This window comes from Topomyia yanbarensis, chromosome 3, assembly GCF_030247195.1.
Source record: "Topomyia yanbarensis strain Yona2022 chromosome 3, ASM3024719v1, whole genome shotgun sequence".
NCBI lineage: Eukaryota > Metazoa > Arthropoda > Insecta > Diptera > Culicidae > Topomyia > Topomyia yanbarensis.
The window spans coordinates 120000207-120059180 of record NC_080672.1 but is presented as its reverse complement, the minus strand read 5'-3'; the positions used below and the strand labels follow the sequence as shown (position 1 = coordinate 120059180).

At 37.0% G+C, this 58974-nt stretch overlaps 3 protein-coding genes across 7 annotated transcripts; 2 read left to right on the top strand and 1 right to left on the bottom strand.

The window, feature by feature from the left end:
• The first annotated feature begins 1228 nt into the window (after positions 1–1228).
• On the top strand, positions 1229–2776 carry LOC131687172 (embryonic polarity protein dorsal-like). The gene has a single exon (XM_058971224.1). It carries the CDS (start codon positions 1229–1231, stop codon positions 2774–2776), a length of 1548 nt encoding a protein of 515 aa, XP_058827207.1.
• A 5677-nt stretch (positions 2777–8453) lies between these two features.
• On the bottom strand, positions 8454–32338 carry LOC131690774 (adenylate kinase). Of its 5 annotated transcripts, none has more exons than XM_058976774.1 (8): positions 32290–32338; positions 31982–32081; positions 9698–9824; positions 9495–9641; positions 9159–9440; positions 8872–9100; positions 8679–8802; positions 8454–8612 (listed from the first exon to the last, which is right to left on the bottom strand). In XM_058976774.1, exons 2-8 carry the CDS (start codon positions 31988–31990, stop codon positions 8454–8456), a joined length of 1077 nt encoding a protein of 358 aa, XP_058832757.1. In that variant the 5' UTR covers positions 31991–32081; positions 32290–32338. The 5 variants fall into 5 exon arrangements, with proteins under 5 accessions (XP_058832757.1, XP_058832756.1, XP_058832755.1 ...); XM_058976773.1 differs by having other exon boundaries at positions 32165–32332; XM_058976772.1 differs by having other exon boundaries at positions 31982–32332.
• Positions 32339–32910: 572 nt separating this feature from the next.
• On the top strand, positions 32911–54522 carry LOC131692130 (barH-like 1 homeobox protein). Its single transcript, XM_058979003.1, has 4 exons — positions 32911–33659; positions 41966–42287; positions 53943–54038; positions 54101–54522. The coding sequence occupies exons 1-4, from the start codon at positions 33590–33592 to the stop codon at positions 54321–54323; spliced, it is 711 nt and encodes a 236-aa protein (XP_058834986.1). The 5' UTR covers positions 32911–33589; the 3' UTR covers positions 54324–54522.
• Positions 54523–58974: the final 4452 nt, after the last annotated feature.

Below are 58974 nucleotides of genomic sequence, written 5' to 3'. Positions count from 1 at the left end.
ACAATTTTTCACTAGTGGTCTATCCCCCATATGCTTGTTCATATGTCAGTGACGCCATAATTGCAAATGTGACCACAATCCAAACTACAAATAACTTTAAAATGGTCATTAAAGCGGGCGAAGCTTTTTTTTCGAGTGTTATGTCTGTTTGTCTGTGGTATTAGCAACTATTGCGACGCTTAGTATTGGTTTATTCCGCGTTTTAAAGATCAGATTTGTTAGAAATTATTGGTAGTTTGGTTTCAGTTAATTGTACGCTACAGAGAAATTCCCAAATTCATAAATTGTATTACCGCGAGTATTAAAGAAATTAACGGTCTCGTATTTAATTTTTTCAAAAAATCGTTTTTTGCTCGTCTGCGTATATATTCAAAAGTATGTGTGAACTATTACGTTATAATTGGAAAAAATGACGGAAGATAATTCTAGAATCCTAGAATTTAGCTTCGCAGTAGACAAACCTATTTTTATTTTTTTTTTTCGGTGCGATGTTTTTACAAAAGACATACCTTTCCAGTTGTGAAGACAGATTTAAAATCGACTAGGTAATAGCTGGGATATGACCGGTCAAAGTAAGCGTTCTCATTTTTTACCCCCTTTTACCCCACATCAAGATGCATCACGGAAAAAACGTTGTAGAACATAACCCATTGGGTATTTTTTTTGAAAATTTGGGTAGAAGTAGCAAATACACGTGAGGAATGCATGGTTGTTTAAAACAAAATATGTTCAGCATGGCCATCGAGATTACGGGAGATTATTCTAGAGGTTCAATGCTAACAATTAAGCGGATAAAAATGAAGTCGATTTTTGTCCACTACACCAGATGCCCCCTTAAGTCCCCTTATTATTGTTTTTATTTGTTTTCTTTTTTAGATAGCTTACGTATAAAATGTGTACCTATGTGTATGAAACTACCTATGGTATTTCCTTAAAAGGACACACTCAAATAGAATGAAATTATATAGGCTACTTTTTATTTGCTTCTCATATTATGTAGTTTTACCTGGTTTACCTATACGTATATTTATTCAGCTGTACTCTGGTGATATGTACAAACTCTGCACAATTTAAGGAGCGGCTAACACTAGAACAGTATCATTGCAGTTTAAGTTTTCAATCACATAACATGTTCCCAGCGTAATATTTCACAGTAACTGGTTTTTCTGTTTTCAATTCGTGTATCGCGATTGTCGAGTTTGTGTAGTGTTAAATAGCCGTCGTGGAAATGCCACTAACAACGCAAGAAAAACCGTACGTAGTGATTACCGAGCAACCACAATCCAAAGCACTTCGGTTTCGGTATGAATGTGAAGGCCGCTCAGCTGGCTCAATTCCGGGTGTACGCACCACACCGGAACAGAAAACATTTCCCAGCATCGAGGTTCGTGGATACAAAGGAAGAGCTTTGGCAGTAGTATCTTGCGTCACAAAGGATCCTCCATATCGACCTCACCCACACAATCTGGTTGGTAAGGAAGGTTGTAAACAAGGTGTCTGCACCGTTCAGCTTGACAGTAGCACTATGAGCTACGTTTTTAATAATCTCGGAATTCAGTGTGTGAAGAAAAAAGGAATCGAAGATGCGCTTAGGTTGAGAGAGAATATTCGGGTTGATCCATTCAGAACCGGATATGGCCATGCCAAACAACCTGCCACCATAGATTTGAATGCAGTTAGGCTCTGCTTCCAGGTGTTTGTAGAAGGACAGCAACCTGGTCGATTCACTGAAGCCCTTCAACCCGTTGTATCCGACATTATTTTCGATAAGAAAGCCATGTCGGACTTGGTTATCTGTAAACTCAGTGATGTTACTGCACCTGTGACGGGTGGCAAAGAAATTATCCTTTTGTGCGAGAAAGTTGCTAAAGAAGATATATCGGTACGTTTCTACGAAGAACAGCATGGAAAGATTTTGTGGATGGACACTGGGGAGTTTCAGCACAACAACGTGCATAAACAGGTTGCCATTTGCTTTAGAACACCGCGATACCGATCCCTTGAAGTTGAGCAGTCTGTAATGGTGAACATTCAGCTCAGAAGACCTTCCGATGGCGCTACTAGCGAGCCACTGCCATTCGAACTTGTTCCAGTAGACACGCTGAGCCAAAAACGAAAACGGCAGAAAATCAGCAGTTGTGAAATTTCAGAACCTGTGCCGGAAGGAGCTCATGGTGGTGGTTTTATGGGCAACATGATTAATATTCCCGAGGAAACAGTAAAGCAAGATCAAAGGGAATCACCACCTCAATTCCACGGGTTTCAAGGACCATATCGCAACCCGATAGCGCCCCAGGAAAGCGCTTCTCCATTCATTGTTGAAAACTGTATGGCACGAGGATACCAACCAGGTTCTAGCAACGACTTCTTCATGGGCGGCCAACAAATTCAAAATCAGTATAGTTATTCACAGCAGCAGCAACAACAACTCCTGAGAACTCAGCAGCAGTCGCAGTTTCAGCTTCCATCCACCAGCAGTAATGTACACTACAATATGAACAACCTAATGGCTGGTGGTCTATCCATTGGGGGCGCTCACGGATCTAACCAACCGATGGGTAATGCGGCCGAATATAACCTCAGCAATCTTTTAGACATTGATCTTGGTAAAGAGTTTACCATGAACTCGTCTGAGATTAAGTCCATTGTTGGTCACTTAACGATTACCGACATAAAGCAGGAGAGCTACCAACAGCGGATGCAAGACGACGAAGAAAATCTCTCCAACAGCTTCACCAGACTGACGACGAACCCGTTGAATGATTTGGGCAAGTAGTCCAGTGAGTGCCAACATAGACGTTGCTGTGATATTGATAGTGTTGTGTGGTAGCTTTAATGTTAATTGAAATTGTAATACCTAATGTACATATTCATAATTCGACAATTTTGTATAAAATGCAAATAAATCGCCATGTGTCTTGTTAAATATTTGTACTTATTACTATCTATATCTCGAATAAACCAGTAATCCAAAAAAAGATCTTTTTATAAAGTTGTGAGAAATAATATTTTCCAGGCTCATTTTAGGTCGCTGAGCACGAAAGCAACATTCATTATTTTTTCAAAGAAGCTGTTTACGCACATTCAAGCGTCTGTTGGAGGTGTCGGATCAGTTCTTGTGGGGAAAACAGTTCGGTCAGGGTTAAACTTGCAGGTACAATTAACTACTATTGGAAATTGGAAATTACGGACTGAATGGCGGACTAACAATCACATATACCGTACTGACTATCACGAACTACTAGACTAAACGTACATTAACGAACTGACGAATAATGTACCAAGGTATTGAGCTTACAAACGTATTATCGTAAAAATGTGTCTGAACCAATGTGAGCTAGGCTTTTGTAGTCTTGATGTACCCTTTGATGACAGTAGATTGGATCAACCGGAAACCCTTTTCTGATCGGAAACACATACTGACGACGATATATTACTGCCAGAAAGGCAAATTATCCTCACTACAACTACGCTGAATCAAGCTGATCTAAAGGGTACGCCGATTGCACTTATGTTGTGGGTACAGTAAAACGCTATTACTGTGTAAATAATGAATTGGACATAGGCGCAAACATACCGCCCGCCTTGAAAGGCGTTACTTTCAAAACAACATATTGCTGACCTGACTTGTATGCCTAACCTCACATGCTATATAGTTCCTGCCAAAGGCCGCAGTAGAAAGATACGCAAAGAGTCTGCAGAGAGTGAAGCCAAAAAAAGTCTACCTATCTAGAAAAATTAGAATCCAGCTTTGCTGCAGAGATATCAGAGATGGATTCCAATTGTACTCGATAGGTAGACTTTTTTGACTTCACTCTTTGCGCAACTGTTCACTATAAACTGTGGTTCTTGCTAATATATGTTTATGTAATGCTACACTGCTATACTATACAGGGTGTTTGGATCATGATTAAGAACCTCTCGAGGGGTAATTGACTGTCATATTTGGAGAAAAACATAGTTCTACACATTCCATCAAATCTCAACCGTTACAAATTTATTGAACTTTTTGTGTATAAAACTTATTTATCTTAAAATACCCCTAACTCAAAACGCTTACGTTGTATTTTAAATCTTTTACTTCCATTGGAAAGGTGAGAAAATTTCCTATTGAATGGTGTTCTCAATTTTTAGTTAATTAGTTTTAATTATCTTTTAGTTGTAAAGTAGTTAAAAGTTGGTGTTTTTGATGAGGTTTTTGTTAATTTTCTCAAAATAATGAATTATGATTATAGCAATATCTATTATCCAAAAGTTGGGTTTCAGGCCGATTAATAATTTGTGCTTCAACGTCATATTCAGATTTCTTCTCATTGCTTCGTAATTTCATGACCAAACTTTTCCTATAATCGACTTGAAGACTCTAATCTAAAAAATATGCTTTATATCGTTATTTCCAATGCTTAATTTGAAGGCTGAGAAAATTTCCTTTCGATGTAGGTACAAATATCTTTTAGTTAAGTGTGCTAAATGACTTTTTACTAGTTAAAAAATCAGCGTTTTTTCGAGAGTTTTGAAATTCTTCTAATTATTAATTAACTAAATTTATCGTTACTATTGTTCATTTGGTGCTCCTTAATATTCTCTATAACTTGTTACTTGACACTTTTTCCGCATACCTTTTCATTTCGCTGCAATTTAATAGTTAACGCAGCATAACCTCACCACAAATGTAGTTTTTTGATATGAAACGTGGTGATGAAAATGATTTTGCTTCGAAACTAAAAGAGATGATTGAATGGAGTCAAAGAGAGAATTGTAGAACTTGCTGAGATGCATTAATTTCATGATAAGGATGATGATGTTTATTATTTACTATTTTAAGAATATAACGAAAATGCTAATAATAACACTAACTTTAAACTAATTAACTTCAAAAAGAATAATAAATTCACTTAACTGAAAGGTATTAATACATTTTTCTCTGCAAAATTTTCCGGGCTTTCGAATAAAAATAAGAAAAGGTACAATAAGTGCCATTCATTTTCAATAAGAGCTAGTATAAGTGAATATGAGATAAAAATATCCAAGTTCAATAACCCAAACACATGAAAACAAGAAAAGATAAATGTATCATGTCAAAGAACAAATTATGCAGCTCTTCAAGACTAACAATCTGAATTATTGAAATGGTGCTGTTAACTAGTAAGATTGTCGCGAAATGAACGAAAAAACGATCAAACTTGTTAAATTTTAAATTAATTACTGTGAAAAGGTTACTTAATCTCATTAGCTGATACATGTGAGGACATCATTCAATGGAAAATTTTCCCACCTATCCAATGGATCTAAAAGATTTGAAATTCAAAGTATACATTTTGAGTTCAGTAACTTAGTAACGGTTGAGATTTGATGGTATGTGTAGATTTTTTTCTCCAAATATGACAGCCAATCATCCCTCAAGAGGTTCTTAACCATGAACCAAAAATCCTGTATGCTGTTCCTGTGATCAATTGACCGAAGTCGAAATAAAGTTGCCTGGCTTGCGATTTGGTGCTTGATGTTATGTGGTGTACCATGGGCGTCGAGGACGGGAGACTTGAATTCGACTCCATCAACTACTATGCAGCCGGCGTCGATAAGAAAAGACCCGAGCGAATCCACTGGCCCCACCACTCACAGTCTGCTTATGTTGTTGTTGATGATTGTGTTGGTTATATGCTGGACTACGACGCTGTTATCATACGATCATGTTGACGTAGTGTCGATTCAAGTACTGTATCTGCAATGATGACGTAATAGTGATGCTTCCTCTTGTAGGTTGATATGTCGCAGTCTGCATCAGTATCAGCATAGGAAAATGGATCAGTATCTGTTTTCATTGATAAAGCGTTAAATACTTATCTCGGGATTATGTTGGGATGGCAGTTCTAGCCACTTCAACCAGAACCGCGCCATCCCTAATTGTCTTGTTGCTGGCACCTCGAAACCACTTCTAGCGCTTGATACTGCACCTTAACTGGACCGAGGCAGACGAATAGACGAATAGACGAGTAGTGACTTCGACGGATGATGAATTCCGGAGTGTAAAAACTCAATCGGCCCACCCCTGAGTCGATTTCTAGTCCCACCAGGGGCACTTGCTTCAAATTTGAAGCAAATCGGACAAGTTTAGCTACCGGACCAAAGTATCTGAAGTTTGTATGGGATTTTTCGACTATTTACATAAAGAAAACCCACTAGCTCGCATTTTCACCGCTAGGTGGCACTGTATGCATCGTATTATCACTGTAAGTGAAAATAAGAAATATAATTTAATTGTCTACAACTTTGTCGAAGGCTGCAACTGAATCCGACTTTGTTAAAAGTAGTTATAAAACTTTAAACGAAGTGATGTCTAAGTCAGTTTTGCACGGGGCTTAGCAGTACATGGTTGTGTATCAGTACTCGATTCGCACAAACTAAACATTTTTGTGAATCGTTAATCGTTAGGTTTAGCTCAATAGTACGTTGAGAAAAATTGTAGTAATTAATACGAGTCATGCTTTGGTTAGAATATTTTAGTTCCACGTGTTACCGCATAGAGGGCGCCAACACTAACTTTTCAACGGAAAGAGATAGAGATTAGGTGTCTTCTACAAAATTGTAGAACAGGCATTTTTCAATAATTCTTCTGAACATCTCAATATTCTATCTCTCTTCTATGAAAAGTTAGTGATGGCGCCCTCTATGCTGTTACAGCTGGAACTAAAATTTTTTAACCAAAAAATAATTCGTATTATGTACTATAATTCTTCTGAACATATTATTGAGCTAAACCTAACGATTATTTCACAAAAATATTTAGTTTGTGCGAATCGAATACTGATACACAACCACATGCACTGCTAGGCCCCATACAAAACTGACTCAGACATCACTTCGTTAAAAGTTTAATAACTTCTTTTAACAAAGCCGGATTAACTAGTAGTCTGGGACAAAGTTGTAGACAATTAAATTATCTCTCTTATTTTCACTTACAGTGATAATACGATGCATACAGTGCCACCTAGCGGCAAAAATGCGAGCTAGTGGGTTTTCTCCATGTAAATTGTCGAAAAATCCCATACAAACTTCAAAAACGTTAGTCCGGTAGTTAGACATGTCCGATTTGCTTCAAATTTGGAGCAAGTACCCCTGGTGGGACTAGAAACCGACTCAGGGGTGGGCCGATTGAGTTTTTAATAATTCATTATTTTTCTTGGAAATCTTCTCCATACACTCAAGTGCATTCGAAACGCCAACCGGTCTGCCTCAAGGAAGTCACCTAGGGCCTCTGATTTTTCTCTTATTCATCAACGACCTCTGCACCCGCATCATGTCTGAAAACTACTCTATGCTGGTGATTTGAAAATCGTTCGTTCAATTTACTCAGCACTCGATTCTGCTGTGCTGAAGACGATATAGCCAATATTGAGGAATGGTGCTTGCTGAATGGCATGCAGATCAACGTCGATAAATGTAAAGTGATAAGTTTCGGACGCTCTGCAACTCTAAGGCGTGAGAATATACCCTTTAAGGCTATGTTATCCAGAGGGAGGATTCTATCATTGGCTTGGGAGTGTTATTCGACAGAAAACTCCGTTTTGCCGACCACATCACTGCAACAACGGCTTTTGCAACATTGGGTTTTTTAAAACGGAACACAGTCGATTTGGTGGATTTCTACGCACTGAAATCTTTAAACTGCGCACTGGTCCGGAGCACCTAGGAGTATGCTGTACAAGTATGGGTGCCATACAATGCCGTTCAAAGTAGCCGACTAGAATGCGTTCAGAGAAATTTTGTGCGATTTTCCGCCGTATAATAATAGATGCATGTTGCTAGATTTGCCAACGCTGGAGTCTCGCCGCACTTTCTTGCAAAGAATGTTCATTTTCGATATGTTGTCGAACAATATTGACTGTCTCGACATTCTCTCAAGGATTCATTTGTTTGTTCCCCCTCGTGATATAAGGAATCGTCCGCTTCTGTGGATTCCTAGGCACCGTACAGCATATGGTCAGAACAATCCGGTAGACAGATGTTTTAGCAGATTCAACGAAACTGCTTTAGTTTTTGACTTCCATACCACTAAATCTAATTATAGAAATTTTTATCATTGACACTAGCAATATTATTAAGTGTAATCTGCACGATAAATAATATATATATATATATATATATATATATATATATATATATATATATATATATATATATATATATATATATATATATATATATATATATATATATATATATATATATATATATATATATATATATATATATATATATATATATATATATATATATATATATATATATATATATATATATATATATATATATATATATATATATATATATATATATATATATATATATATATATCGAAGATGTAGTAATATTAATAAACCATCAAAATGCCGAGCATAGAAATGAATACATAACCGGCGTGAGAAAAGCGAAAACGTAATATAGAACACATTTTATTTCAGTTGACTATCAGACACAAACACATTTAATTTTTTTATAATATCTTTGTATAACTTCTCTATTTTGTTGTTCCCATCGACATCCAGTAAGATACATTTTTGTTTTTCCAGTGCCGAGATCAACCCTGGCTGATGAATGTCAAAGTAGTTGAACTAAATGAAGAAATTAGAAAAAAGATTACATTATTTTGTAGATTATCTACTAATATATTTAATAACCTCTGCTCTCAGAACTGACTCTCTAAGGTTTTTGTTGTGGCTCGTATACGGCGATTGCCCAGTACTTTTTTGACTCATTTTCCGCTTCCAACAAAGTCGTTCGTTAGTGTGCAAAAAAATTGCCCTGAAATATAGTTAAACACACATTCTTAGTTCATACAGTAAGCAAGAAAAGTAAAAGTTTAACGTATACTTTCGCGGAACTAGCAGTAAATGGAATAGGTTTTCAACATCTTCAGCTGTGTTGGGAAAATCTACGAGGACCCAACCGAACCGTTGACAATCTGGTTCTAGTAGTCTCTTTTCCAGGATCGTAGTTATCAGCTCGGAAGTATGCATGTTATCTTCAAGTCCGATTTCCAAGGTTTTCTTGAACAAATTAGGGACTTGTCTGGATCGATCCACTATTTCTTTGGCAGATACTTAGCGGTAGATGGTAACTAATGGAGTACTATTAAAAATGTTATGAAAATTATTTACCAAGTACAAGATCCAACCGATTAGCCACCATTCGAGCTAAGCGATGTTTTCCTGACCCGGGTCTCCCGAGAAAAACGATTCGTTCTACGTATTTAATGATTGGGTGATTGGGACTGCTTTTCATCAATTGGATAGTGTTTTTTAAATCTATTACAATGGGCAAAATCGTTCGCCAGCGGTTAGGAGTTACGTCAGCTTCAAGCTCGTTGCCATTCACATCGATGTTTCGGTTTACGTTGAAGTCTTTCAGAAGTGGTCTTTCGCTATCAATATCACCTGTCCCTAATAATTTTGTAGCCATAAGCAGTTATAATTTAACATAATAGAGATAGGTACCGATGAAAATTTTATTTTTGTTGTTCAATCCGAATCGTTCCAACACATCGGGCAGTTTTTTTAGTCCTTTTCTAATACCTGGCCGTTTAATTTGGATGACCGGTGCCCGCAGTGCTCGATTGCAAACTTTGACGAATTTTTCATATTCTGTAATACAAACGATCTTGTTCTGTGTCTTTTGACTTAAATAAACTCACTCATACGGAAATTAGGATTAAGTTTCACTGATACCGCGATGCTTTTATATTTATTGGATATATCCGTCAGATTATCTGCAATAAATTCTGCAATATTTTCTGGGCGCTTCTGATCCAACAAAATCATCAAATCCTGCAACAAAATAAATATCTTTTGGATTAACTGTAGTTCAAAATTTGTTTTTTATTGTCGTTACAAATAATATTTCGAAAATGTGATGTTTTTCGAAATACAGCATCAATTCTGTAGGGTAATATGCCGTGCGAAATACATTAACGTCTCGATAAAAACTATTTGAGGCAAGGACTTCCATTGGATAATTTCACTGCCTCTACCACTTGTGCTCAATTGGACCAAAAGCAGAAAAACTTCCACAACCGTGATGCTGAATGGCTGTTTGTGACAGATAACAATGTTGGTCTACTATGTCGAACATGAATTTGCCAGTACGAACTTGATATTTGTACAGTGTTTATTTTGTTATATGTTTCAATAAAGAATACGATGTCCCATTTATGAGGGTCTCCTCATCAGTGACTCATAAAAAGGTGGGTTTTAGGGATTTTTTAGTATGAAAACAACAAGAGAAACAAATTATCTTTCGTGTATTTTTTTAACATATATTTACTGAACATCAAAAAGTTTTTTGATTGTCAAAATAAATTAAAATGCGGGTTTATAAACAATCTCGCGCAGCAGGTCGTCCCGGACACCTCAAACTTCGTGAAAAAGTCAGTCCGCAATTTTTAACTTAAACAAAAAATTGAAATACTTTTCGACATTTTTAATGGACTTTTAATGACTTTTCGGCATTTTTAATGGAGACAGTTCTGCTACTATTCCAGCGCATTTGTTCTTGCCGCACAATGTCCGCTGATATACTGGCTACCCCTTCTTCCTCGGGCAAACCGGTAGGATAAGGTGGTAAGTCCGGCGATTCCGGGTGGAGCGTGACTTCCGGTACTATGGCGCTCCATCGATCTGAAACAGTACTTTGTCTGACGCCACTCACCTAGTCCCCGACGATGGACTTATACGGCCTCAATTTCTCCCGAACCCGACGGCAGTGCTTTTTGTTGATTGTCCAAGGCAGTGGCGTAGCCAAGGGGGGGGGGGTTTGGGGGTTAAAACACCCTTCAAACTAAAATATTTGAATTTAAGAAAAAAAAGTTTGATGCTGACTAGTTTATTAAATATTCAAATAATAATTTTTGGAAGTTTATTATCTGTTCATTACATTGAGAACCTAATGTTTCAAACGTTATGGGGACTTTTTGTAAATTGTGAGAATGGGATCTTGTAACTAATAGTTTAGTAAGGATCCTATAGTTGATAAATCATGTAAATATCAAGCAAAATAGCTTAATGAAAACGCCTACACAGAAACTGATGAAAAATGGCGTTTTACGCTTGTTCCTAACAGGTCAGAAATCGGTTTTTATGTGCATTTGATTTTTTTTGGGTTATCACTTATATAAAGTACCACTAGCTACGATTGGTAATAAAAAAAATTGAAATTTTTTCACGTTTTTCGCTATTTATGGTGTACATTTGGGTATCGAATTGAATGGCGCCAAGATTCCGTAATTTGGGAACCATCAGCTTTTGGAGGTTTAGTATTTATCAGCATAGTTTTGTTGATTAATTTTTCCAGTTGGATGCATTACTAATCCCAATCAAAATTAGTTCGAAACTTATGTGGTTTTTGTTTGAGGCGAAACTGAGTCAGTTCCTAACCCCAACTGCTGTCAAAATGTATGAACTGACAGCGGTTGGGGTTAGAACCTGACTCAGTTTCAGGTTCAAGCGAAATCGCCATTAGTGTCTCCAGCAAAGTTTTCAGGAATGTTATTGCAAATAGCTTGGTTGAAGATATGAATGCAACGCGTATTTGTGACGTAAAAGTGACTTCAACGCAAATTTAACTTTTTCGTATTTTTAATTTCACTACGAAAATTCGCATCTTTCAGTGCAAACGACTTCAAATAAAAATTAAAAATAACCTGTTGAAATGCAAAAAGCAAAGTAACGAAAGCATGCTTTTACCCGCACCATGCAAGATTTGAAAATTGATTTCCTGAAAAAATAAATACTCGATGGCATTTACGTCACCTTTGCATACAAGGGCAGTTCAGTAATGTGATTAATTGGTAATTAGTTGCAAAAATCCCGCTTAACACCATTTCTATAGATGGGACATACTACTCCCTACATCCTATACTTCGGTAAAATATCCTCCTTCCAGATCTTCAAAAGCACACAGTGGAGTGCTCTAGCCAATTCCTCTACTCTGTGTTTGAGTAGCTCACATGACAGTTGATCATTGCCAGTGGTTCAACCGTCCTATTTTTTCATGAATCTTAGGTAGATCCGGAATCTGTCGTCAACTGCGCGTCTCCAAGCTGATTCTTGCAATACTCTTGTCGCCTACTGCTTCGTGAAAATTTCTGCACATTATTTATAAGGTGTATCCTGTGCGATAACCGGTTTACACAATGCCCCCGGCCAATCAGCATGTTTATGTCACCGACGACGAACTTAACATTCCGCCATAGGCAGCTATCATAGACATGCTCCAGTTGCGCATAAAAAGCATCTTTCTCGGCTTCTTGAAGTCAGTGCACATTGATAATGCTCTAGTCGAAGAAAAGGCCTTTGATCCACACTACACACATCCTTTCGCTGATCGCCTGCCTCTTGTGCCGTCGCTCGATCCCCGCATGTCCACACCTTCTGCCCCGTCTAGCAAAGCTCCTCCAATGCTACGGTTTCGAAGTTGCGAGTTTTCAGCTCATCCTTTTCTCCTTGATCGTTAGTAAAGTGGTGTTTTTGGGCCACTCGTTGAACTTGACCTAACCTGTCTCGTAGTCCGCCACCCAACATAACTGACACCTGCGACAGGTATTTGGTTCTGCCTACGGTAGGGTTATAGCGCCCATGCCCGCTCACACCATCCCATTTCGCTATTACTGCAGAACACGGTAGTACCCAGTCGATCGCGGCCTACAGATTAAATGTCGTCAAAAAATCCGCCAACATTTTTGAAAAATGTAAGATTTTCGTCAAAACCCCCTCCAAACCAAATTTCTGGCTACGCCACTGGTCCAAGGTATGTTCTTCGTGGTATATCTCTTCAACTGTATTGTCGACTGCCATGCTGGATATACCTCTTTGAACTTCTTCGAACCTAGTGCACTTGAAGACTACGTATTCCGGTGTCCCTTGCACATTCACACACTACGGGCAAAGGAGTGATGAAGCATGTCTAAACCGAAGCAGGTACTTCCGGAAGCAGCCATATCTGGACAAAAACTGCGTCAGTTCACCTCTACATGCTTCCTATGCACCTATGTCGACACTTTTTAATTTCTCTAGACAGTTCCAGTGGTAAAACTCCGTTGTACTTCATATTAAACAGAATTGAACTGAGTACAGAGCCCTGGGGTGCTCCCGCTGTGAACCCAATCGACCTCTGCCCCATGTTCGTCTCATTGATTAGAACTCGGTTCTAGAAGTAACTATTCATAAACTTTGACCGGTAGTCCGAAACCCGCATTATGTGCAGCGGTAAGGTGATAGCCACCCAGTTGGTGCTATTTAACGCATTCTTCGCGATTACGTCTTCTCTTTTGCTTCAATGCTTCCTCCGCGCTCGAAATGACTGTGCAGGTTGCATCCACCGTCGAAATTCCTTTCGAACTGCCTCTCCGAAAACCCATTCTCACATTCAGCGTAGCTTGCCAGCCTATTGAGGATGACACTTTCCAGAAGTTTCCCAAGAGTATCCAACAGGCATATCGGCTGATACATGATGGATCCCGTGGTGGCTTCCCTGGTTTTAGCACTAGGATCTTCCATCTATCCTTCATATTTCTGTTGCACTGTCCTGAACATGCCTGGAAACGCCAAGATCGCGGTCCATGGTGCAATGATGGGGATAACGTTTGGTACGCACCTTGAACTTTCTTCGCTTTCAGTCCTTTTGCCACTGGAAAGGAGCTCTACTGTGTAGGCGACCATGCGGTTGGGTGCGACAGGATAAGCGTTTCTCCAGTGATTGGCGTCTGGTTCTTGGCACAGCTCCTTGTATAACGTAGACTTATTCAGCACTATCCCAGGCTCGAACTTTGAGCCAATTTTTTTCCATTTTGTTTTCCATCATTCTCTCCATCTTTTCTGCTGTACAGATACTCTGCGTACTAGAGCCATTCAGCCTTGGATTCCACTCGGATATTCCGCGGCGGTAAATTTCCGCAAGCCATTTAGTTTTTGTGAGCTATTTAGCTCCCTGCTTTTTCGCGATCTACTAGGATAGTTCCTCGCCGTGAAGTCACCTTACTTCGACTGAGAGTGCACCGACGGCGGAGTATCTCCAAAAAGTGATACCCGTTTCCTTGAGCCATTTAGCTCCCAGCTTTATCAAGAACAGCTAGGATATTGCTCGGCGGTGAAGCTAACCTACACCGACTGAGAACTTCTCGGCGGCGGAATTTTTCTCGGTACCGATGTCCGTTTTGTGAACCAACTAGCTCCCAGCTTTGCTACGTTACACTCAGATAGTTGTTGTTGGTCAATCCTCCCTACTTCGACCGTAAACTTCCCGACGGTGGATTTCTCCCGATGCTCATTTTCGTGAGCCATTTAGTTCCCCGCTTCGTCACTATCTACTCGATGTAGTCCCTAGCGGTGAACGTAACCTTCACAACGACCCAACCATGTCGAGGTTCCGAGGTCTGTCGCCAATTTTCAGTGTAAGGAACTTATAAAATATTCTCAGGAGACAGCTTTTGCAAAATAAACATAGAAAATTCCATTTAAAATATTAGGCACATTTTGGTCGAACATATTCAATTTTGCAAATATCAATAAAATATTTCGGGAGGAGCTACTAAGCCACTGTTCCTAAGACGGTGCAAAACTCTATTCTTTGGGGCTTTCGTCACTAAAAATTAGCTAGGTCAATTTTTCATCAGTTAAGGCGGGGTTTTCCCTCTCAATAATAATAAATACTAAAGGTAGCAAAGCGAATTTGAATGGCCATCAATGCGTCAATTTTGTGAAAGCAAGAGGTTCGAAGGAAGAAACATTACGCATCCCACCGAGTATGTCAATTGAAGGCCACTGAACTCAAATAGATGACCTTATCAAGCACCTCGAAGTTATCTATCGAATAGGTCGATGAGTTCATGTATTCGGGCAGGACGAACACTGTTTTGAAGCTGATCTGTGTTTCGTTTGTTGATGTTGATACAGTTCGCTACCCGTGATCCACGCGAAAAATACTAATGCACTCAAAAATGACAAATGCTTGCACCTTTCCTTATATATCGTAGCGTCGAATAACTTTTCGTTGCTTAATGCAAAGATTATATAATGTAAAACGTTCCATATATATTGCAAATATCATTCCGTCGGCAAGTATCATCCATAGATAAGGGTTAAAACGGCCTACCGCTTCTTCCTGTACTTCGACGATTACCAAGTTCTTGGGAAACGCTTGTTTTCACATTTTTCCGTTTCTATTTTTTCATTTAGACATCGTACGAGCTTTATATTGTGCAATACAACAACGATCTGTCGAAACGAAATAAGCATTTTTTCAGCATCTAGTAATGCTCGTAGTGAACAAAAGCGTTTATACAATCAACGAAATAATTTGCACAATTTACGAAATCGACTCGACCTTTTTCATCCGCGGCTTAAAATACCGATCTAACAGATCCGATTTTTTTAACGTCCATCAGAATGTTTGTAAATACTACGTTTATTTTATCAAACAAATTGACGTTATTAACGAAATAGATTCGTTATCAACTCATCAACTCAAAAATTTTCCAAAGAATTTATGAAATATTTGTTCACAAAAAATAGTTACTACGAGAGTGCATCTAACTTTCGTAAAAAATTTCCGTAAATGTCACAAAAAATACCATAATTATTCTAGTACTCAATAATAGTGAGCATTTTGAAATAAAACTCATTCTGCAAGATCGATCTATTCAATTGAAAAAAATTGATGTTGTCAAACATCGATCCAAAATGATCTGATGCAAAATAATATGTAGAAACTACAAAAACTTTTTTCGTTTAACGTGCGCAAAATAAATTCGCCCTTCACAAAAAATATTTGTACTATACACAAATAGTAAAAGAACAAATCATTTTAATTCATTTACGAAAAAACATTTCGTCATCGACGATAGCTTTCATGGAAGTTCATCAAGTCATCTTTTTTTCAGTTCGTGAAATGAACGAAGCCAACTATTTACAGTACACAAAACTTCTTCGTTGCAGAAAATGAGGAATTGATTTGTTCATTGTACGATAATTTTTTTTTCTATTTACGAATTTATTTTTTCAGCGTGAATAAAATTACAGCTCGTTTTGTTTTTTCCAAATTCACAGAATAGAAATTGTGATGGGAGTGAAGAAATTGACCAAAAAAGGTTCACAATTTGTTCACGTCACCCACCCCAAACATTTTTGCAAAAAAACAGTATGTTCCTGATGGTGGAAATAGATATAAAATCGACTAGTTCAAAGTACGTGGAACCTTTTATACCTTTTTTGGAATTGTTATCCTCTAAGTATTTCAAATGTTAACCAAAAACGCCTATTTCACCCTCAGGAGGTCGCGTAAATGGCTCACTGAACTAACTGCTGCTAGTGCTTAAAGACGATTTCGCTGAATTTTCAGAGTGACGAGCACTTAGTGCACTAGTGCGAGTGCCGGAAGGTTAAGGAATGACATGAAATAAATAGGGTTAAAGGGTATAATACGCCCCACCGGGGCTAAATGCCCCTCTTCGATTCCCAGGATTCCTGAATTATCTAAAAAGTAAAATCTGAATCTAAAAAATAAAATGACTGATAACAGTATCGTTTCATGAAATCAACGTACTAAGTTAGTTTGGTATTTTTAATATGTTGCAAAACAACAATATACACAAAAGTTTCAAAAGAGCTACTTTTATGTAAGCTTCCACTTTTTCCAAAAGCATTACAACCAATTAGAACATACGTCTCCCAACCTTTGAACGGAACGGATCGTTATATTTCACAGTGGTGTTCGGTGTGTAAATTTTAGTGAGTCAAGGTCATCCTTTGTTCGTTCGTTAGCTGCCGTTCTGCTGGTGCCGAAAGTAAATCCAGCACATTGTTTTCGCTGGTGCGGAACAATCGACGTTGTTTGCAGATAAGTTTTGCTTTATTTTTTTCCCTCGTTTGCTTTCTTTCCTTTTCCCTACTTTTACTCTACCTTGTAATCAAATAATAATTCCCGTTTATATAACGCTCTGCCCTCGTGCTTAAATGGCCGAGGGCGAAATACCATCTGATGTAATCATGGAAGTCCCTGATCCCCCTAATACTCGCATTGCTCCCTGTATAAAGCAGTACCCAGAAGGTTCCTCTGGGCCATGGGTGGTATATTTTCGGACCGGAGGAGGTTAATATTTTAAAACTTTCTCGAGATCTGACTGCTAATTACCCGGCCGTAACTCAGATAACACGTGTTCGGGCAAACAAGATACGTGTTCTAGTGAATGATCTCGGGCAGGCAAACGCGATTGCTTGCTGTGAGCGCTTTACGCGGGAATTTAAAGCGTACGTGCCTTGTGTGGCCTGTGAAATCGATGGGGTAGTGTCCGAACCGGGCTTGAAATGCGAAGAACTGTTGGAGCACGGGGTTGGCTGCTTTAAGGACCCCTCTCTTGAACAGATTAAGATCTTAGAATGCAAACAATTGTATACCGCAAACACCGAGGGAGGTAAGACTACCTACTCTCTATCAGGCTCGCTTCGGGTGACATTCGCCGGGTCCTCTCTTCCCAACTACATCCTCCTTGACAGGGTTCGCCTACCAGTTCGCCTGTTTGTACCGCGGGTCATGAGCTGCAGCAATTGCAAGCAGTTGGGCCACACAGCCACATATTGTGGAAATAAGAAACGATGCGGCAAATGCGAAGGAGAGCATGAGGATGACTCTTGCGACAAAGAAACTGAAAAGTGTATTTGCTGCGGGGGCCCTTCACATGCTCTTAAATCATGCCCTGCGTACAAGCAGCGCGGGGATAAAATTAAGCGCTCCCTTAAGGAACGCTCAAGGCGTTCTTATGCAGAAATGCTAAAGAATGCTTCGCCATCTGTCCTGTCCGAAAATCCCTATGCTGGTTTGGCTAACGTTGAGCAAGAATCTGACGACCCACGAGAGGGAACATCTTTGGTTAACCCAGGGGAATCCAGGAAGAGGAGAAATCCAGCCTCCCCTACATTGCCCCGTAAGGGTGCCAAGGTGTCGTCCACTCAGAGTGCGCCATCTACAACCAATAAATCCAACGGAAGTGATGCACAAAAGCCGAAGCAATTTGCTCCAGGACTTGGAAATATTAATTCTAACAAGGAGTACCCACCACTTCCAGGGACACCAAAAACCCCAAGTGTCCCCTTTTTTCAAACAGATACTCAGTCCAGTAGCGGACTAATGAAATTTTCTGACATAGTGGACTTAATTTTCACAGCTTTCAATGTTACTGATCCTCTTAAAAGCCTTCTGATACGTTTTCTCCCTATAGTGCAAACATTTTTGAAGCAATTGACTACTAAATGGCCCCTCCTTGCAGCGATCGTATCCTTCGATGGCTAAGTCATCGAACGAGGTCACCGATTCGATCACTGTCTTACAGTGGAATTGCAGAAGTATCCTCCCGAAAAACGATTCCTTTAAATTTTTACTAAATAGTTTAAAATGTGATGCTTTCGCATTATGTGAAACTTGGTTAACTTCCGATATAAATCTCAACTTCCACGACTTTAATATAATTCGTCTGGATCGAGAAAACCCCTATGGAGGAGTACTTTTGGGGATCAAAAAGTGCTATTCTTTCAACCGAATTAACCTCCCTTCGACACCAGGCATTGAAATTGTCGCTTGTCAAGTTTTAATCAAAGGTAAAGACCTTTGCATTGCTTCCATCTACATTCCTCCTAGAGCCTCGGTAGGGCACCGAACGCTTTGTAATATCACGGAATCCTTACCGGCACCGCGGCTAGTTCTGGGAGACTTTAACTCGCACGGTACGGTATGGGGCTGTCTTCATGATGATAATAGATCAACATTAATCCAAGATCTTTGCGACAATTTCAACATGACCATCTTAAACACGGGAGAAATGACGCGGATTCCTACACCACCAGCACGCGCAAGCGCGTTGGATTTGTCGCTTTGCTCGACATCGCTACAGTTAGATTGCATGTGGAAGGTGATCCCTGATCCCCACGGTAGCGATCATTTGCCTATCGTGATTTCAATTGCTAACGGTTCAAGACCATCGGAAACAATCAATGTCTCATATGACCTCACACGGAACATTGATTGGAAGAGTTACGCGACCGCGATATCCGTTAAAATCGAATCCACTCAAGAACTTTCTCCGGAGGAAGAGTACAGGTTTTTGGCTGGCTTGATTCTCGACAGTGCGAATCAAGCTCAGACTAAACCAGTACCCAGCGCGAATACCCATGGACGGTCTCCCACCCTGTGGTGGGATAAAGAGTGCTCAGAGCTGTACGCGGAAAAGTCCACTGCATATAAGGCCTTCCGGGAAGACGGGTTACCCGCTAGCTATCAACAGTACGCGTCGTTAGAAAGGCGAATGAAGAGTCTAATGAAAGCCAAAAAACGCAGTTATTGGCGCCGGTTCGTCGACGGGTTAACGAGAGAAACAGCGATGAGCACTCTTTGGGGTACGGCTCGACGTATGCGTAATCATAATAGTACCAACGAGAACGTGGAATATTCAAACCGTTGGATATTCGCTTTCGCCAAGAAGATCTGTCCGGACTCTGTCCCGGTACAGAAAACGTACCGCGCCGCGTCTTCTCACGATACCGCGAACGAAACACCGTTTTCGATGGTGGAGTTCTCACTTGCTCTCTTATCGTGCAACAATAATGCCCCAGGGTTAGACAGAATCAAATTCAACTTGCTGAAGAATCTGCCTGACACTGCAAAAAGGCGCCTGTTGAATTTATTTAACAAGTTTCTTGAGGGTAACATTGTCCCTTATGAATGGAGGCAAGTGAAGGTCATCGCCATCCAAAAACCAGGAAAACCAGCCTCCGACCACAACTCGTATCGGCCGATTGCAATGCTGTCCTGTATTCGGAAGTTGTTCGAGAAAATGATCATGTTTCGCCTCGACAATTGGGTTGAAGCAAATGGCTTACTGTCAGATACACAATTTGGCTTCCGCAAAGGCAAAGGGACGAACGATTGCCTTGCGTTGCTTTCTACAGAAATCTAAATGGCCTATGCTAACAGAGAGCAGATGGCATCAGTCTTCTTGGATATTAAGGGGGCTTTTGACTCAGTTTCTATCAACATTCTGTCAGAGAAGCTGCACCAGCATGGTCTTTCACCAATTTTAAATAACTTTTTGCTAAACCTGTTGTCTGAAAAGCACATGCACTTTTCGCATGGCGATTTAACAACATCGCGATTTAGCTACATGGGTCTTCCCCAGGGCTCATGTCTAAGTCCCCTGCTCTACAATTTTTACGTGAATGACATTGACGATTGTCTTGCCAATTCATGCACGCTAAGGCAACTTGCAGACGACGGGGTGGTCTCTGTTACAGGGCCCAAAGCTGCCGACTTGCAAGGACCATTACAAAATACCTTGGACAATTTGTCTGCTTGGGCTCTTCAGCTGGGTATTGAGTTCTCCACGGAGAAAACTGCGTTGGTTGTTTTTTCTAGGAAGCGTGAGCCGGCGCAACTCCAGCTTTTATTAATGGGTGCAACGATCAACCAGGTTTTCACATTTAAATATCTCGGGGTCTGGTTCGACTCTAAAGGTACCTGGGGATGTCACATTAGGTATCTGAAACAGAAATGCCAACAAAGGATCAATTTTCTCCGAACAATAACTGGAACATGGTGGGGTGCTCACCCAGGAGACCTGATCAGGTTGTACCAAACAACGATATTGTCGGTGATGGAGTACGGATGTTTCTGTTTCCGCTCCGCTGCGAACATACACTTCATCAAACTGGAGAGAATCCAGTATCGTTGCTTGCGCATTGCCTTGGGTTGCATGCACTCGACCCATACGATGAGTCTCGAAGTGCTGGCGGGCGTTCTTCCACTAAAAAATCGATTTTGGGAACTCTCATATCGATTGCTCATCCGATGCGACATTCTGAACCCGTTGGTGATTGAAAACTTCGAGAGGCTCGTCGAGCTTAATTCTCAAACCCGTTTTATGTCCTTGTACTTCGACTACATGGCACAGAGCATCAATCCTTCTTCGTACAATCCCAACCGTGTCCGTTTCCTAGATACTTCTGATTCTACTGTATTCTTCGACACATCCATGAAGGAAGAGATTCGTGGAATTCCGGACCATATACGCCCGCAGGTGATTCCCAATATATTTTATAATAAATTCCGAGAAGTCGACTGCGACAAAATGTTTTACACTGACGGATCAAATCTCGATGGGTCCACTGGCTTCGGTATCTTCAACAATACTATCACCGCTTCATTCAAGCTCAATGATCCCGCTTCAGTTTACGTCGCAGAGTTAGCTGCAATTCAGTACACCCTTGGGATCATCGACACTCTGCCCACAGATCACTACTTCATCGTTTCGGACAGCCTCAGCTCTATCGAGGCTCTTCGTGCGGTGAAGCCTAAAAAGCAATTACCGTATTTTCTGGGGAAGATACAGGAATCCTTGTGTACGTTATCTGAAAAATCTTATCAGATTACCTTTGTTTGGGTCCCCTCTCATTGTTCTATCCCGGGCAATGAAAAGGCCGACTCATTAGCAAAGGTGGGCGCATTAAATGGTGACATATACGAAAGACCAATCTGCTTCAACGAATTTTTTAGTATTTGTCGTCAGAGGACGCTCAACAGTTGGCAAACCTCGTGGAGCAATGGGGAACTTGGACGATGGCTACATTCGATTATCCCAAAGGTATCAACGAAGCCTTGGTTCGGGGGGATGGATGTGGGTCGGGATTTTATTCGTGTAATGTCCCGACTTATGTCCAATCACTACACCATGGATGCGCATTTGCGGCGTATTGGGCTTGCGGAGAGTAGTCTGTGCGCTTGTGACGAGGGCTATCACGACATCGAACACGTTGTCTGGGTGTGCGCCGGGTATTGTGACGCCAGGTCTCAGTTAAAGGAATCCCTTCGGGCCCGAGGTAGACCACCCAATGTACCAGTCCGAGATATGCTGGCAACTCGTGATTTCCCCTATATGTCCCTTATTTATACCTTCATAAAAACCATAAATATCCCAATTTAGCCCCTATCTTTTATTTCTCGTTTTTAGAGTTTCCTCCTGCCTTGTGGAACCGATCAGCTCCAGAGTGCCACTATGTAACCGCCATCGCCCTTACCACTACGCCTGCATAGAAGGAAACTGAAGCGAGAGCGACTCGAGGTCCGATGACTTTTGAAGGATTCCCCGCGGGTCCGAAGAATACCATCCGCCAATCCGGTACTCGACGACTTACTATACTGAGGCGCAAATTTGATTCGCTGATCCCCCCCCCCCCCCGCCGTTCGAGCGAAAGTTGCAAGTTTTGCTCTTCTTTCCCTGTCTCTCCCCTGTCCTTGATACAACTGCTGCTGCACTGATGCGGAAATAAGCCACCCTTTGAATATCTTGACCAAGCATAAGTTTTAGTTAAAAAATTCAAATTAGTATTCTGTATTCCTAGTTTTAAGATAGCTATAATTTTTACTCTTTATTGAAACTCTTGTCCTCCATCTTGTAAATAGAATTGAATCCCTAGTATTAAGATTTCTGTGAAATTTCTCATAAATATTTGTTCCCCCCTTTTGTGTACTAAACTATATTGTTAGTTTTAAGATAACCGTAAAATATTTCGTAAAATACTATTACTCCCCCTCTTGTATATCAAAGTGAATCCCTTGTTTTAAATTTTTTCATAAAAATATCTTTTGGCCCTCTTTTGTATATTGAATCTTATTTCTAGTCTTAAGATAGCTGTAAACTTTCTTTTCCTTTGTAAAAAAAAATATTTCAACATTGTAACCAAAAATATTTCAACATTGTAACCACCGGCACCGCCAAGCTAACGCATTTGTGCCTATCAAATAAACGAAATGAATAAAAAAAAAACCAATTAGAAGTAGTCGGATTCGATAGAACTATTTCTAGTAGCTTACTAGAATATTATAGTTACTATCTTAGTTTTTAGCTTGGCTTAAAACTATGTGTGTGTGTGTGTGTGTAGAATTATTCATGTATTCACAACAGCTCATCACCGGCCAAAACGCCCCACCCATTGTTGTGGGGCATACTCACCGATTGCTGTGGGGCATACCGTCCTCTTCGTGTAGGGCATATTACACTTTCACCGGGGGCATTTTGCCCTGGGTGAAAGAAAAAACTAGAATTTAGGCATCTTTGAAAAATGTTTAATAGTACTTGTATCAGGATGTTTTTAATAAAAAATGAAACGGGTACTAATTTCTGACTAATATAACAATAAATTAGAGTCATTAGTGAGAATATCATAGCGTCGAATGGTGAAATATAGCTATTTTTCCTTAAGGGGGACGTATTAGACCTGTTCACCCTACACCGAATCATGATCTCGAGCGACAGTCGACAGCAATAAAACTAACGAGCAATTACGTTTGACTCGAGTCGTTCTCGAGTTCAATGCCAACACTTCCCGATGATCTAAGACTTCTTCGAGCAAACTCGAACGAAAATTACCTATCGAGCTCGGATCGAAATCCATAATGAGAAACATTCTATTCGATACACCTTTGATCGAATCGAGATGCGGAATGCCACCTCTGGACGTTCTACGATAAGGTGCAGATAGAAGGCGAAATGTGGAGAGGGCGTATGAATCACGAATGGCAACAGTTGCGTAGAGAACCACCCATTGATCGCTCAGCGATAATTGGGCGGCAGCGGTGGGCAGGGCATATCGCCAGAATGGCGAACAACAACTCCATCCAGTACAAAGAGGAGAGATGCACAGCGAGCAAGGTGGATAGAGCTGCTTCTTATTAAATAATCAATGACAACACTCATGTTATTTAAGAACGATTTTCCATACAGATTCAATTTTAATTTTAACATTGTCAAGACATGCAGCAGTAAATCAGCAATCTTTAAGGGTGCCTCCTCATCAGTTTTGAAAAAAACACTATTTTTTTCTTTTTGCTTCAACGGTTAGAGTTATTGTCTTGTAAAGTTTCAGAGTATAGCTGATTAACATCTCATGTCTTTAAGTTTTCATATTTGATTTTTTTTTTCTTTTGACAACTTATTTAATGGAAAACCATGTATTTTGAAGTTCCGTGCACGATTACAAAAAAAAATATAAATGTATAAAAGTAAACACTGTTTTTTGGAAAAAATAATTGCGTACAGAAAAACAAATGAAAGCTCATTTTACAATTTTATTAACGCACTTACTGGAAAACGGCCAAAAAATCGAATCCTTTATTAAAAAGTTACTAAAATATTTTAAATTTAGTCTACCCTGTGCAGAAAAATCCGACCCTGGAAGTTTGTAGTTACCATGGAAATAATTCTTTTGAATTTTTTCTCGCTTCAAAAATCCGGGTGACGTAGCTTTCGAAGTGAACTCAATTCAAATGGTGCCTGAAAGACGATCAATGTAATCAAAAACTAATTTTCCACAGATAACGCATGTACTCACATTTTTCTTCCCATTGCCAATGTATTGGTCTAGAATGTGATTTTAGCAGGAATTTTAAATTTTGGCTAAAATTAGATGACTTAGCCTTACAATATGCTTAGCAAACTTGTTGCACTCGGCAATGCCCTTTTTTGTTTTAATAGATGCTAGAGTGGTTCAAATTTTATCAATATTTAAAATTAAACTTTTTAACGGTTCGAGATAGAGCTTTACTGTCTTTGATGAAATTGTAGAGCAACGCATTTTAGACAAATTTGCTGCAGACATGCAAGTACTAGCTTTTATACTTTTCGTTGAACGAGAAATCCTAATGTAAGCTTTAGGGTGTTCCTTAACTTTAACCCTCTAGTGCCCAATTTTTTTTTGGCTTGAAAAAACTTTTGGAGGTGGGCCTCGTGATGAGAAAAACAAAAATAATGTTGAAAATTTTTGAAAGTAATGGATTTTTCATTAAGGCCTTAAAATCAGCCTACTTAGCCTAGAGGCGGTGTTGAGCACCTGGGCGAATAAAAAACAAAAACTTTTTTTTCTTCTAGTTACTTCAACATAAGCGAATACAGATGGTTTCTTATATTTTGGACTCCATCAGAACGCAAAATACTTAAACTGTAAGAAGTATTTCTCTAGTGCTTTGGTTGTTTAATTATTGACTTCTAATTTATAATAGGTCCAAGGTCTGCTGGCATTGGTTTCACTTATCATGTTTTGTGTTTTTAATTTAAGAAGATCGTGTGAAAGTGAATGCGTTGCATAAAAGAGCGGACTGTTGATTACAGAATTTTAAATATGTGATGCGGAAATCTCGCCAATTTACGACTATACGCACAATGATGCCACCTGGCCACTTCTGATGATAAAGTATGGATCGCGTGAGATGTTTTTTTGAATAAAACTGCAAATCAATGATACTTGTTATCATTTTTCAGCCTCAGTGCTCCTGCATTTTAATTTCGGCGCACACTTTGTATTCAAAAGCTAAATTTTCGAAATTTTTCAGGTGAAATTCCGAAGTAAACAAACAAAAAAACAAATTTTACTTGTGGATACGTATATTACATATACGGCCAACGAAAGTTCTTTTCGCGCGCTATCGAAAACTCTAGTCATTCGTGGAATAGCCTTGAACTCGCCCTAAATAACAAAAATGCAGAAATTTAAAAACTTTACCTAGTGGCTCATTACATTATCCTAACCACATAAAACTGTTACAGCGGCGTTAGCCATCTTTGTTCAACGTATTGGTTCAAATGGCGATTTTTGATATCATAATGGTTCATAAGAAGAAAGCAAAGATATTGATGCCAATTCATACGCATTGCATCAATCGTATTCCGAGTAATTAATAGAATTGTGAGGCACCCATCCTAATACGACTAAAGTAGGCTCTTCACTCTAATACGCTCGAAAACCCAATATCACTTACAACGTGTACGAAACAGAATTTAATGCAACATGAACACATTGGAGAATGGTTTAAACAGTACTTGAAGTGCAGAACTAGAGACAGCGCCATATGTCTAATACAAAAGGAGAAAAAAGATTGTGCCAACTAACCCCAGACTCACCTAAATATTATTAAATGATAAGAATATCCATATTCTAACTGCAGCATTCACCCAAAGTTTTTAAAACATACTTCTTTTCAGCTAAAATTGCACATAATGCTAGTTTCGGTACGATAAGTAATCACTAATGACTGAATTTTTCTTTCGCTCAGGTGCCCAACACCGCCTCTAGGCGGGCAAAGTATTTTACCAAAAAACTTAAACTTCCGAATTACTCCACTTAACCAATTCACATCTACAGTGAAATGCTAGTAACAGGCTACTCAAAAATATTTTTTTTAGTTATTGAAATTTCCAAAAACAGTTAAAATTTGTTTAATGAAGATTACCACTAAACACAAAATGGTTTTATTTCACGTTTTCCTCGAATTTTCAACTTTAAGCTTGAAATGTCTTTGACAGAAAGCTACGAATATTCAAATAATGTGTGTGTATGAAGCGTGTGAGCGTTGGGAAGAAATGCTAGTGCGGATGACAACATACAATCATGTTTTAGTAGTTTTATTTAGATTTTTATAGAGACCGCCTAGAGGCGGTGTTGGGAACTAGAAGGTTAACTTAACGCTTAAGTGCCCTTTTGTGCAACTTGAAGATTATTTTAGGGCATAATTTGATTTAAAACACCAATTACTAAACTTTTTACCGTATCAAAGTTATGACAACTTTTATACAAAAAATATAACTTTTTCAAATAGCACTATCTTCGATTAGGGCACTTAACATTAAATACCGTTACTGTCATATGAAATAGTATGCTTTGTAGTATAGATCACCAAAAAATGGAAAAAATGATATTTTTTTATATCTGGCAATATCACTCAAAAATAATTTATTAATTAGTAAGAATTATAACTTTTTAATGAGATAAGCTAGAGCTTCGGTATATTAAGACAAATTATTCTGCTTCAAATTATCTGAAAGTATTTCTAAAGTGATCTTAATGAAAAATTAAACTTCAAAAGCTATAGAAAGAAATCCATTTTTTAAGAAACACTCTAATTTTTTCTGGCGAATTTCTTGTAAAATGAAAAGTACAAAGTTTCAGTGTCTTATATTCTTCTATTTTCTGGAAGACAGCGAAACTCTATCTCGAACCATTAAAAAGTTAATTTTCTGATTTAGAAAAATAGAACCACACTACCACTATTAAAAATAATAGAAAAGTATTGTAAAATGTTTATATTTTATCAATATTTTATCATAAAAATGAAACAATATTTTTGATAATGTCGACTGTGAAAGTAATTTAAACATATTACAATAGGTCTATTCATTAAAAAACAAATTTTTAAAATAACTTTTTCAATTTTTACTTATTTTCAACCTATCACTCAGTTTGAGTTTATGAGTATATTTTCTCCTAACACATCAAAACTCTAGCTTATATTATTCAAAAGATGAAAGCGCTTAATATATCAAAAATATTTTTTTTTAGATTAATTTTATGAAATTTTTAAAAATATCATGTTCGCCATTTTTGCCCAATTTTAAATCTAATCATGACATTATGTATAATTGAAAAAGAATTATCTTTTGTTTGCCCCAATGAGTGATATTGTTATTCAAAAAAAAACATTTGTGGCGAAAAGTGCTCAGAACTGTTCAACGAAAATAGTTAGATATGTGGTGCCATAAAACAAATTATTCGCCTTAAAACAATCTTAAATTTGTCCGACTACTTCGGTTTTAAATCAATACCGCAAAAGTTATTTGAATAAAACAGTTTTTCTAAGAAACACCGTTGCCTTCGATTTTAAATTTGTTGTAAAATAAAAAGTATGACATATAGATCTTACATGTCTTCAGCAAACTTTTCCAAAATTTGTCGTTATACAACTTCACTGAAGGTTATTTGGCTCTAGCTAGAATTATTAAAAAGTTAATTTTTTAAACTAGAATTATTAAAAAGTTATTTTTTTGATCTTGGAAAATTCCCTGGGCTTCAGTGATGAGTAGAGTGCCCAGAAAAATAATAAATTTTTGAAAACTCACTCGGCCCACCCCTGAGTCGATTCCTAGTCCCACCAGGAGTACTTGCTCCAAATTTGAAGCAAATCGGACAAGTCTAGCTACCGGACCAAGGTGCCTGAAGTTTGTATGGGATTTTTCGCCGATTTACATGGAGAAAACCCACTAGCTCGCATTTTCACCGCTAGGTGGCACTGTATGCATTGTATTATCACTGTAAGTGAAAATAAGAAAGATAATTTAATTGTCTACAACTTTGTCGAAGACTGCTAGTGAATCCGGCTTTGTTGAAAGAAGTTATTAAACTTTTAGTGAAGTGATGTCTGAGTCAGTTTTGCATGGGGCCTAGCAGTGCATGGTAGTGTATCAGTACTAGGTTCTAACAATCTAAACATTTTTATGGAATAATGGTTAGATTTAGCTCACTAGTGTGTTCGGAAGAATTGTAGTACATAACACGAGTTATGTTTTGGTTGGAAAATTTTAGTTCCACATGTGACCGCATAGATGGCGCCAACACTAACTTTTCAACGGAGAGAGATAGAATATCAAGATGTTTGCCAAAATTACTGAAAAAATCTTGTTCTACAACTTTGTAGAAGACACCTAATTTCTATCTCTCTCCGTTGAAAAGTTAGTGTTGGCGCCATCTATGCGGTCACAGATGGAACTAACGTTCTCTAACCAAAACATAACTCGTATTATGTACTACAATTCTTCCGATCACACTAGTGAGCTAAATCTAACCATTATTCCATAAAAATGTTTAGTTTGTTAGAACCTAGTACTGATACACTACCATGCACTGCTAGGCCCCATGCAAAACTGACTCAGACATCACTTCGTTATAAGTTTAATAACTTTTCTTGTTCGAGTCGGATCGCTTTGCAGTCTTCAACAAAGTTGTAGATAATAGAATTATTTTCTTAAGTTTCACTTTTGGTGATAATCTGATGTATGCAGTGCCCCCTAGCGGTGAAAATGTTCGCAAGTGGGTTTTATCCATGTAAATTGTCGAAAAATCCCATACAAACTTCAAGCACGTTGGTCCGGTAGCTAGACTTGTTCGATTTGGCTCAAATTTGGAGCAGACACTCCTGGTGGGACTAGGAATCGACTCAGGGGTGGGCCGATGGGGGTCATTTTTTTCTGTCACTCTAGTGATGAGCCTAAGGGCGCATACTCTTGGGTGGTGGATAAGAGTGAGAGATCCAAGCGAGTCTCTGATCTCTGAATCTCATGATTCATAATCATTAGATCGAGTGTTTTGGCGGACAGCTCGAGATATATTAGTACAGCTAGTCGAAGACTCATTTGATCTTGGGCATAGTGATCGATACATTCGATTGGGATCAATGGACTGTCATCTATAAGAGATGATCAGACTGAGGGTGAGTGCTTTTATCTCTTAACTCGCTCAAACTGTCGCTCTGGCTCGTGAAGATAGCGAGTAACACTTGTCAATAACGAATCGGATTCACTGTTTTCAAAAACAGGGACGACAATCTCTTATGAATGGAACCTCTTCCTTAAACATACTGTTCAGCCACTAGTTAATGCTCAACTAATCCGACATACTAAACTGAAACACGTAGTTTTTGAAGAAATCCAATCCACGCGAACCACATCATTAAACATCTCATTTACTCAATAGTGTAGAAAATATCTATATTCTTCCACTTTTTAAATTTACTCTGCCCTAACATTATCCGTGCAGAATAAAAATAATCTATATTTGAGTTCTACCTCCATCTATTTTTGCTTGATTTATTTTTATTTTATTCCTATATCTTAAATCAGATCATACTAACACTCACTAACACAATAAATTGCATATTCTCTAATATACACTCATGATCTCTCTCATTCTAACTGTACAAATGCTCGCTACCTTCGCGATGACACAAAGCTTGTCACAAACGCGAACATGCAATTGCAATCATCCACACATCCTTGCGACCGCGATCTTGCCAACATCAAAACATCCCGGTAATTATGTGAATGTTTTAGCACTTATAAATTTGCAAATGCGGTCTCAAGCATTAACCCATCGCTCGCGCGGTCATGAATCAATCCCGACCGGAAGTCTATACCCTCGATCGGTCCGCGCAATCGTCTAAAAACACGCGAATATGCGAATGGGCATACAGCTATAAAATCGAATTTATACACGCGACAAACACGTTAACATATAAATGCTTGATCCCTTCGCAATCATCTACACCCGCGATCTCGCAAATATGATAGCATCGCGCGATCATGAATCGATCACTTACGGAAGTCTCCATTCTCGGTACCAGCAGCCTAGGTCCATGCCTTCAATTGGACTGATTAAAAAAAAAGAAAGCTCTCGTATCCACTGGACAACACGTTCCATTGCGACTTGACAGGGAACTCCAGTGATGTGGGGTAACTCACTCCTTGTCAGAATGTGATTCGTACACCGAAAACTAAATATCAGAACGAAGGTCCGCATGGTAATCCAAGAATACACGCGAATATGTGATTGGCCACAGGGTTACAAAATCGAATTTATTCACGCAAAGTAACATACACGCGTCAAACACGTCAACATACGAAGGCTGAAGCCCTCGCACCTATATGCCCGCGATCGCGCAAACTTTATAACACTCCGGTAATAATGTGAACGTTTTAGTACTTACGAAGTTACAAACACGGTCTCAAACGCGAACCCGCAAACGCGCATAATCATGAATCGGTCATGTCCGGAAATCTTTACCATCCATTCTAGCAACTACATTCAGTTATACCAATCAAAAAATAAAGCTCATATCCACTAGACAACACGTTCCTTGGCGACATAACTGGGAACTCTAGTGATATGGAAGAACCCTTCTAGAATCTGAACCGTGGTAGTAGGATTTTTATTTACAATTTCAATCTTTTTTTTTCATTGTTCACTATTAGCATATTAATTTTTTTTTGTTTTATGCAAGTATGCAATTTTGAAACAACAACGAGATTATTTTAAGAAGATATCGTTTTCAAATTCTGGAACAATTTCCTGCTATGCTTATCTAAGAAAAGTTTGCAATTTCCTGCTATATTTGGCAATTTAGAAGATGAGCTGACGGAAGAACTGTTAAGAGCAAAAAAAAGTTTTAATTTGTGGTGTTACGTTCATAAAATTAAAACCTTTAAGTGCGAAACCTTCCAACTGACACTTGGTATCCCAAATTCCCAAATAACATCAAAATTGAAGTGGAATTTACTTTTTTTTTAATTTATGTTTTGTATTACACTGCGAGGAGGATTAACACGATAATTATTTATTCGTATATTATTCAAAACTGTAAGAAATAACTTTTTACTACTCTTTGACATATAATAAGGCATAAAAAACGTGCAAAACAATTTTGACCAGGAATTTTGTCTAGTTACCTCACTGTGCACCGCCTTATAAAGAGTTAAAAGCAATGCGCAAATTCGTGGAGCAACTAATCGCTCCCAAAATTTGCACCGTCAGTTGGGGCAACAAAAAGAATTCAAAAAGTACTGTGTTCGCTAATTAGGATCATTTTAAACTTTTCCATACTTTCTCGAACCAGTCTACTGTACATTTGTAATTCACCAGCGAAAACTTCGGCACACTGATTAGAACGATTTCTCTAGTTGTTGTTCATTCATATCTTGATTCACCATCTCTCACTGCTCCTGCTCAACTTTCTAATCTCATTTAATTCGCCTGATTACATACATGATCCTTTTTTATACGTGCATCGTCCTTTTTTATCTTTTACATCGTCCTCTAACCTTTTCTACGATCTCGGGTGATGATTTCTAAGATCGAGGGTGATGATGATGATGAGGGAGATACGCACACAGCATCCAAAGGTGGTTTTCATGTACATAACTAGTTTAAAAGAGAATGCTATATTTGTTTGTCTATTTCTCACTAGATAGAATTGCTACATTTTTGATACCACAATGTTTATATTTATTACATTTTTGTGTGAACTAAATATGTCACTTTTCTCTTTGTTTTCCTTTACATAAGACACCTACCATATCCATATCATCTCTTGAACACAATACGATTTTTAAAAAATCTGCAGATATTTATGTAAATTATTCCGAGTCGCGTCCGGATGCTAAATGCATATAACTAGTATGGATCGAAAGATTAAATCATATTAGCAGTTACTAGAATATTTCAAAATGCATAAAGTTGGAATGTCATTGGATTACATTATTCCTGTCTGTGTATGCAGAACTATATCAAAAACACAATTTTCTAATGTGTTAACAGTAATTGAAATCTGTCCGAAACAAACAACACAATTATTGTTTGTTTTGGACAAAAAATAGTGTACAATATCCAGTTGAGGGCATTTTCTTAGTCGCAAACGCAACCGATTGAAGAACAACAACTTACTACTGCGAATTGTTACAGTCATGCAACACAATACAACTCCGGCGAAATCACCACACTGACCGCCATTGCGCACTGTACGTGAGGTGAGTAATTCTCTACATACACAATTACAGAAGCTCGCTCGCGCTTCGCCATTGGACCTCACCCATTCACAAACCACGCCCCATTATTCATCCACCACACACAGTTTAGCTTTCATGCTATTTGTTTTCCAAGCGATTTTTCACAAATCTATACTCACTTGTTTCGCTGTCAGTGGGAACAGATGCACAGTAGCGGGGGTGCAAAACGATGCAAATTACATTTTTAATTGGTATTGAAATGCTTTGTAAATGGGAGCAATGATGCAGCTTTTGTGAACCATAGATAGCTAGCTTACTGAATGCATTAGTCGCCGCAGAAATGAAGCACTTCAGCAATCATTTCCAGCTCAATAATTATGGAAAATAATTCCAACATTGCTCATTCATTCGGATAATTTTAACGATCCACTTCAGCGATTTTTCCCTACCTAACCCTCCAGCATGAAACTTGAATGGTTGGAAAATTCGTTTCGGTACTGGGTAGACCCAGACAATCAGTAAACCAGGCGCTGTTTGCTCGCGGTCAGTGTTGATTCAGCCTCTCCTAATGTCGCCAGAAAATCACCCAAAAGGGTGGCAGTGGGTGGTAAACGGAAGATCATTCTTGCTGTGGTGGATAACATGTTTCCTGCCCGATGCACAGCAACCGCTGAGTAATGGTTTACTCACCATCAACAAACCAGTGCACACCCACTAACAAACCGTCTCGCTTGGCGAATAAATTAGGAAAAGTCGGTTGAGCAAACGAGTGGGAGTGTGTTACGGAAAAGTTGTTTTGATGGAGAAATAATGTTTTCCATTTTATTTTAAATTAAAGGCTGTTTAGGGGTAAACTTTTCGCTGCTACTGCTTCTATTGCTGACGTCTTCGTTTTGCTGCATCCAGGGAGAGGGACATTTTTGTGCCAACCGTCGATTGAATTGGGAGTAAATCGCTCGCATCGGTGGTGATAGTTTCCTAAACGCTTTTCAGCAGATCGAATCATGGATTAAAAACAGCAAAACGGTTCCGAACTTTGGATTGAGTGGAAGATCATCACGTGAATAATTGTGACGATGTGTGCCTAGACAGAGGAAGAAGTCCGAACTAGCAAAAGGAACGGGAATTGTGCAGTGTGCCAGTGAAATGACCTAGTTGTGGAAAGCGGCATTGAATATGGAATCAAACAAGTCCTTTTTCATACGGGATCTACTAGGAGATTTGATCTCCAGTAGGCAGCCCAACGGTAAATAATTATTGGTTTCCAGGGTGATTTGTGATAGATAACTGTGATTTAAACATATTTCAATATAGCATTACTTATGAAAAAGTATTTCCAAAATTATAGTTTCATTATTGTGAATAGCTACCAACTTACTTCTCTGCCCAGAAAAGCATAAGAGTCCCATATGGATTTTTGTCGAAAATGAGTTATCTGTTGGATTGTATTCTGTATCACCAGTGAAACACAATGCACAAATAAGATTACTAGGTTTGTTCAGAAAATATAAACAAAAATACCAAACCATGTTTGTCCCATCCATAAGGCTCACTGAAAATGTAAATTTGGAAACAGCGTTTATCTCGGCTTGCTGTTTTTCAATATGGGACTCTTATACCATGTTCACACTACAGAGTAAAATCATGTTATAATAATTAGCAACAAGAAAAATGTCATCAATATAGCGTTAAAACACGTTTTAAACCGTTGTGTGAACGTAGTATTATACTACGTTCACACTACGAGTTAAAACGTGTTTTAACGCTATCTTGATGACATTTTTCTTGTTGCTAATTATTATAACATGTTTTAGCTCTGTAGTGTGAACATGGTATTATGCTTTTATGGGCAGTTCTGGTGTTCAACAAAAACACCTTTAAAAGGCCGATAGGGTATCCGTGTGTAAAGCTCATAACTATGGCCATTTTTAAACTGTTGCATCTCCGTGATACTTTTCACTCATCAATCCCATTATTTTAGAGTAACAATTCTATTCGCTACGGCATTGAGTCATTAAAATTTATTAGATTTCTCGAACTGAGCCTATCGTATGCTGATTTGATAGCTTTTCTAAGCCCTGCATCTGTCTAATACTACCTATTGTATTGTCATAAACATCGCGAGCTATCCGGCCCCAAACATCTGGACCATCAAAATTGAACATTTTTTCTTTAGATCAAACAATTTTAAAGACAAATGAAGCACCCAAATCACAAGTAATTACAATACAAACTTACAAAAAAGAATTATTCAGAATAAGATATTGAAGAGCAATCAAATCAGTGTGCGACAAGAACAATGCAAGCAATTGGGAATTCGATTGACTACTAAATGTAGTGTTGTATTAAATCTAGTGTTGATTAAGGAAAAACCGTATTTTTCATGGATTTGGAGAAAAACCGGTTTAATCCACCTAGCAGTGAGATGAGACATTTCCTACACATATCACAGTTGAATCATGCATTAGTTTTCAGAACTCATGCGAAGTAGGCAATCAGCTAGAGGTGGGATGAAAACAGTTTCGCGTCCCGCACGAATAAAACCTCAAATAAACTATAGAAAATCATTTAAACAAACAAAATTTAAAAAAAAATTAAAGAATGAAAAAGATCAATTAATAAAGTGAAAATATTAATAAAAATAAAATTAGTAAAATTGATAAAATTATATATCATATCAATAATATAAAATTATATAGTTTAAAAAAAGTTATCAAATCAATAGAGTAAATTAAATTGTTTCAACCTGACAAAATTGGATGAAATAAAAGGAGTGACTCAATAATAAAACTAACTTAATCCACCTAGCAGAGAGATGAGACATTTTTTACACATATCATTGTTGCATCATTTTAGGTAACATAACAGTTTCTGATTCTGCGCGAATAAAACCTCCAATAAACTGAATAAATTGAAGAAATCCACGAAGACCCGTCCGAAAATATTTACTTAGCTTCCTATGAAACTTTACACGTTTCATCGGCATGGAAAACTAAAAATTTTCCACAATCGGTAAGATTATTTTGACTAAGAAGTAATTTTTTAAAAGGGCGTAAATATTTCTACGTGTATTATTTTACATATTTTTTTGTTCGTTTATTGTATATTATACAGCAAAACTTTCTGAGAACGAGTTTCAGAGAATAAATATTTATGTACGAAAATATAAACACTGAAAAAAATATTGTGTTGTTTTTCACAAAAACAAAAATTTGTGTTAAAAATTTAAATTGCAAAAAAAACCATCTTTTCTAATTTTTTTATATTTTGTCAACAAAAACCTAAAGAGAAAGGAAACACTTTGAATGTGATTCTATGGAGAACTTATCGGTAGAAAAGTTTTTCTAGCAATAACTTTATATATGTTCTTAAATTTCATACTAATTGACATACAAAGCTGTAATTTTATTACAGAATATAATTCTAAGTATCATTTTAAATCGAAATGCATTTAACAAAAATCTTCCGAAATGCGATAGTTTCCAAGATATTTGGAATTTTGTTCCAACAAAAACAGTTAATTCGTGTGATTATGCCATTTTTGAAAGTTATTCGTGTTACCCCATCATAAAATGTCAAAAATCAAATGTTCATCGTTGTAAAGATGTAAAAGAAACTTTTTCAGTATATTTGGGTCATGGAGAAACTTTCAATAAAAATGTTTTCTTAACAACAACTTTTGACATATTTTTATAATTCATACTATTTGCAGTCAAAAATACAATTTTCTTTTTGAATATGATTCTAAACGCTATTTTGAATCAAAATGCTCATAACAAAAATTTTCTGAAAAGTAGTGGTTCACGTAATATTTTAAATTTTGTTTTAACAGCACAATTCTTTTGTTTTATTACGATCTTTTCAGAAGATATTTCGCATTCCATCAACTACACTAGGGTTTTCAAAAGTCCTATAACATTTCCTGTAACTTTTTTTTGATATCAAGACGATATTATAACGCTAATTATGAAATTAAGGCACGTAGAAATGTTTACGCCCTTTTGAAAAATTGCTCTTGTATCAAAATATTTCAGTAGTCAGAGAAAATCATGGAGATTCATAAACCGAACACAACTTCAGTTTCGTTCGAATCGACGATGGTCATATTTTGTGTTTGGCCGGTTTCTCATGGAATCCCTCTAATAGAAAATCAATGAAACGAACAAAATGAAAAAAATTAAGCGAAAAATGAAAAAGGTTTTCAAATTCATAGAATGAATATAATGATTAATATAAATCATATTAATAAAATACATAAATCAAATTAGATTTGCTCATTAAATATACAAATAGTTATATAAATTAATAGAATTAATTGAATTGACTCAAACCAACAAATTGGATGAAATAAATAAGTAGAACGATTGATCATGAAATGAGTAAAATGAATAAAATGAATCAGATTAATCAAATAAATCAAATGGATTGAATGAATTTAATGAAATGAAATGAAATGAAATGAAATGAATGAAATGGATAACATGAATAAAATGATTAAATAAAGCAAATGAATCACATAAACTAAACGAATAGAATTGATGAAATGAAATAAGCAGAACAAAAATATTGATCAAAATGAAAAATTAAGCGATGTTAAAAGGTTATAAATTAATAAAAAATAAATTGTGTCAAATAATAAATTTGGATGGAATAAATAAAACTGAATAATATCCAGATTATTAAAATTTAGAAACTAAATAACATGTATAAACTGGAAAAAATGAATAGAATGATAACAGTGAATAAAATAAGTTAAATGATATGATATGAATAAAATGCATGCAAAAAGAATAAACAGAGGAATAAAAAGAATGTTGAATGAAATAAATGATTAAAATACAATGATCATATATTTAGAATTAGTCAAATATTCAAAATGTATAAAATAAACAAGACGAACGAAACCGGATTGTACGAATTTGAGAACTGTTGTATCAGAGAGTAATGAATTGTTTTTGAAAAGCCAATTATTATCTGAAAAATGGCTAATTCATATACAATAGGGCATTGCAAATTTTTTTAATTTTCAAGCCCCCTCCCCCTCTCATATTGTGACAAATGTCAAAGTAGGCTCAGATGCCCAATTTCACAACATTTGGACCATTCTAGACCCCCGCCCAAAACGCTTGAAATTTATGAAATTAGTACTGTGGGAAAATATGGAGGAAAAATATATTAAATGCTATAACTTTTGAAGTGGCACTCTCAAAATTACAAATCATACCTTAGTATTTGAATGGCGATATTCCCGTTTCTCGAAAAATACGGAAAAGTGGGGTACTGGGTAGTTTGTCCCCAAAATCCCCCATTTTTAATAATTTTCCTGCTCCGTGATGCAAATCATACATATTTTGCAGTTTTTTTAATGTGCAAATATCTCAGAAATCGAATGGAATATTTTATAGGGCCTTTTGTCATTCATGTTAAATTTTATCATTTTCTCGTGCATATTATGCGATATAGTTATTTCTTTACACACTTATTATACATAACCCAACTAGTAATGTTTGCGCGATGACCTGTACCTAAATCTTGCAAAAGAAGCCAAATAATCGCTAGAACTTTGGGATTCAAAAATACAGTTGCTTTTGGCGATGCTACGTGTATGATTATATGAGAAATCTTTTATCTCTCTACTAGGTGGATTACTTGATGATCTGTGAATTAGTATACCCTCCAACATCTACCTCACAGTTGAACGCATTCCCTAATCCGAGGGATAAATACATGAACTCTAGAAAAAATTTCACTGTGAAGCCAAATTACACATTGGGCCCTATTCTCACAGTCACGTCACTTGGTGACTAGAAGAAAATTTCCTTCTAGTCACTAGGTGACGTGACTGTGAGAATAGGGCCCATTATTTTGTCTTTGAAAAAAAACTTACATATATTAATTTTTGAGAAATAGTTTATTCATTATTGAGATAAATTATGTTTTCAGAATCGAATTCCTTGAATCACGGAGATTTGTTTTCATATCCCGATATACAAAATCGGTTAAGTTTAGCCCCTAAAACACTAGTAAAGCAGAAGGGGAGAGTTAGGACACTTTATCCTTGGGGATATTTGATTCCCTGGCCATATCTCGTAATCTATGCGCATAAAGTTATCACAACATAAAAAGAAAATGAAGCATTTGGTCGTTTATGGTGTTTAAAAAACAAATCTGATGTATTACATTTGGTTTATAAAAGTTGTATAATATTTTAAAAAATATGTGTTTAAATCCATCTCGAAGATCTTTTCACAATTTTTTTGAACGGTTGTATGAGATTGTCGAACTAATTATTTATTAATATTTTCAAGTACGTTAAAATTTTAGGGGCTTTTGCTTAGGAAAATACGTTTTTCGAATAAAAAGTTTCACATAACACATCATCAGGTATCTTTGATCCCAGTAGCACTGGGTATTCTTGATCCCTATCATTAGTTCTCTCAAACACTTTCAAAATGTATAGAACTAGAAAAACATCATTTTCATAGCGTACCTGGCACTATTAATTGATCTAAAATGTTTTTCCGTGAACCGTGAACAGCACTGATTTACCGTAAATACTTGTCTTGACTTTCTACTGTGGTTAAAGTTTGTCGTGCATCTAAAAGGTAGTCTTATTAATCAATTTGTCAGGATAGGTAGTTAGCTGAACTTTCGTGTCCATAGGTCATAGTGTGCTTTGTTTCTTTAGCCCTAGTAGGCGGGGGATCAAGTTACCACACGATTTTACAAAAACCTCGTTTTGGCATGATTTTCCAAACTGTTCATATTACTTGTCAGACATAATATTCGGATTTACACATTATTGATAGCTTAAAATTCGAATTGACTACAAGAAGGCGCATTTAACAATTGAAATTTTTATTTCATTGACAAGTTATGAGAAAAAAAAAAAAAACAAAGGTGGGATCAAGCGTACCCACTCTCCCCTACTCTGTATGTAACGGTCTCATTTTTAGTTAGTGGGAATAAAAATACACAATGTTTAATATCTCCGCCGCTTGTGAATGGACTTTGACAATCTATAACTTGTTAGAAAGGTGTTTTCATAAGCTTTCTACTTCTATCTAGTTGAGATCGCTTTGTTCGAAAGTTATTTGCCTAAACACGCTTTGTTTTGACAAAATCACCCATATCTCAGAAAGTAAACAACATATCGAAAAACAAAAATAATAGTGTCAATTGGTCACGTTAGGCCTTTCATTTGCAACATTAATATCGGTTCAGCCATTGCTGAGATAATTACATGACATTATTGTACATACACACATACACACATACACACATACACACATACATACAGAAATTGTTCCAATTTGTCGAGCTGAGTCGATTGGCATATGAGACTTGGCCCTACGGGCCTCGGAAAAAGTTTTTAAAGTTTGAGTGAATCCTATACATTTTTTTTGTTAGAAATGTAAAACGAATAAAAAAGGGTGTGAGGATGGTCTGAAAGGGGGGGGGGGGGGTGAGAGGGTTCGGGAGGAGTGTGAGAGGTTTGAGACTAGGTTAGTGGAAAATGGTTCAGTCATCACCGAAATGACTTTAGTTCTGGAATATGCCCGGAACCCAAGACTTCAGGAATTATATGCGTTTAAAGTAAGAACACTTTTCGTTACATACCATTTTTGTGGAATTTGCAAAATGCACCCACATATCGAAAACAAAGACGTAGTCCTGCGTCAAAAATATTGGGCGAGTATCAAGCGGAATCTCAAGAAGACGCGAAAGAAAGTTGTCAGCGAGATGCAGTTCAAGGCTAACTGGCGTTCTGCGACTAGGAAAGTAACCAAAGAACTTACAAAAGAAACATTAATTGTGTTTTCAGTGAAAATTTTGACCAATTTGCACTCGTTCTTCTTGGTTTGAATTTTTGATTGTAACCCACTGTAGACTAACCATTATGTAATCCATCTAGAAACAAAAACACAATATTTGAATGTTAAATTTAAATGTGGATCATTGAACCAGTCAGAAAAACTTTATTTCCCAGCGTTTTTTCGGGACTGTTCGATTTTACTAGTCGTGTATTACCAAAGTGATTTTACCTGCACAAAAAAACAACTGCACAAGCTATAATGTGTTAAGTCACAGGCCTTTTTAAACGCAGAAAAATATTTTGTTTATCATTTCAAATTCGTTTTCCAGGTTAACTTTCAGACAAAATTTTCTATTAATTAATTTAAGAATGTTATTAAAACTGGAAGATTTGAATACTAGTAATTGAAAAATACTATGGACTTTTATACGAGTTAGAAAAAATAAAAGAAAATTCGAGCCACTATCTTAAACTCATGTATACTACAATGCAGCACCTTGATATTCTGATACTCATTCGACAAATTTTGCAACTGATTCTTAGCGTACAAGACAATTACTGGGCCACTATAACGATTCTACGTGACATTATCTAAATTTCCCAATAATCATGTTGCGACTTACACCACCAAAAGTGCCAATTTACAAATATATTGACGAGAAGCACTTTTGCCCAATTGAATTCGAAAGGGAAATTGATGATTACGACTGCAATGCTACACGGTAAAAAGGATAGGATATCTCTTGCCAACCATGTCGATGTCTGTACTGGTGTATATACAGGAAGTCACGTGCCTTATTCAATTTTTATACACTGATGATCGGTATTCGACTGAGTAAAAACATCGATGCCACGCAGAGAGATTGTTATCGAGCAAATTGCTGAGGAAATTGGGGGAAATTGCGTTGGTTGCATGTGAGCATATGATGCAGGAACGTAAGCGAAAATCTGTTTCAGAGCTGATCTGAAGTGGTTACCACTCTCCAAAGTCAATGGATGCTTTATTCAAGGACCTATTGTTATTCGATTGATGGGCACCTTATGTCTAATATAAAACTGTTCGGTCCAATTCAATTGTTAGGAAAAGATAGCGAATATCTTCCAATAATGATGTAAGCTGTTTTAGAATAACAGAAGTGGCATACCCTTTCAAACATGCAACACGCCGCAGAAAAAATAATTATCTCGCAGTCAAAAAATGATTTTTGAAATGTTTTTTCATGGTCAAAACAATTCACTTCAATCTATTACCACTTCTAGATGATAGCTTGAGCCTGAAACATGAACCTTGAAAAACCTTGCATAGAAATATTTAACTTATAATTCATTATTTTCATGCATAGAATAAATTCTTCCACTCGTTCCATAAAGTGCATGCCATTAAAAGCGAACATTAACATGTGACGACTAAGAAGTCACATTCCAAGCATTTCATTCAATTGATTGAAGTTGTAGAACGTGCTAAATTATATGCATTTATGTCAAACCTACGAGTCGTTTAAAAACAAACAGAAAATTCACTCTTCATTAGCGGCACAAAAGTGAAATAAACCTCTCACAAAACAGAACTTTAGATAAATGTAGGAACACGTACTGTGTCGTTATTAATAGGAAAAACCATACACACGACTAATTAACGCTTTAGGCAGTTTGTTCTCACCCCTTTTGTGCTAGCAGAGTACTTCGTGGAAAAGCATTTTCTAATTCTTTTTATCCCGTTCAACCTTTTATTCCAGATTCGCAGCAGGGAGGATTCGCGTCTGAAACTGATGAGAGCGACAACAGTGATATCGACATTGACATCGAAGATCGTTCGTCACCCGAATCGGCATTGGTTTCCGACTACAACAGTCATCGCCATCACCACCAGCAGCAATTGACTTCTTGTGGTGGCGCTGGTACATTGGTATCCGTGAATCATCAGGGGATTATTTCCAGCAGCGGAACAATTGGAAGCGAAGGATCAAATGGGCTGATTATGAAAGCAGGGAGGAAACCTAGACGGAGAAGGACGGCGTTTACACATGCTCAGCTGGCGTATCTGGAGCGAAAATTCAGGTGAGAATATCGATATACATTTTTTTAAAAGAAAACAAATCTTTTGTTCTTTACATCTATTCAAATAATGAATGCGAATGCGAAAAATGTCTAATGGTAGCGAGCATGGCTTTTAACCCATTCATGCCCATGTTGTTTGTGGACAACAACGTTTTTAAACAGCTATAACTTTTGATTGAGGCGAGATTTGCTCACAAAAACAAGTAAGGCTCATTAATGTGATTATCGCCTTTAATTTGAGTAATAAAAGTTACAAGGATCAGCTCTAGAACTGAAGTTATTGCAAATAGTCTGATTGGATTCCGATGGAGCAGTGCTGCCAGGGACAGTTTACGTTGACGACGGAAAATGATTTTTTCATATATCTTCGTTGTGGTGCAATATTATTGAAAACTGATAAAATTTATCAATTTAGACTGTCGTTGGCTACGTTTTCCACGCTATTGGACTATTGCAATTATTCTAGAAGAATTGTATTGAGCATTAGAAGGTAAAAATTCACCAGCTTCTAGCACTGCCATGGAAGCACCTATCTTTATGAAAATAGGCTTTTCGTGTTTCTTGACCCCACCGTTTTCAAGGAAATTTTTTTTGAAACCCCACATGCACTAGAAAAAAGTTGGGCATGAAATGGTTAAAACGAATAATTCTACTTTCGCCGCCCAATCTACCTGATTCTTAAATCCATATGAAAAAAATCACGATGTACAGAGGAGTAATTGATGTCGAAGCCTGGCCAAAATTATTTGCTGCTGCGATTGTTGTTATTATGCCTTAATATGAACTAAAAACAGACAATTACTGGATTTTGGAACAATTTGGCATCTACCCACCTACCAGTGCACAGGCCAATTTTTTATATCCTTTCGAATACTAGGTGATCTTTGTGATTACATTTGTTTTTCTAGTTGCATAAACAGTTGATCAGTGGGAAAGGGTGAGAAAAGGGACGCCAGTTTTCATAGAGATACATTTTGGCAAACATAGTATTTGGTCCTACAGCATTTCGGTGTACCTCAAATTAGTAATAATTTCAATATTTTCAAATCGCTTGGAATTGGTGGATCGGACAAGATCGGAAGAGTTCGAATATTTTATGTATAGCTGAAATCCTGTTTTGTAATACTGCTTCAGCAACTTTGACGGATCTAGCCGTATAATGTAATTTTTTTATCATTCAAATTTGGAAAAAATGTTTAAAAAAGGTATTTTTTAAAGTTGGTGCAATACGCAGCAAGTCTACTATTTTCAGTTAGTTTTAAGCTGAAGTTAAACAAACGGTTGTGTTGAACTACGTTTGTAATTATATTGTCTTATTTAATACAGTCATCATCACCAGAAAGCGATTTTGCTGAATATTTAATGAAAATGATTAAAATATCCCTTAAAATATCACCATTGGGCATCCATGCAAAAATTCTTTACAAATTTTTGATATACTCCTAATTTTGTTACGTTATACAGTACGTTCTTAGGTATATAAAAAAAATATAACGAAACAACAAAAATCGAAAAAAAAAATATTTTGGTTATTGGCCAAGAAATTTGTTCCAGTTACTCCTCTGTGCGATGTCGCGAACTGCATGATTCCCGAAAATTCTGACGAAGTTCTTGAAATTATTGCTAATAAATGTGTTTTCAAAAAACTAGTTGGTGACAAATATATACATGGCGTCATATTCCAATGCTGTTACTGTGGCTGTTCCCTGGACATGTTTAATTATTGTTATGATTCTTACTCATAATTTGGGGATACAGTAGTTTGTAAAAAGTTTATCAACTAAACGAACCGAGATTTAAAAGTCCTTAGTCACGATTTTCTTAATTTATATTCTCGCGATCGTGATTTTTATTCAAGATTTTCGGATCGAATTTTTTTGGGCAGGGTAGAGTGATTTATAAACAGGATTTCAGAATCTTACTCGCAATTTTCGTAATTAGTATGCACGTTATGGTGATATTTTACTCTTGACGTGACGTGACAATATGAACTGGATTATTCAGTGATTGAGGTAAACAACCAAGTAGTACTCCATACTAATCTTTGCTTAATTTTCATGTTTCAGAATTATTGTGTTTTTATCTACGTGAACCTGGTCGCTTCCTCCATCGTTATCTGTTCGAGTTCAATTCTTCCAACATGTCTGGATCCTCCCAGAAAGGCCGTGTGTCAAATATTAAAACTAAACGGAAAAGGGTAACTTATCCACCCGAAAATTCAATTGATTGCAGCAACACATTCGATGTTTTATCCGAATGTGAAGCTGACGAAATTTATAAATTTCCTCGCATTGTGCATAATGCCAATGAGAAGAAAACACAATCACCTCCGCCGATAACAGTGATGATCTCCGACTGCAAAGCATTTCGAACTGAGCTTTCGACGTTCCTTCCGGACGTGAAAGTCTCTTTTCAAATTGGCCGAAGAGGAGAATGTCGAGTTACAGCGGAGGGATTGATTAGCCACAAACGACTACTCCAGTATTTTACGGAGAAGTTATATAAATTTTATTCATATGATTTCAAGATAGATAGACCATTCAAGGCTGTTTTGAAAGGGCTACCACAAGGTCAAAGTTTGGATGAAATATCCAACGAATTCAAAATCTGACCCAGTGTCGTAGATGCCAAGACTTTGGGCACGGCACAAAAAATTGTCATTTGGATTCCAAATGTATGATCTGCGGTGATAAATTACACACAAAAAATACTTGTCCAGTGCAAAAAAAAACAAAAAAAGTTGCAAATGCGCTAATTGTGGCGAAAACCATAAATCGAATTTCTGAGCTTGTCCTGTTCGAGAAAAAATGATAAATTCTCGTTCTAGGCAACAAAAACAACAAATAAAAAAAATATACCTACTTCTTCAAATACACTTCAAGAAAACAAGTCCAAACGTATTAATCCGGCATATTATGGCAGGTAACAAGGGCAAAATAACGGCTACCACATCTACAAAGTCGTTTGCACCCAACGCTTCTTTTAGTCCAATAGATCTAGGTAGCGAAACGGAAGAAAAATTAAAATTCTTGCATGAATCTATGTTACCTATGATGATTGCTATGTTTAATTCTACCTCCATGTTTGAAGCTTTTCAAGCTAGGTTGGGAATTTGTAGCGAAATTAAAGTTTAATAATGACTTTAAATAATCATTTAAATGTATTAAATTGGAATGCTCGTTCATCAAAAAAGCGCAAAGACGAATTTTTCAACTTCTGGAGGATACATAATGTGCATATGGCCGTTTTTTGTTATTCATCGATTTGATCGAATTGTTGGATTCGGCGGAAGAATCGCAGTATCAAACATTCCGTTACACCGTCTCTTGACACCAAGGTGATCGAGAGATTGGGTATCGAAGTTCAAACCGATCTTGGTATTGCTGCAGCCTATTTGCCTTTTCAATGCACTGATGAGAAAATTAATTTCTTGAAAGGAGACTTACAAAAACTTACAAGAAATTGGTCGACATTCTTCATAATCGGTGATTTTAACGCCAAACACCGATCCTGGAATAATGCTCAAACCAATTCCAACGGTAAACTACTTTTTAATGATTGCTCTGCTGGTTATTATTCAATTTTGTTCCCGAATGGTCCTACATGCTATTCGTCTGTAAGGAATCCATCAACAATTGATTTGGTTTTGACAGATCAAAGTCACCTTTGTAGCGAATTGATTGCACATGCTGACTTTGATTCTGATCACCTGCCAGTAACTTTTTCACTTTCTCAAGAAGCTGTTTCCAATCCCATTAGCTCAGTGTTTAATTATCACAAAGCGAATTGGGAAAGGTACAAAACTTATATTGAGAAGAGAATAATTTTAATCATGATCATGATTTAGAAAATGAAGCTGACATTGATATGGCATTGTGAAATTTTAGTGATTTGATAGTTGACGCTAGAAATTTATCAGCATCTACAACACAGATTAAATTTATTACTCCTATTATTGACGACGATCTTCAACTTCTGATTCGCATGAAGAATTTTTGAGCAATCTGATGAAAGCGATCTCATTATAGTAATGGGTGACTATAATTTGCCCCACATAAACTGGCAGTTTGATGAGAATACTAATTCGCTGCCACCAATTGGCGAATCAAAGCGTGATTGTCTCACAGATGGCACAGATCACATCCGTCAAAATACGGTGATTTTTTTGTGTTCAAGAAAAACTATCTAATATCTTCAACTGGGAATCCAAAATGGCAAGAAAAACGTTGGATAAGTTATAGAAATCTATCAAAGATATAACTGCAAAAATCTGACATTACTTAGTTTATAACCGCTGACATTGGTTATATTTCAGAAATGAAAAAATGTGTTATTTCCGTGTGCCTGAGCTGTTTTGGTGCATCTGGAAGTTTTAACTGTGGTTTTACCACCTTTTTCAAAGTTCCCTATCCAGTGTTTCATAAATGAAAGCAGCTCGTGTATTTATGCGGTAAGCGCCGAAATTATATGTTCTCATTTTACGTCGGCGGATATTATTGCAAGTAAGAAAAGCATCATGGTCGCAATATGACAAACATAACATTACCTTTTATAATTCAGAGTAGGTTTTGTGATTCTTCCAAACTTCATTAACTACCTTTAGCAAATTGTGCAATAAAGTGAAAGTAATTTCTAATTTCTTACCATCACTTTTATATTCCATATCAAAATAATTTGTATTTACCTGTAAGAATATCGTTCAGAAATTCACTTCTATAAAAATTAAACCATCATCCTTTTTGTAATTGTAGGCCTGACAGACAGGTGTCTCACAACACGTTTTAGTTTTGCTTTGATTCTTCAATTAATGCATCGTCAGTAACTTCAGTTTTAGAGCTGATCCTAATTCCTAATTGATTCCTCATGAAAATGATGGTGATCCTGAAAAGGGTCGTTGCAAGGGCGATGTGCTCATCCATTGATGTGACTCGTGACAGCCCAACATAAACCTATTATTGTTCTAGACCTTTTTCGTAGTCAAAGAGCTGGGTAGGTAGGGTGATGAACCTATTTTTACCATACTAAGCAAGGTGCCTCACTAATTCGGTAATCTCTTGCCTTACAAACAATGGAACACGTAAAAATTGACATCAACCGCTCTGCTTCGTTGTTAAGAACCAATATAATAACACAAATGCGTTGAATGCAGTAAAATTCTCATGTTTGAGCACAATGAAAACACGAATCAAGTGCCCCTATTGTTGCGCTACCATTTGACTCAACGCGTTGAACATAGATGGCAAACACTGCTCTAATCAACGGCTTCAAATGGGTAGGGTGATAATAGAAACATGACGCAAATAGGCTCATCACCCTAATATGTGTGACACTTCTGGGCGTTAGTTTAAATCTAATGATATTCAACGGAATCACATTTGAAAGGGAAATTTTCGAATAATCCTTTATCATAACTATGGCTAAAAGATAAAAATTTTAAAATCTCTTCCTTCGTCAACTATCCTCCTCCTTTTCGAATCTGCAAGACTCTTCGAAAATATTGTAATGTTATTGATAAAAAACTTGAAAATGCAAGTATGGCAACACTGGCCACTAGATAATTGGTGGGGGAAAGACGCATGTTCGTTTTGGTTATGCTAGTATTAGTAGCAGAAAGGAATGAAAATACACATGGCACGAAAACGAGCGATAGACGAGCGCATCGAATGCTAATTATATGCCAAAGAAGTAAAATTTCTATATTTCTTCGAAGTTTCCTTTATTTTTTAGAAAATATACAATCTTTCAGAACTAATAAATCAAATCATCGGTATCAAATTATAGATGTGTAATGTAGCTCGAGAAAAAAATATGCGGATAATGAAAACAATTTCTTCGAATGGTCGAACTACGGATCTATCGAGTCATTTTCTACGGATAATCGAATAGGGCCTGTAATCTTTCAGTTCTTTGGAAAGAGGAATAAAAGAATTAAACTATAGATCTGAGTTTTTTTGCTCAGAAAACATTTACGTTTGTTCTGCACCAAGAAAAAGCAATTGAAAAATTGAATGTCATATTGGTAATTTATCTACATACGTCTTACAATTTTTGAGATAGTTTCCCACTGGGTTACTTATAATAAAATTTGACTCAAAATTTTGTGTTGTTGCAAGATATATAGGCCACCATCTCGCGCATTTGTGAGCCTTCTTATAAATTGGATGGCTAATCGACATTATATTGCTGAAAAAAGAGTGATTTTTACTAGTTTCGTCAACCATTTCTGATAACCGACGTGATTGGTTACTAATATTAACATGTCGTGTATATTAACCCTTTAACGATCAATGCCTTTAAATGGGTTTACATAAAAAAATTAAAACCAGCAATGTTCACGATAATAGTGCATTGATGGTTTGCAGTAACATTTACATTTTCCACCTCGCATATCGGTTTTGCATGGTGGTGAAATTTCAAATTAATTGAACCAACAACTCCACTGCACTTCTATATAGCCGTTATCTTGAGATTCATAAATCATTCATCATCATGCTAACGCAGAATCCTGAACTATTCAAAGTACCACTTCGTAAATTTTTATGAGCACAGAGGCTTTGTCCATCATTTAATCTCATGAGGAACTTGACCGAAGATAGAAATTTAAAAAAAAACAAGCTTGAGATATAGTAAGTTAAAAAAAGACATGCTCACTAGCGACGCCTAGCGGGAGAATGCATATTCACGTATACCGTCTCCTTGGTTTTGATCTCCTGCGCAACATTGCCGAAGACACCGTCCTGCTAAGAGAGCAGGAACTTGAATTACAGTACATCAAAAAATGGCACACTCACTAGCGCCGCCTTGCGACAGGATACCGCAGTGTTCGGCAAACCATCTCGTAGGTTTTGATTTCCTGAAGAACTTTGCCAAGGACACAAATATACTAAACAATCAGAAAATTGAGATACGGTAACCACATTCAACAATCCAAAAGGTCATAATCTACTGCCTAAGCTTGCAGAAGAGAATAGTGATGATCAGAATAAAATGCGCGAGTACCGCAGGGTTAGTAACATGCAATACACCCATATTTTCGCAAATTGAGTTGTGTAGATAAGAGAACAAGGAACTAAATCATATATTTTGCAATGAGTTTTGGGTTGGTGTTTTACCAATTTCAATTATATAATTGCCAATTTTTTCAAAAATTTAAGCTCATCTCTTAAATTTTTGAAAAAGGCTTTAAAAGCTTATACAATCAAAAATTACATTGTTCCGACTAATGTAACCAGAGATAATATATTTAACCCTTTCATGCCCAACTTTTTTCTGGTGCATGTAGGATTTAAAAACTATTTTTTCTTGAAAACGGTGGGGCTAAGAAATACGAAAAGCCATTTTCCATAAAGATAGGAGCTTCCCTTGCAGCTGCTCAGTTTTGACCTTCCAATACTCAATACAATCCTAGAATTTTAACAATAGTCCACTTGCGTGGAAAACGTATCAAAAGGCACTCTAAATTGATAAGTTTTATCAGTTTTCAATAATATTGCAACATAACGGAGATATATGAAAAATTCATTTGTCAACTTAAACTGTCCGTGGCAGCACTGCTCCATTGGAATCCAATCAGACTAACTGCAATAACTTCAGTTCTAGAGCTGATCCTTGTAACTGTTAGTACTCAAATGAAACGCAATAGTCACATTTATTAGCCTTACACACTCAAATTGGATTTCGCTGTTCGGTAATTTTTTTGAAGGAAATTTCGGTAAAGATGGAAAGATAACTGATTTTTCGGTAAACATGTTTTTTTTGACAGAATATATGTCAAACTTTACCGAACGTTCTGTTGTATAGAAATTATTTTACCAAAATCTGTAATTAAAAGTACAATACGTAATAAGTAATACCGTATTATTCCTGTATCCGGTAAAAAAAACCTTTAAACCATTTGCAATATTGGAAGTGTTTTGCAGAGCGTTGTTTATTTAATATTTAGTGGTCGTGCTCGCGAATGAAAGCTGTCTACCTTAGTAAATTCATCATCGGTGCGTAGATCTTCATTGACTACAGCTAAAAATCTTGCAGGTCCTTTCCCTGTCATGTTTTCACTGCCGGATAGCTGCGCTGCTTTTTTAATCCAACGAAAGTGCCAAAGATTAAAGCCACAATAAAAGTATAAAGGTTATCCATTTGTTTTTATATATAAATCCTAAATATTTTATATAATTGACTTGCATTAAAAAACTGAGTGTACCGAAAACGTCCGGTAACATTTGTTTTAAAATTACCGAACTATTCAGTAGTTTTTGACAGATCAGCAAATAATTAATTACCGAACTTTCTGTAACTTGTTAAATTACCGAACTGGTTACCAAACGTTCAGCTGTTGAAAGTTCGGTAAAAAATTACCGAATACTGCAAATATTTCTAAGTGTGTACTTCCTTTTGTGTGCCAAAGTTATAGCTGTTTAAAAACGTTGTTGTCCACAAACAACATGGGCATGAATGGGAAGATTTGAGTAAATTCTGCGAATTAATTTTTTGATAATTAATTATTTCGGGAGAATCCTGAAATACACGTAAAGAAATTTTATGAGCATGAGCATGATGATCGTACGATTCGTAGTTGCTACTCCGTGATTGACCAGAACAAGCGAAATTGCACAAAGAATCAACGAATGGGGCCTGGGAGTAGCTATCTATTCTCAATGTGCACATTTCGAGAGTTCTATACTTTGCAATGTCAATAACAGCGCCGGCCACGTCCTGACAGTCATCGGAGAAGGAAAGGAATGTTAGTGCAGCAAACGTTGTTATGGAGACGTGTATACCTCTGCATCTCCACGTTTGCCACGGGAAGGACTTTTTGTTAGTAGGATAGGGTAAAGAGTCACACAAATCTGAATTCACCTTGATAATTGATACAATCTGTGACACTCTCAGAAGTGTTATCAAGTGTTTAATGCTCTGGGCAGCCGGCTGTCGAGAATTTATGATAGATTTATCGCTTGTTGAATTAATTTGGAAATGATCGGTTTGTACAAAAAGCAACTTCAGCTCCGGACTGCCGACAGTCGGGAGTGTTGCTCATGTTTAATTGAATCCCCACGCTTTTCTAAACTTTCTTACTTCAAATCCTTGCTCTTCCTTGAGTACTATGGCTCTTAATATTTGAAAAATACTTCACCTTCCAGTCACTTGCTAATTATATGTCGTTACAATATAAAAAAGGAAAAAGATTGACTCACTATAAGTCGTTAATAAAAAAGGGAAAAAATGTACTGCGATGGGGATCTATCCAGCAGCTTTGAGTGAAAGCGGCCGACGCCGTGTTCAATCAACACACAGTGGCTATATGCAAGATGGGAGAAAGGTGGGAACATTTGACACTTTTGAGTGTATTAGTTTAGTATGGCGGCCGGGGCCCTTGAAGTGAACGAACGAGCATCCTGATTCTTTGGCGCACAATGAAAAGTGAGAAAAGGCCGAGCTTCACCTCGGATCTACCTATTAGAACACTTAGGGACACTTTTTACTTCGAAAAAAACCGATTAAATTAACTATGACCGAACCGAAAGAAAACTTATGGCAACAAAAAGGCCCACTACGTCATTTGTTTGTGCTTTTCTTCTTCATATCCTCTTGTTTTTTCGGCTTCATCAAAAAAAATGACAACCGCACTCACACATAGAAAAAAATGTGCCCACCTGTATCCGTCTTGGACTATATGCACAACTTGTTGAGGCAGACACAAGAGTCGATGAAATAAAACACCCCGGTACGCAATTAGTGAAGGCAAAAACTAACTTATTCAATGAGTTTCATCGTCGCAAAATGCTTAGGGTGAAAGTTTTCCGTGATTTAACTTTTTGTCGGTTCCGACAGCATAAGTCATTAAATTGACTTTACGCTTGTTCGGACATGCCGCAGACTCAGGTGATTCGCATTTAATGCCAAAAGATCCTGACTCCTGCGTTGCAGAAGACAAAGAGTTAGGTAACCGGGTAACTCTAAGCTTGTTCATTGACCCTACTCCACGCTTTTCTGAACTTTCTTACTTCAAATCCTTGCTCTTCCTTGAGTACTATGGCTCTTAATGTTTGAAAAATACTTCACCGTCCAGTCCCTTGCTAATTATATGTCACTACAATATTAAAAAGGAAAAAGATTGACTCACTATAAGTCGTTAATAAAAGGGAAAAAAAGAAAATAATGAATTCCAGCGAATCACGACATTCTAAAAACAATACAATACCATGAAAAGCGATTAGCTTTAGTGTTTCGTGACATTGCTCGATATAGATATGGCAATACCTATGTAATTGAAGATTTCATAATACAAGTATTATTTATCGTGCATAAACTTTGATATTTATATAACAAATAAAATGACAATTATATATTGGTTTCTTTCTCCGCGAACAATTGAATAAAGTGCGATTTTTATGTTATCGTTATTCGCGCGCGTTGCTAACATAACTGAAGCACATTTTAAATGGTTTAAAATAAGCACTACCGAAATACCTGAAACGACTAGCTTTTTATATCGAATATGCAACCGATGACGCCAATTTTTACACTAATTACTAGAACAAGATTGGAGACAATAAGAACGAAAAGAAAATAATCTGTCACCTTTTACGTGGATAATCAAGCTTGAATATTTTTATACTCATGGATAAACACAGTTAGCATGACAAGTTGAAAATATTCGATACAATGAGAACAATTAATTAATTTGATTTCATTAATTTAATTAATGAGACTAAAAGTAAGTCAATGAATATGACAATAAAACATATGGTCGGTGTCGAGTCAGACCGGACTAAGTGACATTATATTGATTTCGAGAAAAACGAGTTTAAAGCTTGAATCGCAGCATCCTTTACATTATAATTTTAAATTAATTTTTGCTATAATTCTTGCTTATTGTAACATATTTCAAATCAGCTAAAAGTCGAATGTAACTGAAGAAATTCTTTATCCAATGCCATGTTTATCTCATTTTTTAAGGTTTTGCGACTTAGTCCGGTCTGACCCAACACCGACCATATATTCTTCGTGCTGATATAACTGCTGCAAATTGGTAAATAGCTTCTGATTCTTCTCATGAACTGCCAATTCTCAACCCCTAATATTATATGAATCAACAGTCTTCATTTCACTCAGACAAGACCATGCGTATTCCCCACATTAAATGCCTCGTGGATTAGTTTCCTAGTTGGTCAAATAAACACTAAACAAACAAAGAAATTAGTTTGAACAGTCCAAAGAAATGTCAGCTCGATTAGCATCAACCGGCGGATACGTGTTCCCTTACAATGCCATCAAATCAAAGAACATTTAAAATTACATACGACATGTGCAATTCTGAATATAATAAAATAAAACCTACTTGATTATTTGCACTAAAATAAGAAATAAGATCAGGGAAATCAGTAACCAAGATAGTTCATTTTCAAAGACACTTATAAAATAGGTGATATGGTACGCGGACAAAAATAGCTGACCACCGCCAGCTGTAAAGAAATTTTATACGCAAAAAAATCAGCCCTGAAATACGTGTAAAGTAATTTTATACAAAAAATTAGCCGGCTTATAAATTTTAAGTTTGAAATGTATGCGATTTGTAAAAGAATTGACCCTTATATGACATTAAATTACACAATGTTTCTCTAACATAAACTTTTGTTTTCTGTTTTAAAACAGATGCCAGAAATATCTATCCGTGGCCGACAGAAGCGACGTCGCCGATGCTTTAAATCTTTCTGAAACCCAAGTCAAAACATGGTACCAAAACAGAAGGTCAGAATCTAAACATACTCCAACAGTCCAAACAGCAAATAATCGTGTTATGTATTTTACAGAACAAAGTGGAAGCGTCAAAACCAACTCCGACTGGAACAGTTGCGACACCAAGCCACTCTGGAGAAGGAACTGATAAACAGCCAAGAGCCGTCGGCTAACCCGCTTCAGTGCTGTCCCACCTCGCTGGCATCGTTCACCCAAAATCCGTGCAATTTTCTCACATCAGCCGCAGCGGCGGCAATATTCCGTAACGTCTCCTACGCACATGGTTGTCCCCTGTAAATTAGCCGTTGGCATTATAGCAGTAGCAAATATGAAATGGAAAAACAGAATATAATTGACTGATTTTCGACACCACAGATTAGAGGGGTCGATTCATTTGATGAACCTTGTATGTATAGATGATAATTTGTAAATACATAGCACAGTGATTGTTATTATGATACCAATAATAAATCTCTAATGATTAGGACACAAAAAACTCCGCAAACAAACTGCCTCCTGTCATCCTTTAAGTAATCACAAAGCCCCGGAGAGATGAATAGCTCAATTACACTCCCACTGCGCATCATTTCAGAGTCTGGAATCCAGACCTATCATTGTGGTTGTACAATGTAAAACATTAGCCCGAAAATCGCCCGCAAAACACTTTCCACTTTGAAGTACATAATTGATATTATGTTGACATCCGCTCGCTCTTTTGTACTTCAAATTGGTGTACAATTTACCGCCAATTGTTTGGATTTTGAATCGCACACCAAAATATCACAATCTCTGTTTATTCAGCAAACAAAACGTACAATTTAGTGCATAAATCTTCCCGGACGGGGGTTGTTTTTCGATACTCCCATATTCGTCCGAGCGAAGAGGGTGAGAGTCGTGCATTTCAAATCATATCTGATTATTCGAACCTTCAAGTTGGCAAATGACAATAGGTACTTGTAGAAATAGGTATGAAGACAGAATAATTGATTAAGTACGATTTACACGAACCGCCAGTGTGAATCGTACTTTGATGTGCACATACAAGGTCCTATTGATTTTTTGACTGCGTTTGGGATGGAATGAAAGGTGAATTATGCGAAGTAAAATCATTTTTGGACTGGAGAATCGAGTTATCTAGTGGTCGTATAAAGAATCGTTGACTTCATCATCCAACCATATGGGACTGTTCTGAAATCCTGGGTGGAAAAAGCTGAATTTTACTATCGACAACTAACGGACAATCCGAGATAGCCAATGATACCAAATACCTATTCATTTTTATTTAGTTGGTGATAAATGCGCCTGCTGATTTATCACGCGGTTAAAATCGTTTCCACATGTCACTAGCGTTTGATGAAATCGTCAATAACCGCGTACCTACTGTACTTCATACATGTTCTCTTAGGAAACAACACTGCCGTTCTCTACCAGCGGCCATGTAATTTGTCTTGTTTTGATTTGATAGTCATGTGTGTGTGTGTGTTTAATCATCTTAAATCCCACAAGTTGGCAGCGGTTTACAGAAAAAAGATGTTTCTACGTATTTATTCAAGCACATAACTTGTTTCAGCTTTTGGGTAGGTGTTAGTTCGATTAAATTCCGATTACCCATTTCATTTACAGAGCAAACCGTGCTCCGAAGCCATCGTTGAATGAACCAGCCCGCCTCAATGTAATGCTCGCATCAATTGGATTTAAACATTATAAATAAATTTTCGATTCCCTAGAGAAGGTAAGAAATCAACGCGAATTTTATGTGGATCTTAACCGATTGTTTATCACTTTTGTTATTCCTTTTATCTTGTTTTCCTGCTTACGAGTGCTTATCAAATGTTTTTGCTTCCACAAACATTCGATATAGAGCTAGAATCATGGTTTTCCATGCTAAGAAAGGGATAATTTATCCATGTATTTACCAGTATGTAATACTATCTACTATCTGGAAACGAAATTAATTCATCCATCCATATTCTATTCTAATAACCAATCGAGACTGTTTGCCATATTTTTAGATGAAATGCTAACGGTGTGACCATCAATAATGCGCCAGACAACCACAATTGACCCCCTTTGACACCAGTTTGGCTTTACCAACCGTAACGCGGGTGGTATCGTGAAATTTTTCGAATAGGAGTTGAGAGCAGCTTGAAGCAACATCTTATATTGTTCCAAATGTATATGATTCAACAGAATATGTATTGGATCCGCGTTCGAGCCTAGTTTGTATACCGTATATCTAGACTCACTATTTCTTGATTTTATAGTCACTTTATTAGAAAGCACGAACATCCCTGCAATCGACTGCAATGGTGTCGAGTTAATTTGGCAGCTCTATCAGTTCAATCAGTAAAAAGATCAGTATCAGTAAAAAGATAAACAAAAATAAATTTATCAAATTGAGTTATTAGAGCAAACACCATCCATTTGACCAGCTCCATCCTTTTGCTGGGTTTTTTTTTTATTTCGTTTATTTGACACGGCTCATAGCGGTAGCTTAACGGAGCCGTGGATCTTTTATGTGTTTACAATATGTAAAAAATAAAAAAAAAACAATATTATTGATTGTCCGTTGGATCTCGTGCGCGCAACTTTTTATTGCGAGCGGAGACCTTCTTTCGCGGCTCGCCTACTGCGTCATGGGGACCATTTAATTCTCTCTTGTCTTTCACATCAAGGTCATAAAAGTGCCTTGGTGCTCGCGACCAGATGTTCTTTCCTGCTTCTTGCACTGGGGTGCTGATTCCGCTTTGGCAATTGTCAATATGGACTGAACAGCTGCCACAAATTTGGCAACCGTTTGTGGTTCAGGTATTGGTACTGAAAACTCTTTTTTGGGTTGGTTTACCGTGGATTTGTTGGCATTCGGTAGAGATGCATTCTCCTCTGTATCTTCCGCGCAAGGTTGTCCGTGGTGTGCTGTTTGATTACAATACTTGCACGTGGGAGTTTGCCCCTCATGGGTGCATAACGTAGTTTGATTAATAGTAGCTTCGTGGGTTTTGAGTTTTATAGTCAAGTGGGAGGGGATAGGTTTTTCGATCCGCATCTTCACCACAAGAACACCGTTAGGTGTACCCGAGAAGACATTTCTCCACGTATCACGTGTAACTGATTCTACTTCGCCGTATTGCGACATGTATTTTGCGATTAGATCAGGAGGGGTACGTGGTGATAGGTCATGTAACTTAACATCTACATAGTATTTTTCTATATACACGGGAATCTTAATTCCAACTTTATCACTTTGAGCCACGTGCTTCAAGTTGTTCTGCAAAACGAAACGTTCGACTTGTGCTAACGTGTTGAATGATATGAGTACTATATTGCGAAGATGATGATACTGTATATACATAACCTCCTTGAGCCTAAGCTGCATCTTCACCTTCAGCAGATATTCCACTTCACGAAAACTCAATCTTATTGAAGAATTTAAAGTCAACGACCGCTGTGTTGGGTCGGAGCAGAGATTTTTCGTCAACTTTACTCATGATGGCAAGAATAAATTAAAAGTTTCCTTTGTTCTCGAGACAATGAACACTAGATCGAGAGGTTGCTAGTTTTTGTTCACTTGGTTCGATTGTACGTCTGACTTGGGCAGAAGTAGAAAGTAGACTCTCTTTTTGCTGGGTTAGTTGTCAAAGATGCCAACCCACGTCACTAAACCTAGTATCAAGTACGAGAAAAATTCGAAGAGGTATCCCTCTATTTGAATGTTTTTGACAGTAGGACATTGCAAAAAACACTCATTTTTGAGATCTCAAATACCCCTCCCCCCTTTCATGGTGTGACAAAGTTCAAGCTCAGATGCCAAATTTCATTTAGACAATTTTAGACCCCCGCCCACTTCGCTTGTCATTTTTGTTATTGGGACCGTAAACCGGGGTGACTTTGATCATTCGAAACTTTTTTCGTTAATTGCTTATTTAGTCAGAATAGTTTACCGAATCATTAAAATTTGAAATGAGTTTTACTCTAAACTTATAAAATACTGATTTGTTATACTTTTTGAGTATATTGTTCGGTTTTTGGATACAAAAACTACAAAAAACCGAAATTTTACTTTACCTTATTTGTACGTACGAAATTTTTGCTTCGTAAAGTGTCTATTTTTTATAAACCAAATAAAAATTAGATTTTAGCAAGAGTAATACATTCCAAGCGAATTTATATTTTTCTTTAGTGTCGGATGAGCCAAATTTATTTTTAATAGTTTGCTTATTTTAAAAAACAATTTTTTTATGAAACTAATTGGCAATTATTTCAAATAATTTCAAACTAATATTCGCAATATTTTTTAATATGCAATTTTCCAACATAATAAAATGAATAAAAACTCTTTGTACATTGATAAACCACTGAAATAAAAATTTAGCAGTTAAAAATGTTTTCGGACTGTTTTATTCTAGTTGGAGTCGAATTATACGAATTTTGATCACTCGAATTTTACAGTATATTGAAATACTTTGCACAATACCAATTAATATCTATTTAACAATGAATATCCTCTCAGAGTTAGTTCTCCAATCTTGTTCTCCATACATCAGTTTAGTTTAAAAATATTAAAATTGAAAAAAATATGTTGCACCGAAAAATATGTAATGATTACTTCGAAAAGTGACCAATATGACCCCGGTTTACGATACTATGGGAAAATATGAGAAAAAATATACTAAATGCTATAACTTTCGAAGTAACATTCGAAAAATTTCAGTTTTTACCTTTTTGTAGAGAAACCTTTTAGCATTTTAATAGTTTTGTTTCTTGAAAAATACGGGAAGTTGGAGTTTTTGGTCCATTTGCCCAAAAATGTAATATTCTTAATAATAATTCAGCTCTATACTGCAAATCATACATATTTTGCAGTTTTTGTGATGTAAAAAACTCCCAGCAATCGAATGGTATCTTTGCAACCTCTGTCAGAATACGAGAAGTTGGGGTTCTGGGGCAT

Coding starts and splice junctions, on each gene's coding strand:
- LOC131687172 (XM_058971224.1), top strand. CDS start 1,229: ATGCCACTAACAACGCAAGAAAAACCGTACGTAGTGATTACCGAGCAA.
- LOC131690774 (XM_058976771.1), bottom strand. CDS start 10,005: ATGGAAGTCCTTGCCTCAAATAGTTTTTATCGAGACGTTAATGTATTT. Junction 9,642..9,697: donor GAAACTTAATCCTAATTTCC/GTATGAGTGAGT, acceptor TTTGTATTACAG/AATATGAAAAATTCGTCAAA. Junction 8,803..8,871: donor TTACTGCTAGTTCCGCGAAA/GTATACGTTAAA, acceptor ACTATATTTCAG/GGCAATTTTTTTGCACACTA.
- LOC131692130 (XM_058979003.1), top strand. CDS start 33,590: ATGGAATCAAACAAGTCCTTTTTCATACGGGATCTACTAGGAGATTTG. Junction 33,660..41,965: donor CTCCAGTAGGCAGCCCAACG/GTAAATAATTAT, acceptor CTTTTATTCCAG/ATTCGCAGCAGGGAGGATTC. Junction 42,288..53,942: donor TATCTGGAGCGAAAATTCAG/GTGAGAATATCG, acceptor GTTTTAAAACAG/ATGCCAGAAATATCTATCCG.